Source organism: Ostrea edulis, chromosome 7 (assembly GCF_947568905.1).
Source record: "Ostrea edulis chromosome 7, xbOstEdul1.1, whole genome shotgun sequence".
Taxonomy (NCBI): Eukaryota; Metazoa; Mollusca; class Bivalvia; order Ostreida; family Ostreidae; genus Ostrea; species Ostrea edulis.
Window position 1 is genome coordinate 73,506,973 of NC_079170.1, and position 72,089 is coordinate 73,579,061.

Consider the following 72,089-nt stretch of genomic DNA (forward strand, 5'->3'; position numbering starts at 1 on the left):
AACTATTAAATGATAACCTGAAATAAAATGAATAATTAAAAATACGTTTAAATATGACAATAAATATCACAATTACATATAGTTAACGTTATTATGAATAATTACCAAACACCGAGACATATATTTCCAGTATATGAAATATGAAAACTCAATGCTAAGTAGCTAATGTCTGTTTCCTTCAAGGGTAGCGCCGAGAGTGCGGGCCCTGGGTTAGTAAAAGCGGGAAAGTGAGTGAGTATTAGAAACCGGTTAAACAAGTATAGGGAAGTCCAGTTATAAACACACACACGTGGTCTGTCACACTTGAGCGCAAAAATAAAAACACATTTACACTTATGCAACAATGAGAAATAAATGATGTTTTATTTACAAAGGTGACATATATATTTAGATTATTTTGTTGTTAGTAAATCTGCTAAATATGTTTACGTTTTGAGGTCCTAGACAGATTTCAAACTTACCACTGTCAATGAAGACTGGTTCTAAACAAGCTTCTGTTAAGTCTCCTTTCTGGTTTTCTAAGCAGTGATAGTGAGTGGGGTCCTCACAGAACATCTGAGAGTGGGCCTCCCAGACTGTCAGATAGGGGCACATCACTGACCCATCTACCGCCTAGCATGTAAATCAAATGAGATAAAATAAAGTACACTGCTGTTGTGTAATTGATTAATCGATGCATCGTGGTCCGATCACCTGTGTTGTTAGATTTAAAAAGATGAGTAAATATATTACATTTAAAATATGACACAACAGTATCTGTATAAGATTGTCAATACTCTACCTGTATTAGGAGTGCCAGTGAGATCAAAACTATGAAGACAGATCTATCCATTTTCTTTATGTTCCATCATTAGATACTTCTTCCAAAGTCAGTTTTCAATCCAGCATTGTCTATTTTCCTCTAATACATGTAACGTGATGAGTCGTAGAAAATACGAATTGAAAACGAAAGTTCGCGAAAGGTGGTAATTTAATGAAGATTGAACCCGATTGTATTTTAATGAAAATAGAAAATCCTAAAAAAATGTACATTTTACAAGAGGCGTTGCTCTACATGTGTGCATGAATTGCTCTGGTTGCTTTAAAAAATTCATTGTACAATGTACTAATAATGAAGATATTTTGTGTCCAAACTAAAATGGTTAATATTGGACATCCTGCCACTACTATATTGATATGTTGTTCTTGTTTTTTACTTCGCGTTGTGTTTTAAAAATAATAATAGGTTTTATGTTAAGTATTTAACCCTTTAGATATTTCCAGGTAAGTTTGAGTCCGCCTAGAGTGAGGTTAGTAATTGAATAATAAATTAATTAAGTTTTATATCTTTAATAAAGTTCAACAATTGTATGATAAATACCAAATAACAAACTAATAATAATCCCGTGGATTGAATGTGGCTTGAGAGAAAAATATATTAAATAGAAAAAATAAAGAAATACTAATAAAAAAATACAGGGTGAGGCAACTCCTGATTTTTACCTTGTAGCAAGGTATGGCTCAGCAGAAGCCCCGAGCACGGTTGTGCTCGGATTTAAACAGGTTGGGAACACTTCCCCTATAGCGAGATATCCCCTTCTAGCGAGAGTAAATATATCTCGTACAACCGAGAAAAACACCCGTGAAGTACATCTCTTCGTGTTTCATATGAAATGAGAAAAAGTGCTAAAATGTTTGATACTTCTGCAAATATATTAATCAAAACAAAAACACTCACGATGTGTATTGGATTTCAGACTGCTTCCCTCTTACACACCAACTTTGATATGCAATTTCCTGACTGTGTTGTCAATTTCATAAAAATAATTCGCATCATGTTGAGTATGTGTCGCACTTATTTAGCGGTGCACGGAATTTGTCATTATTTTCAATAAAGACGCCAAAACACCTCTTTATGGTAATGTTTACATTCTCGCTAAAGAGGGATAATCGCGTTTTAGCGAGAATATCTCGCTATAGGGGAAGTGTTCCCAACCTGTTAAATACCGTTCTTAAAAAAAGAATGAAAATACAAGTTACTGGCAAGTTTTGTAATAAAATACGCTTGAAAATAAAAGATAACCCTCTCCCTGTTTCATGAAATAAACAACTCGAATACGATGATAGGAATTTATGTAGATTTTAGAATTTAAGTAAGTAGAAAATAATGAAATAGAGATAATGTAAACCAATACTAACACCCCCCCCCCCTTAGACAATTATTATATTTTTATTCATAAAAATATGTAATTGAATACAATAAAATTTCTAACAATAGATAGTAATAATAAAGAGTAAATAAATTCTAAAGTCCGTGTAAGCCATTACACAAAATGATTATATAGACACCGAATCACAGATGCATCACCGCTTCAAACATCTGGTATGGTGCACGTTTCATCCATTATTGTGCACGCAACCTACCTGTTTTCCTTATCCAACAAACTTTTAATCACTAGAGTACTGTCACTGGTTTCGCCAGGGGAAATGTGTATCACTTCATCTCTACAGTTTGTCCTATTTCCTCCACTAATGGGAATGACGGGATTCTTGGTTTGTGTCCTCCTCTTCCTTTGGTCTTCCATTTTTTTCCCTTCTCCATACTCTGTAAGCGTTCCTCTCTCCGACCACCATCTCAGAATTTCCAGGAATTGAATTATTCTCCACGGCATTTAGAAAGGCAACTATGGAATTGGTGTTTTGAAACAACTGTATTCAACCGCTTTTGAACTTCAATTTCCTTTTTCGGATGAAAATATCCATGTTATCTTTCTCAAGAAAATCCGTCCCCAATAGACCACCAATTCCTTTTAAATCTCCAACAACAAAATTATATTCAAAAGCATGATGTCCGACTGGTAGTTTAACAACTCGTTTTCCAAACACAACTAATTTATTCCCCTATGCAGTATGTAGTACTGTGTCAGTACTCTGAGGCGCGGTTTCTAATTTTAGCTGATCGTAAAGACTATTCTTCAGAACTGAAACAGGTGCTCCTGTAGCTATTAGTAGCTGGTAATGTTGATCAAGAGAACCATCAAAGGCTCACATTCCATTACGTAAGCAATTGCTTGATCTAGTGACAAGGGATGGTGACATTGGACATGTTTTTTTTTAGTTCATAATGTCCTAAATCATAAATGAAATGGTCTATGATTTGCGCTTCTAAAGCAGAGTAGACGACCGAATTCTGCTGCAGATTTCCATTTCTCACGTTTTCTGTTTTTAAATTCACACCTAAACGCTACTTCTCTTTCAGCAGGATTAAATCGCCTGCCTAAAACAAATTTAAGCCTAGCATAATCTTGCAAGTCAGAACACGAACATTCACTTAGTGTTTTTTACAGATTGCCTTTTAAGGTAGGTAAATACTATTAGAAATTTCTGTCAATCAAATTTTTTTTTCATTTAAATAACTTTAACAACTCATAAACTAACTAAAAAACCCATATTAGACATACCTTTGCGGGTTTATTTTTATACTATGTGCTACAGAGCACATATACCCCCAAATGCAAAAGCCAAATTTTAACACAAGAATGCATGATCTCATGTTTTATTAAAAATATGCACCAAAGCACATCATATTAAGCTATAATATATAAAAACCAATAGCTATTCATTTACTGAGAGAATTTTTAAAGATATTCAATTGAAAACATACACAATTGCTGTTTAATCTGCTCACATCCTTCAGAAAAAAATCACAGAATATCGCAATTTTGAAAAATTCTCAAAATCTAAATTGTTTACATGCCAGTTTTTCTTTAAAAATATGTAGCATTATATCTAAGGTTAACAAAAAAACATATTTTACCATAGTTGACCAGAGATATTTCGCAACATGGTCTCTTAAGTACGTAAACCCCCATTTTTAAATTTAAGTTTTACAATTATTCTTTGCACACTTTGAAAATAGTAAATTGTAACAGCAAATACAGTCTTAAAATCAAGATTAACAGAATATGACAATATATATATATATATATATATATATATATATATATATATATATATATATAAACATACTGAAAATTGTGTCCTACCAGACAATTAGAACACAAGAAGGGGGGGGGGGGGCTCCCCCACCCCTTCCTTTTTCTCACAATTTTTTGGGTGTGTGTGTTATTCTTTTTTTTGTTTGGCTATCAATTATATCATACATAAAAATACCTACATGTTATCTCATACTTATAGAAAAAATAAATATAGTGTAACATATGTGTAGATTCTAGCAACTACAGCTCATGTACAAATAATTTTGTTTCTTGAAAGTACTTGTGAAGAAGAGTTTAAATATTTAACAGCTTTGCTGATGATTTGCTGATGATTTATAATTCTGGGCTTCTTTGAACCAAACACAAACTCACTAAAAACAGTTTGAATTCCACTGTGAGGGTCACGCCTATGTATGATTTTTAACTTGTTCAGGCTTAGATTGCAAGCTATGAGCGTTTTAGAGATCAATATAGATATTACATTGCTTTGTACCATTGGAACTAGTGGTAAATATATCTAAGATTCACATCTGAATGCTAAATTTTCGTAAACTACAAACATCGGACAAAGAAGTTATAACTGGAACTTTCTAGTCGGTGTTTAAAATTTAAAACCGGATACGTAAAAGCACGGACTTTCCTTAAAGGCATAATGAGCTGAGTACGTTCGCGTTCATCACAGTCTGCTACTTGTTCAAAGCTAATAAATTCTTGTCGTTCTGTTGAGCTACCATCAAATTTCTTGGGTTCTGTTTCTTAATATAATCTGCCATTGTCTGTATAAAGCGGCGGATCCCGAAATCTACTGTGATCATTGAAAAATGTCCGACTTGTTTGTATAGGAGTACCGTACCCCACGTGCCAATCAATAAAGCGTCGTGGCGGATCTACAAGACCATTGTTATCATTGAATAATGTCTGGTAGTATTTAACTCCTCGTGCCGAGTTCTATCCGAAATAATACCGCATCGTGGCGGATCGACTAAACGGCTTTTGTCATCAAAACGATGTCGATCTGACTGACTAATAAACCTGTCTGACAGGTCTCTTTTGTCACATATTTACAGTGATTTTCTTTTGCTGTCCAGGTATTGTATCTGGTTATCATCATTGTACCATAGCTGTAGTTCTATACACCACGATTGCTTTGTTTTCAACCATCGTGTATATACAGCAAACCCACACTTTCCTATTGCCAATATATACACCCATAGCCTTACTCCGCCCCTTGATAAAACAAATTATTCTGAATATTCATACTTTATTACATTTCAACCATATATATATTATATATATAAGGAATACAAAAGCACATTAAAAAACAAATGAAAATCTATCTTTCTCTCTTGTTCAGCAAAGGAATGTGAATGAAAAACCTGAGAAAAATGTCCATCACACATGACACCACAACAAGCATCGTTCTTTACGGGAATAAAACTTAATACTCCTTGCACCTCCCTCCCCCCAACGAACGAAAAAGAAAAAAAAGGGGGCAAAACAAAACAAAATACAAACCAAACAAAATCACACATAATACCACAATAATCATCGCTCTTTACGGGAATAAAATTTTTTGACTCCTTACAACACCCTCCCTAAAAAGAAAAACAACACTTTACGTCTGTGTCAAACAACTGCAAGTACCAGGATGCTTAAATGTATTTAAAATCCACTGAAATTGAATGTACAGTGAGCAAAGACTGGACCAGATACATCTTGATCCATGGATCTTGGCAGATTTACAGAGACAGGAGTAGTAATGGTAAAACTTGTTTCTTTCTTAAAGCGCGTTGGCTCCAAAACACTGGATATCTCTTTTACCATATCATCCGATGGTCTTTTATATTGACGAACGGATTCTATCGAGCGATGGCCCGTTCGATTCATAATTTCTTGTTCCTCGACGCCTGCCTGATACAACGCTGTTGCACACGTTCGTTTTCCGGAATGGTTGGTGAAATTGCCGTCTAACCTGTTCTCTTTACACATGGATTTCATCAAGGTTGATAATTTGTTTACACCAATACTTCTTCCCGTCCAGCGCTCTTCTGTAGAAGGACCCGTTTGGATCGTCATCATTTGAAGTACTACGAACAAGGCTAATGTACTCTTTATAAAAGTTGTATAAATCGTCATCCATGAAAATGTGTTTGATGATCTTAGGCGAAATATTGCGCTGGTTCAAACCCCCTATAATATACACAACATCGTTATTTACACAGTATTTATGCCTGTCAATATGCATTTAAAAAAACCTTCTAAAAATAATGATTTTATAGCAGTTCCTATTCAATACCCCCCTCTCCAAATTGCTGTTATAACCCAATAACATACACAGATCTACATAACGTAAGTGGAGTATTTGCTGAAATCATTTGTATATATCATACTGTTATAAGCTTACCTTTGTAAGTTTTACTTGTACGCCTCTAAATACGATGTAAGGCCTTTCATTATCATTCAAATCGTGAAGTTCAAACTGGTCCATCGTCAGGTTTCTATGTTCATCCACCCCTCGTAATCCAAACCGCTTACAGTTGTAGAAGAAGACCGAATTCAGCAATGACTTGGAAGTGGAATATCCTTATATATCCTTCTCCCATAGGCATTTTTCTTCTTTATCTGACAACGGCTCCGCTTGTCTTTTTACAATTCCAATTCCTTGAGCAGTTAACTCTGACATGCGCTCAGAGCCCGTCTGAATCCTAAGAAATTCAGATTTCTTTCGTCTAAAAAGTTTGAATGGTTTCCCTTTTCTCGGAGATGTCCCAAAAGGCCAACACAGAGCTGATAAAGAGACCTTGGAGAGTACGGGGCTCCGTCCTTTCTTCTTGCCTCGAGCACGAACCTGCTCATCCATTCATTCATTTCAATTTCATTCATTTGTGCCAAATCGGGAATGAACACTCCAGTGATTTCCATTCGATATTTTCTCCATTCCTGGAACGTAGTAAAGCTCCAATTCGTGTTTTTACGTGTGTTTTTGCTCTCAAAAGACTATTTAATATTGTCTATATCCCTCTCTTCTAGCGGCGGTCCAACACGCGGCGCGCTCTGCTGTTTAACGTCGTCGTTTATCATTTCAAATTCTTGCAATATGGAAAAATTAGCAACATCCTCAGGATCCACTTTATAAAAGTCAATAGTTTGTGTTAAAGTCATTTCATTTAAAGATTCTTCAGTTTCGGCGATATCAAGCGCCTGAGACAACACAAAATCAAATCCGTCTTCCTCCATGCTGATACCTGCACTGACCACCCGAGCACGTGCCGTTTCGTGCGGTATCTTTGTTTACGAAAGTCCATTAGGATCATTTTTGTAGCTAAAAAATGTTTTTCGCGTTAAAATGCGAAACTTTCGCAAATAAACGGGTTACTTTTGCGTAACAACGCGAAACATTTTGCTATAAAACGCAATACTTCCGCAAATAAACACGAAACTTTGGCGTTATAAAGCGAAACTATTGCAAATAATTTCAAAACTTTCACGTTATAACGCGGAAGTAACATGTTTATTCGCGAAAATTTGCGTCATCACGCTTTTATTCGCAAACAATTTGGCGTTATAACGCAAAAAAAAAAAAAAAAAAAAAAAAAGAAGAAAAAGATATGTACTAGTGGACTTTTGCGAGAACGACTGACTTTCACGGTCAACGGCTGACTTTGACATTTAAACCTGAGTATTGTACGGAAGCACGGAATCGTTAAATATATGCAATGTCGATTTGTTGAACAGAATATAGGGAACTTCTGCCTCGCTCTTGAGCTAACTTGATAGTGATTTCTCTTGATCACGCAAATTAAGCAAAGACGAGCGTGTTCAAACCGCTGCACGTTACAAAATGATGACAGTGTAGTGACTCGGGTGTTTGGCTGTCCAGTGGCTTGTTTCAGGTAGAGTATGTTTGGAGCTCTGGGACTGTGTGTCCTTATACGCACGTGGTTTCGTCCTGGGGCGACGGTGGTTGTTGTCGTGAACGACAGCTACTTTTGCTAAAGAGGTGCCAAAAATGATAGAAGACCCAATGCTAAGCTTCAGGACGAAGCCTCCCTGAGCAGGGGAAGTGTAGCAGACAGTATGTAGGGATTTTTTTTCTAGTGATATGGTAGAGTTTGACATTTTTGGAGACGCCATGATGCGGGAGTTAGAAACCTTGTTCTGTTAAAATAACCAGTGAGGGTATTTTTCTAAAAGGGCTTATTTTGAATTATTTTGGACTTTAGGGGTATGCACGACGTTGTTGACATGTATTAGAAATATTTTCAACATCAAAAAATTAATTAAATCAACTCATGTAGCTTATTCGGAGGGGGGGGGGGGGGGGTCCTGAACCCAAGCACCTGTGTGGTTGGGGTCACTTTTATCTTAAAACATAACAGGAAGCAACTTAAGTAACCGTACACAACAAAACCGTACACATATACTGCTGACTTTTCCGGTGAATCTGTTCACTTATCAAAATTTCAATTATGTTTCATCCTCTACTTTTCATCAGTAATATTTTTATAAAACATTTTTCTTCTTCTCATCAACAATATTTGGGGACCGCAAAAAAAAAAAAAAAAAAAAAAGAAGGGGGGGGGGTGTCCGGACCGCTGGACCCCTCTCCCTGGACCCGCCCTTTACGTTCCTTCGACATTCTCTATTTATAGGTGAAGTGCCGCAAATAGACCTGTGTTTAGCGCACAGTACCGCAGAAATGTGGGTTCCTTAACGTGCCAACGTCCGCCGCAGCACGGGCCCTCTGTTTTTGTTGTCATATCCGAAAGACCCGTGATTTTCAATTCCAAATGCCGAGCGTATGGCGAAGGAACCATCACTGCACAGCCATGGCACGAGCGCAGCGTGAACTCACGGCCACACGGTCCTGAACTAAAGGATATATCACTGAGCTTCGGTAGTCAGTTCCGTGTAGAACTAGTTGAACACGTAGCGAGCAATGTCGAATCCTGCGCCGGGCGCACCCACCCTCCATCTCCTCACAAATAGGATCTGCATTTTAAATAGAAACGTCCAGAAAGCATGTACGTTTTATTTTCTTAGAACTCAGTAGTTTCAGGGTCCCCCAAGGCGTTGCCCTGGATTCAGTAGGGGTCTCAAGACAGCCCCCAGACATCCCACCGTTTACTGTATCCTTCCGTTCAGATCTTTCACTGGTTAAACACGTGGTTGAAAAGTGAAGGAAAGTTTGAATGTGCTAATGACAATAGGCGATAATCTTGATTTGGTTTCCTGCTAAACGTGCCTCCTGATATTGTAAACCACCTTTCAGGAACACCTCGCGCATTACCAAATTCGATAAACGATAACTTAAGATTAATCCAATGCAACTAAAATAAACAAATAGTGGGGCCCAGGGAACGAAGTCCCTTAAAACTACTGTGTTCTGGCATAATAAAATGTATATGCTTTCTTTTTAATAGATTTTTTTTTTTAGACATTTCTATAAAATATATACAGTGATCCCCCGCTACATCCCCCCCCCCCCCGTTATAATGCCATCCCCGCATATCGCCAAAAAGGTTCAGAGTCCCGTTTTCCTCGCTATGTAAAACCCTGATATAACGCCATCTCCCGCATACCGCCATCCGCCAACCTATTCACAGGAACGATTTGGTCAATTACCGTTATAATCACTCCCGCTAATTATCGTCAATCAGCGGCAGGAAAATTTAAGTGAGCAGGCTTAACCAATTATCATGCCTTGGGGGCGTGGGCGGGTACGGAGTGAGTGTGTGTGTGTGTGTGTGGGGGGGGGGGGGGGGTGTTGCCCGGTGCTGGATCCGGCATTGCTAGCTACGTGTTCAAGTCCTGTATGGAACCGGTCGCTTAGTGCATGATATATGGTTTTGTTCGTGACTGGCAGGTTGTGAGTTCAAGCCTCGCTCCTGCTCTTTGGTTCGTGACTGGGAGGTTGTGAGTTCAAGTCTCGTTCCTGCTCTAGCCGTATCGAACCTAATACATAGGTAGCGACTGCTCCTATGCCAAAACACTCGGCATTTAAATGTGAGAATCATGGGTCTGTCGAATATGGCCTTAAAACAAAAAGCAGATATCCTGTGTTGCGGCAGGTGTTGCTACCACCACCACTGCTACGGTCCGGAGCGCTAAGCACAGGTCTAAATTGTGGTACTTCACCTACAGCTGGTGATGTTTCAATGTGAGTGAACAATTATAGAAGGGACGCTGACTAATACAATCCTTCGTAACAAATCAAAATTAACAATCTCTCAGATACAAATGAAAATTTTGACAATGCAAATGGAAATTACACAATACAAATGAAAAATCATATAATACAAATGGAATATATTGAATACAAATGAAAAATTATATAATACAAATGGAAAATATAGAAAACAATTATACAATATGAATAGAAAATATATAATACAATTGGAAAATTATACAATACCAAAAGTAAAATCATACAATGCATCGGGAAAAGATCAGATATTGCAACGTTTGACATGCCATAGTTATTCTCCAGTATGAATTACCAAGGTTCCTTAAAACAATTTATAATTTATAACGTCTTCACAGTTCATCAACCATATATAAATGTATAAATACAATGATACATGGTTCGCTGACAGGGTTTTGGAGTTCTGCTAACTGTAACAATATACATTTAATGATTTGCACTACAGCAGTAAGATGTCGGTATGTGTAGTTATAGCATGGTGGTGTTCTGAATAACCTGAGTCATATCCCAAGAAAAGCAAGCAGCTGTCTCCTTAGATGTATACCGGCTACAGTAAGATGTGATAAAATGGAACTGCCCCGAGAAGGAAAATACATTAATTTCAAATATGGGGTGGTTATCAATGTCTATCATAGTAAGCCCTGGGAATTCCTCCAGCTGGAAACGAGGCTTTAGCCATGGTCTGACGATGTGGTCTACATTGCGCAAGTTTGAAATGGCTAAAACAGGGCGATTTGCCGACTTCCTTTTCTGTTTGAGAATCTATCGCCCTTTTTACTTCGTCGATCATGAAGTTGATCGGCTCTGTGGAATGAATTGCTTCGTAGAGTTCATCACTGATTCTCCTAGCAGTTTGCCAAAACAATTGTTTTGAACATAATTTTTCATGTAGTGGAATTTTGACGAGAAAAGGTAAGTGAATTGCGACAGTCCCAGGATACATAGCAAAGTCCTCGACAGATGATATATACCGACGCAGGTCCACCATGACTTCTACAGGAATTTCAAGTACCTTAACTTGTGAAGAAATGTTCAGTTTCACTTGTTTGGTGAATGCAATACAAGAGGCAGCCACGATGGCACCAGAAACGAGGATACCTTGTAGCTTACAATCTGAGAGGAATTTTTTTGTTTTCCTTTGTACTATCTTCGTCCTGACTGCATTGGCTTGTATTGGATTTGATTTAAGACAATTTATTTCATGATCGAAGCTTTGTTGGTAAGCGGTAAGTGCATTCTGTGACGCCACTGAGCTACAGAGTGAAGGTGTAATAACGGAATTCCCTGTCCATGGTATAGTTTGCATATATTGTTCGAAAGGAGGTGGGATATTCCGTGGCTGGATGTCTTTTGAAGTTATTTGGTTCCTCTGAATTTTGTCTAAAAGCTCCATAAAATCGGCGAAGAGATATGTCATGTACAGTCCATCTATCAGACTATGGTGAAAAGTCATTGCAAATGAAAATTGGTGCGGAAAACCATCGTTATGATTTTGACATCCATTGAAAATATCACCATTTTTCTGCACAGCATTATGAAGTCTTTGAACAGTAATTCTCCAAAGTGGACCATTGGGGTCGAGCTTTGTGTTGAGTTCTTCTTGTAAAAGGATATCTTTCGGTAATGAAGATACTCTACAGTCAATTTTCATTGGATTCATCTCGACGAATTGGAACTGCGCAGGCTCCTCCGTCTCTCTGATGAACATTTTCAATATGGGGTGTTGCAAATGCAGAATTTCCATGGCTTTACGGACCTCAGAAAGGTGAACACTCTGCACACATCGAAGACGCACCATATAAACATAATTGGCAATACCGTGTTTGTAATATATGTGATACAAAGTTTCCAATCGTCCAAGAGTTCGCATTAAATTCCCGCCATATTTTGCCATTCCACACATGTGATGACCACAATCTGTCGTAATTGATTTATTTCGCTAAATTTCCATGTCTGATTTCGTCCTCTTTCATAGGTTTCAAGATTGCAAATTATTGAAGCGGAACGACGTTAGTGAATCGAAATGGACACACATCATGGGAAGAACATCAAGATATGAGTAGAGTAGTACGTTACCTTATTAATCTACCGAGTCTGTGGTTCTGGTTTAATGCCTGTATATTTCAACTGTCCCTCATATTTTGTTTTATATGAATTGTAGTTTGCAAATACATCCTTTATTATTGCTCGAAAACCTTATATCGCAAAATAAAAGAAACTTTAAACGTACACGCCCGGAATACGATAGCGTATGGAGCAGGTATTCTCAGGTATCGTTATTTTTTGTACGGGCCACTGTATTCTAATACGATAGATGCGGCGATAAAATGAATATCCAGCTGTATAGGTTACCCCTATGTAGAGTCAAAGGTATGGAAAATAGCAAGCCTCACCTATTAATAAGAGCTTGACCCTGACCTTCAAGGGGGGTCTTAATTGCAGTGAACACGATCATGCACATATCTGTATACAGTGACGGGAAACAGTAAATTTAGAATAGAATGCATCAGAAAGCATTAAGTTTTAAATGCAAATTTTCTTATCAGGTGAGAAGAAATGTTGAATATTTGAAAAATGTGTTTTTAAAGATGTCTGTGTAAACCAAACAAATTCTGTTTATATCAATACAATGTACTCAGATATTTTTTTTTTTTAAATTGTCATTGGTATATATTCAACAAATACCCATTCTCATAAAATGTCTGAATACTTTTATAGATTCTCATCAATGTCTGAACCCTTCTATATGTTCGTAGAGACTGGAGGGTTTTAGTGACTTATTGAAACGATTTCTCAATGTGAAAAATGGTTTTCTAGAGGTATATTTGGAGATCTTTTTGAAAGAAGTATTTAAAAGCCCAGAAGATAACATTACTGGATTTCTGTAGTATCTCTGCAAACTTTACAATTTTCTTTCATTTGTTAATTTTAACACAATCACATTTTAATGTACATTGCAGGTACACATAAATATAATGACATTTTTCTTTCTGTATTGTTCAGGTCAAATTAGATAGCCCACACACCTTCATTAAACACACAATCAACTTTGAGTGTATGGTTTGTCATTCGGTAAGTTTTCTTTAGACACCAGCTGGGGGTGTGGTGATGTGTGCTGGGGTTCTGGGCAGGTTTATGATTCGACAAATCACCGGTGATAAAGTTTACATGACGCACATACTATAAAAAATGTCTGCACTCGTTGACAGTCAGACACACGAGACAGTCGCAATAATATAGCCCTCTCTAACTTTTGTGTGTGTGTGTGGGGGGGATGTCAGAATAAAAAATCGGAGAGAGGTACATTGTTGCAGCTAATAGGACAGTGAGAGCTGGACCTTAAGAAGCGCGCGAGGCGCGGATCTAATTAACAAATCTTAAATAAAATATGCCGTACTACCGATCAATAATAAAACAAACAAATGTTCTAAATATTCTGACTGATTTGGACATGAATAATGAAACGTTTTAATTAAATTATTGCATGCACCACATCAAAAAGTACTATAGTGTTGCGAATGGTTCCTGGTCTTATTGAAGCATAAAAGGTGAAGATAACGAGAGGGGATGCTTACCCCTCCTAGGCACCTGATCCCACCTCTGGCATATCCACGGGTCCGTGTTTCCCCAACTCTCTATTTTGTATTGTTAATAGGAATTATTCGATTGATCTCTGTTTGTTATCTTCACCTTTCATATTGAAATTTTTTCACTCAATGCAGTACCAACGAGACCCAACCTGACTGAAAGCAGTCCCAGAGCAGTCCCAGGGTAGTCCCAGAAAGCAGTCCCCGGGACTGCTTCGCAGCGGTCCCACAGCAGTCCCAGTAAACAAACCGAAACGCAGTCCCAGTAGGCGGGGTTAAATTAACTAGTGGGAGAAGCTGAGCCGACAGTGAGATTATCAATAAACATTGTCGACAATCGCTAGAACACGTCAATACGGTAGTCGAAATCGAAGATAAATGACTTACAATGTAATTAAAGAGAAAGGCAATACATTATACATGAAAACAGCACATATTCAAAATACTTGTGTGACACTTTTCCTGAATTTATAACAAAATGATAGTTTATGAATACAAGTGCAAAAAGATACATGCAGAGTTTATAAGGCTGATAACCACATTTTCACAACGTAAAATCAATTGACGTCCATGTTCTGTCAGACAATTTGGTTGTTGTTATTCATTATTTATTTTTAAAAAAAATATTTCATACATATGAAGTGTATCTTGGGTTCTGAAAATTATGTAGCATAATGATATTTTTTCTTGACTGTGTTATTGAAATAAATGTGTTTAAAGTCGCCGAAATGATTTATTCACTTATCGTCTATATTAAACTAGCAAAAACTGCTTTCCACTTACGTGTACACGTATTTTTAATTTGTAAATGATTGGTTAGATATGGGTTACTTATTGCCAGCATTGTAAAATTGTTTAATTTCACTACAACATTTAGACAAATTTAGATAATTATGAAGATTTCAATCAAAGTGTATATGTATATATTGTTTTAATCTGAATTCGAAGGGACAATGTTTGAAAAGTGCATGTTCCCGAATAGACGTGTTCAAAGCGTTACGACGATAACATTTAACAGTAATCGCTCTGTTGCTACTCATGATAGCCCTGTTTTGACACCTGTAAACACTCGACGGCATTTTGTGTCTCCCGTTTCCATGGACACAGTATACACAAGTAGTTTCTCCTTCAGATCGAAGCTGCCGATCCCATACCCCACCTCCCCTCAAGAATCATCTATAAACTCGTCTATCTAATAAATGGTCCAATGGATTTCATTTTTCAAATGTAATTGACCAATTAAAATTAATGAAGCAAATTGTAATTGAATCCGAAAAGAGTGATTTTTCACTCTGGGTTAGAAACTCCAACACCGAAGATGTCACAAAGACCAAAGCAGGCGCTGACAGGTAAATAATTGTTTGTTTATTTTTACATGAAAATATCACTGAAGTACACATACTTGTAAAATGTTACGTAAAATCATGATTTAGTGGGAAAAGAACAAGGAGTAAAATGTTCACATTCATGTAAAATCTGCTTCTTTAAAAAACTAAAAAAAAAAAAAAAAAAAAAAAAAAAAAAAATAACTGTGCATACATGTGCGTGCACATGTACAGTAATCATGATACAAATTGTTCTGGTTAAGACACTAAGTCTTAGTTACAAAGTAGAAAAGGTAAAAAGGTACAATGTACTTTCTTGTCAATCATAACATCACGTGATTCATTCATGCTTGGCTGAACAAAGCAGTCCCAGAGAGCAATCCTGGGGACTGCTGGGACCGTTGGGATTGATGGGACTGCTGGGACCGTTGGGATTGATGGGACTGCTTTCTAGAGCAGTCCCAGAGCAGTCCCACTTTTTGAGAGAGCAGTCCCAGAACAATCCCCGGAACTGCTTTCTGGGACTGCTTGGGTGTCAGGTTGTGTCTGGTTGGTAGTGTACATGTACTTGTGTAAAATTGAAGTCCCTAGAAATTATAGTAATTGTAGTTTATTTTACTTATGCTTTATAGTAAATTGAATAGATTGTGGTAAAGTTTAAGTAAGCAACATATAAGGAACGCTGCTATTGTCGTCTTTAGTATGATTATTTATAGATTATAGTTTTTATTTCAGTGATTTACCTCACTCGCTCACTCGCTCATTTGAGTCATTCATACTCTATCCATTCATTCATTCATTCATTCAACCCACTCCTGCGTAATAAATGTGGAAAAATTCACTGTGTTGTAACTATACGTGAGGTTTAGCTAGCTGTTTAGACATCATAATCTGTGAATAGTTTCAGTTCACTAATAGTAGATGGATTTAATAAGTTTAGAAAGATTTGTTAAGTTCATCTAAAAATCAAAGGTGAAAAATCGTTTGAATTTGTTCTTTAAAATTGATATTTAGCTGTTGATATTCCAGCGACACGTGAACGGCATCATTATGCTGGTTCCCTGGTGATGTTGGGAAAAAAATACTCTAGTTTGTTTGTAAGCAACTGACCTTCACATACATTTGATAATTAAATCATCGGTGGAAACTTTGAAATGGTCCAAAACGCAATCAGAAACAGAAAATTCTCATGGAGTTAGATTTTCAAAAATAAATGAAATGGAATGTATAGTGTATATATATAAATACCTGATCTGTATTGCATTTCGTTTAGACGAGGAGTGGATGAAAATAATGATCTCTTGTTTTACATTCACTGTGGATCAAGTAAAGAGGTATAGTGCATTTGCTGACAAAACGGCCGACTCAGAAATCTAAATGGAAAACACCGGTTTCTAATAATAGACTGACGTGTTATACATGTATTTAAATATAAGGCCGACGTTTTTTATGTTTCGTTAACCAAGGTAAATAACTGCCGTAGTTTAGCATTACTGACATTTATATGAGTCATTCTTTAATCAATAAACCATTTTCTTATTTGGAATGATGGACAGTACAACATTTTCATAGGTGCATTTATATTACACAACAATCCTTTTACATATGGCGTTACTTAAGTCACTGTCTTTTTCTGACATAGCTGCAGCACCTTTAATAGATTTCATCAGTTCGGTTGCCTTTGGTTGATAATTCGGGTGTTTAGTTTTGAACATGTTAGTGTAAACAAACGGAACTACAGTGATCTCGGAATAAATTCCCTTTCTTTAAGTCGTAACTTGCAAATATTGGAAGTTATGATGAAAATGAATAATGTTTATTATAATATATGTATTACATTTATAACACACACACACACCCTCTCAAGAAACGAACCCAAAAAATGAAAAGCAACAAAAAAAAAAAAAAAAAAAAAAAAAAAAAAAAAAAAAAAAATTGGGAAAATATTGGACTTGAACTCGGAATGTATGGTTTTAGTGTAAGATTACCGAGCACCTAAACCATTAGGCCATCCAGGCATATAAGTTTAAAGGTTTAACGTTTGACAGGCTACTAAGTCTCAAAGTAAATTTTGAGAACGATTTTTTCATATTTTATCCATTTTCAACAAGAAGGCCACCTTAAACCAAATTTCCTCAAATGGACTTATGTACAGTCTTAGTCAATTAAAACAATTTCAGTGTTTATTTCTGGTTTAGGGTGGCCTTTTGCAACAGTTTGCCATTTTTATGCCCATTACGTTACATCTACTATATACTCTATATAGGCACGGTGATGTTTATGCTTATCAAATAAAGATACTATCAACATATAGATATCTTTATTAAGTAATTTGGGTTAACACAAGTATAAACTGACATTGTATAGCAGAATATTTGTAAAAAATGATATTCAAGAAAAAAGTATTTGTGAAGGCGAAATTGCATACGAAGTGTGCTATACTCCATTACAAACAATTTCGTGTTATCATTTTCCAAAAACCAAACTATGTCAAGTATATACAGAGAGGCATTCAATCACTATTGGCACTGCGTGATGGAATTCCGTAATGACGTTTCTCATTTTGAAACAATAAAATAACATGATATCGAGGTCAACGTTATAAAAGTTGCCAGCAAATTTAATTCAGAAATCATATATTCTCTGTAATAAGTTTGGAATATTTTGTCTTGTTTTCCCTTATTTTGATGACTTGGATTCAAATCCGGTTTATCTTAATATATTCGCTTTTAATTTTTTTCCTTGCTCTTATCCGCTAGTTTTGGTTTATTCTGATATTTGTTTTTCAACTGAATGTGTCTCCTCAGTTTTCTTCAACTTCTTTACATAATGTGTTTGTATAAACTCGTGTATTCCACATTTGTACATAAAATTATGAATAGCAAAACACTGTATTTATTTATGACACTTTATCTAGCGCTATTCTTACTTTTAAAAGGTGAAGATAACGAACAATCTCATAACTCCTATAAACAATACAAAATAGATAGTTTGGCAAACACGGACCCCTGGACACACCAGATATGGGATCAGGTGCCTAGGAGGAGTAGGCATCCCCTATCGACCGGTCACACCCGCTGCAGGCCCTATATCTTGATCACTAATAACATTGATCAATACGCAATCATCGAACTTTTTTGTGTCACTAGAAATTATAAAAGCTGTAATTACGTGACTGGAGTTTTAAGTTTGTCAAAATTATGTTTGATAACCTAGCTGTCCATTGAATTAAATATTACAGTTTACCTGATCAAGGTATACGGCTCACGACGGGTATGTAGAGGACAAGCTTACATTTGGATTAAAAGACATCAGACATCATTCATTCCAGTGATAGTTTTTATTTGAAAATTAGGTCATCATAATTATCATACAATTAGTGAAATGCGGACTTTAAACAAAGCTGATTTCATTTGAAAATGAAAAACCGTTGATTTCAATAGAAATTCTAACAGACTGTTGGAAGATATAATCACCACAGATTACATGGATATTGTCAATATTCTCTGATGCATTTTATCACAGGATTAAAGAGTAAATATAACATGACAAATGGCACCAGGAATCAAGTATCATTTAGTTTATGAATAAGTACATGTAATGGAAAAACCAAAGTTTCTCCATAGTTATAGACAGAAGTTCCAAACACGTCTTCGAGTTACATTCATTAGGTATGCATGACCAGTGGTCCAATAAACGACATTGAAAAACACACAAAAAAGGATATATATCCTGGGCACATCCATAGTCGATATGTTATAAATATACTGAAGCTTAAATCGAAAACACGTAACCTTAAATTGGAGAGGAGATCAATCAATATACGCACTCACATTGCTATGTAGGTTTCTATCAAAATCACGATGACCTATCAGCAGTGTAAAATTCATCTAGGGTGTTTACATGCATGATTTTTAAAAAAGTTATTCCCCTTATTAGATTGGTATGTACGGAGACGTGTCCATGAGGTAGTACATGTACGAGTAGACGTAATCTATTGTTTTTATATTATAACACAGCTTTTTATTAGCATCAAACAATTCATATTGTACTATTTCTATTAGCATCAAACAATTCATATTGTACTATTTCTATTAGCATCAAACAATTCATATTGTACTATTTCTATTAGCATCAAACAATTCATATTGTACTATTTCTATTAGCATCAAACAATTCATATTGTACTATTTCTATTAGCATCAAACAATTCATATTGTACTATTTCTATTAGCATCAAACAATTCATATTGTACTATTTCTATTAGCATCAAACAATTCATATTGTACTATTTCTATTAGCATCAAACAATTCATATTGTACTATTTCAGTCTATTTTTAAAAATGTTGTTTGAAAAGTCTGTATTTTACTACGCTGTGTATACATCAGCTACAATCGTTTAGCCCCTTTTGCACTCTACGCATCTGACTTGATTTTGACAAGTAACATAAGCAAACAATTATGCAATTTTGGAGAAAATAAAGTTTCAAGGATTAAAACGAAGTAGCAAAATTGCAATTCAAAACAAAGTAAAAGAAAATAATCCCATCGTTTAGTTGCAAAGCAATATAATAAATTACATATCTTTTACACTTTCGAACACCAGAGTCAAATAAACCTTTTATACACGGAAAATAAACTTCAAAAAATTTGAATTCATTTCACATAACTAATTTTTAATACATTCCTTAAACGTTAACCATTTTCAGCTGGGGTGTTTGGCATTTTAAGGAATTCCATGGTAATCGCAGAGGGTGTCTGTGGCCTCTTTTCCGAGTGTGCTTTTTCAGTGTGTGGTCCGGGGTTGATTGAATCGTATTGAGGGGGTGGTGAGAGAGGGCGGCCATGCTGGACTGGTGGCTGGCCACACTCTACAGTATCAGATCCAGGGAACGATGGGCTAAGAATGGAAACACGGTGATTAAATTAAAATATGATTTCTATTTTTCTATATTTCGTTACAAGTTTGAACGGATTCATTCCACCCAAACCTGTTTTGATTTAATCGATTGTATTTGTTTCCGAAATCATTCTAATTCTTTTTAACTAAACGTGATTCACAATTTTGCTGTTCCCAAATCAAAGATATACATGCGCTTTATCACACCATGAAAGCTACATCGGCAAACATTTTGGTTGGTTCAAATCTTTGCAAGCCAAATATTTCGGTCCTCTGGGCTCCCCACAAATCCTGGGCAGATTACACTACTTAAAATGGTAAGTCACCTGTCATTCATTTAACAATAGATCTCAGGTGGAGTGACATCTGCAGAGACTATGATCTGGAGCGACCCCAGAGAGGTGTTTTGATAGCAATCACAGTCAATTAGTACAGGCATTCTTTAGATCTTGTGGAAGTCCAGTATACCAGAGTTTTGATACCATGGACCTGTCCACAACTGCTATTTTCTCGCAATTATTAACAATGCAATTTTAATATAATTGTATTCTTTTCTCCTCTATATACATGTATTATAAATTTCACAATCAGAAATCAAACAATACTTTGCGCATTCATTTCTAAAATTTGTGACTTACTGAAATAAGTTATATTATCAATTTATGATAGCTCTATATTTATAAAAGAAATTATTCATTCAGCCAATGAATGAGAGTAAGAGAGAGATAGAGAAAAAAAGGAGTGGTGGGTGTAGACTGTGTGTCAACTACCGTTAATGATACAACCATTATACAAACACTATATCACCACTGAAACTCTGCAGACGCCCCTGAGACATGTCCTGTGCATATCAAAAGTATACATAACACCCTGATCTTTTGGCCAGGTAAATTCCAGGTAAATAACAATGACCATAGATGATCTCCGCTCACATCCAGTGATCCGTGAAGAAACCGTACGGTATCATTTTGAGGTTTTTAAACTGTGACTAGCGAAAGTTCAAATCTTAACTTTATAATTCAGTCGATCGGGTAACGGTTTTCATAATAGCGTTCCTCAGATGAGTGGGTATTAACAAATTCCATTTAATGTTGAAATGTCGATGTTTCTTTGGAATAATGTAAGTCATATTTCTAACGCATTTCTTGCATAGTGGATGTTTTCTCTGCTTAAGTGTGTTTTCAAGATCATAGTAAATTTTCTTCAACTTATTTAACCTGTAAAATTACAGCACATAATGGGACAAACTGTCATCTTGACACGGACTGTAATTCAGACTCGGAAAATATTACCATACGGTATTTTGTTGTACATAACTGACACAGGTCTATTAAAAGGATCAATCAAGAAAGAGTTGATAAATACACTTGCTGATATTCGTATTTCTTGTGAGTGAAAGCTACGTTAAATGCATGATTCTAAAGATGATCCTTGGAAACAATAAAACATTGGACGCAGTTTTAGGGGCGTAATCTGGCAAGGGCTTGCGGGGAGCGGAGTGGACAAATATCCTTGGCTTACGAACATTGTCTGTTTACGACTCGGCATCAGGTGAGACGGTAACAATTTACAATTATCACAACTGATGTAACTGCATGCTTTTTTGTTTTTGAATGAGTTTCAAACTTAAAAACTCGTTTGAAGCTATATATTAAAACCTAAACCACACTGTGAACAAGTCATGAAGCGTACACATTTGATGTGCAGTATGTACATACTTTTATGAAAACCTTTGTCGAATACTAATATTATTCTAGATTTCTCAACAATGCGATATGTGTAACTAAAATAAATACACTGGTGTACAAAAAATGGCAAGGGAATGAGAAAGAAGAAAATACTGACACAAGTATTACTATGAATGTTTACCTAGGCCTGGAATTGGGCCGCAGTTTCATAAACAGTAGCATGCTGACAATGATCAGGATTAGGGCAAGGAGAACACAGGGTGCAACCATAAGGCCGAGAGGTACATCTGTAATGTAAAAGTACTAGTCACTACACATAAAATGTCCACAGAAGTATCTATATAGAAACCAGAGATGGGGCGATTACATTGTAAATGTAATTGATTACGATTACGATTACTTTGAAAATCTATGATTACGATTACGATTACGATTAGACATATTTTGAAAGTAATTGATTACAATTACGATTAATGTGAAAAGTAATCATGATTACATGCTTTTGAAGTATTAGTATAAACAAATCCACAGTAAAGATGAAAGATGCTAATTAACAATAGAGCACAGTATAGTGAACTACTAATTAGGAGTGAGCTCATACTCGTTAAGTAACAATAGATCAATGAGATCAATGAGATGTACAGTAAATGATACAGGGTATACTAGTTCAGATTATTAAGTTTAATTTAAACAGATTTAGACCTTAGTTGCTATTGAATACATGCAAATACTGTAAGTATAATATCATATAGATATGGATAAATCTTATGATGGCACACATAACATACATAAGCTCTAACTGTTATCTATTAAATAATTATTTTAATATAAATATAAAGTAATCATTGTAATCATTATTGTAATCATAAAGTACGATTACTTTGCCAAAGTAATTGATTACGATTACGATTACTTTGCTTTAAAAACAAATGTAATCAATTACGATTACGATTACTTAAAAAAATGTAATCGATTGTAATCAATTACGATTACTGATTACGATTACCCCCATCTCTGATAGAAACATATATTCACACATTAGAATTTGTTATATCCATCAAAAAACGATATGATGTTATTGGTTTCGATAATCTTCACCTACCCTCTTCTATATCAACATTGGGTATGGGTGTTGTTCTAGGCTTTGTCCCTCCGCCTACTGGATGCTGTGAACTCTGACCTCCAGAGGGCATCGTGGTGATGGGTCCGGCATCAGTCGATGTTTCAGATGTGGTGGAATCCGAACAAGAAGTCTACAGTGTACCATTATATAGAATATTCATATGTATTCCGATTTATCAAATGCTTTAATTTCTCGTCTTTTAGATATATCTCTGATAAACATTCCGCAAAAGTTTGGAATTTTTAAAAATGTATCTACCAGTAAATATTAGGAAATGAAGCAAGGTATGCACGACAGGTTTGAAAAATTTGATTTAGTACAGATGGAAGACGCATTACAGAGGGATGAAGGAGGAAAAGGGACAAAAATCAATATATGCACCCAAGGGTGTATGAGCCGAGTTGCATGGGATACATTGTAAAGTCAGGAATGATGTGACATAGTTATAATTCTGAATATTCGGATTTAATTTTTTAGAGTTGACCTTGACCTTTGACCTTTTTTCTCTCTCCAAAACTAATAGGAGTCTTCCGTACCTGGTACCCAACAATATATCAAAGTTTCATTTGATTAGATTGTAAACTTTTCGAGTTATCATCCGGAAACCAATTGTTGACGTCCGCCAGCCCACCCGTCCGCCCGTCCGCATCACCAAACCAATAACAGAGTTCAACTTTGTTGCAACGCGGCTAGAAATAACGGGGATTTGTGTACATGTACAGGTAATTGAGGCTGTAAGTACTGGGACATTGAGAAGAATTTTTAGCTGTAAAACTTTCTTGTCAACTTGTAGTTAGGAACAAGATGTCGTCTGCATGACCGCCCTCTAGTTTCACTATTTCTATGATGTCTTCTCTTGTAAATAAATATATCTGTTCGTGTGAACAAAGTTATTTTTTTCTTTACCACAGAATGTTTTGAGCTCAGTGTACTTGAAATTAGTGAAGTATTCTTATTTAGTCGAATGTGCGAAAAACCTGAGAACATTGACTTTCTGACTCAAAACGGAGTATACCATTTAGGAATCTGTTGAATATTCTAAAATAGAATCGTGACAATTACCGTTAAGTTGCATTCAAGGGTCACAGCACTACAGATGTAACATTCGTCATTGAATATAACAAGTGGCATGGTATCCCCAAAGTTTGTTCCGTCATAGGACAAGCTAATATCAAAGCCACTGCCAAAGAGGGAAGCTGATCGTTTTCTTCGAGAACTCGTTGGAAAATCGGCTTTTATAATAGTGGAGCTTACGTATGTTGCCTGAGTAGTGTGTGTCGAGATAGGGGATGACTTTCCTGAACCTGTTATCTGAAAATGAAGTCATGATAACTTTTAAATGTAAAGAGTCCAATAATTTGTATTAAATTTGGTAAAGACTGATAATGAAAGTCTAATTGCTATTAGAATAGGAACAATTTATACCTCAAAAAGCACAAATTTAACATGGACAACGTCAGACTGAAAATATCCGTAAATGTTTGTTTTGGCGCATGCCCTTTTATTAGATTTGCACAGTCCTTTTTCCGGTAACGTGGTGTTGACAGGTGGGGATGCTTTTGCATGTGAACAATCGACGCCAACAAAGGAACTACTACAAATGCATACACCTGTGAAATTTTCAAAAAAGTTTGATATTGATAACGTATATCCTCTTTAGAGATAACAATCTGAGATGAATTTATACTTTGTCAATATTTATGTGCCATTTTTATCAACGCTTTTTATGCTTTATTTATTCTGATGATTTCTGAAATCTGGTGAGAACGCTTTATCAAATTGTGAACACTGAATTTCTTAGAATAGTCAAAAGCGCAGTTCTATTCTCTGTGCATGATTTTACACAACCTATGTAAGCCCCAGTAGTGTTGCATACCTGCGCTACAGACACCATTGGCTGAGCAGTTTTCTGGACAGACCATTTTCCCGATTATGTCGATCACTGATTCTGATTGCGTACCATTTGTTGTATAGAAAACCTCATATTTCTTTATTTGCTCAAAACAAACGCGGTTAAGTGATTCAACGGTGTAGCTGACAAATTCTGTTGTCCCAGCATCCTTGAAAGAAAACAACAACATATTTTGAGGTTGGTTTGTTTCAGTGAATATCTATGATCAGGTCATCAAGATATCGGTGAATGTTAGCGGTCCACAAGATGCTTACTCCTACTAGGCATCTGATCAAATATCATGTTGACCATCCCTAATAAAAAAAATCTATGAATAAATCTTACTTATTTGCTATGTATCTTGATTTTCATGACAAAATGTTTGACAATTTTAGAGATAAGTATTTTTCAATTATTCTTAAATAATTAGCATGCCATTCTGCAGCAAAACAAAATGACTTGTCTCCAATGGAATCAGCGACTAGCATGACGATAACTGCATATATGTTAAACAAGTCCCCCTTTCTTATGTTTTGTCAGTATTAATCAGACTTACCCGTATGTCTAGGATACAGTCTTCTACCGCCCCGTTGGTTTTGTTCTCCATGGCGATGTATTTCTGGCATTCTACTACAGCTTGATTACCGAATATAGCATTCTCACAATGCGTACGAGCGGCCGACTCGGTCCAACCGTTCTTCCATGTTGGGGTCTTCAATCATAAGTACATACATAATGAAATTATCAAACTCTTTAATTCAATAGCTCTTTGTATTACCCTTTCCTGAAATTACTATGTTAAGTAATAAATAAATGAATAAATAAATAAAATGAATAAAAATATTTATAAAATGATATTCTTTACTTGATTCTCAAAAGTAAAATCAAGAACAAATCAGAGAAACTGAATCAAAACACAATGAGTAAGTACGGGTGGTATAAGAAATAAAACCTCACCGGGGGAGTAAAATTGAAATCGAACTGGGGATCTACTGTAAGACTCTGTGTCTCTTTGACGTCATCAGAGTCTGGGTTGATTTCACGTTTGTATCGGTGTTTGTGTCTGTCACATGTAGACGTGAAACTTTCTGACGTAGAATCCTCGGAACACACAACTGACTTTGCAGCAATGGAACAGTTTACAGTGTAGTGATTGGAGAGCGAATCTAAGTAACTAGACATTTCTGTTGCACATTCGCAATATTTCTGAAGCTCGAAGTCACTGCTATTTAATGCTGGATTTGGCCCAAAGAGACTCTCTGAAGAATTTATATCAACTCTGAAATCAAAGACAAGCAGCATTGAAATATAACGATAATACAGCATTGTTACAATAAGCGATGCAGAATGATAGAAGTTCCAATATTTGAATTGTGGATCATATGATATATTTTGATTATCCTTCGAGTTTTACGACCTTTAAAGAATCTTTTCCTAATGTATGTGTTCTGTAACGCAGAGGAGGCTATTACATATTACTTTTCACAAGATTAATACTTTTACGTATCTCGTGAGGATGCGGGTTAGAATAAATCCTCAGTACTCCTTGCTTGTTGTTGTAAGAGGCGACTAAATGGGGTGGGCCGTCGGATGAGACCGCAAAAACTTAGTCCCCGTGTCATAGCAGGTGTGGCACGATAAAGACCTCTCCTTACTAAATGTCCATAAACGCCGATCATTAACAATTTGTCTACAATAATAATGATAGTAGGGGTCTATACCATACCACCCTCTGTTTCTGTATTAGAGGGTGGTATATGATAGACCCTTACTATTATTATTGTAGACAAAATCACCGGTTCCTCTGATGAGCCACTTGCACCCGATAATTTGCCAACAGACATTTTCAATTTTCCTACATCATCAAAATAATCGTCGATAATATGTCGATAACGATCCTTAAGTGTTAAATCTTTCACTCTCAAGAAAGCAATCAAAGCTGTGGTGACGTCTCCATATGAATGAAATGTTCTCGAGGGGGCGTTAAACAATATCCAGCCAATCATTCAATCTACGTCCATGACCTCTAAAAATGTACAATTATTACCAGTTTTACCGTCTTCGATTTGGTAGGACTTCAAACCACAAACTCCAGCTAATGAATTGAGTACACCATCAAATGAGAGTTCAATTGAGTGTTGTGAATCTATTTTATCAACCTCTACAGTCTACTTAATCCGATTAATTCCATTTCTAAATACCTATTTACTTTCAATCGAGGATATTATTTAAAAACCTTATGCATTGAAATCTACCTCCAGCTGGACTGGAATACGTTTTTATCGGTGGTCGATGAGGAGGATCCCCGGGGTGTGAAGTCGTCAGTCTTGTCGTCATTAGGGTTCCCACACAGTCCATCCACATTGTTCTCATCAAATATTGAGGGTGTGATGTGGATATTATACAACCAGTTACGGCCTACCCTGTACTCCACTATTGCTCCAGTGGGTAGCGTGATCTAGGAATGTAATCAAAACCTCTCCCTGAATACTCTTCAATCTTATCCGTGCAATTCTAAATATATTTCTTACATCAATGAAGACGAGACTTTTAAAACATATGAAAAACATACTAGTATTACATTTTTGCATAAAATAATAAAGAGAGTCTTTTCATTTGTTGCAATTATGCAATACCATTCATTGAAAATAATTTTGTAAACGACAGAATGACGGATACTGGCACCTGTGATGGGTTATCTGTCCATCTGTTGTTACAAATGTGGTGTCTATTTCTAGCAATTCTTCTATTCGTGAAAGAAAAAAATCCACGTACTGAGTAAAACTGTTTCATTAACAGGAGGTTCTGTAACCACTTCGTGTAGATTTCTAGACTATCAATACCTATATTTCGTTTTGTAGACCATCATTGTGATGATACTTTTCACATATCTGTATATCTTAAAATATTATACTTTCGATTACCTTCGTCCACGGGTTCCCGATATCCACCACCATGTGTCGATTGTCACATATATGATACACGGTATCATGATGGATGAGAGGTGTGGCGTACCGGTAGGAAATCTCCTGACATGTGCGGTATACGAAGAGAGAATCCTCAAACCTGACAGCGATACCACACCCGCAGGGTCCCTGACCCAACCACCATGGCCAGGTACAGGAGGAAAACAGGGCATGGACCTGTAGTTTAAATGTCAAAAGGTATTACTGTAGAATCATTCAAATTCGTGAGAGCCAATTTTCGTGGATTGTGGAATATGTATGGGTTCGTGGGAACGTAATTTCGTGGATTTATATATCCACTTTTTTGGCACATTGTTTTTTCCTATAATAACTCTAAGACTACATTGTTATTTCGGATTTCAAACATTTCGGTTGAACATCACTGAAGAGACATTATTTGTCGAAATGCGCATCTGGTGAATCAAAATTGGTACCGTATAAGTTTTACATATTTGTAAGAAAGATAACTCTGGAATGTTTGCTTTGTCTTTATTAGTTGAGGATGTAAATTCGCGGATGAGGGGTACCTACGAATTCCACGAAAATTGAGCCACCACGAATTCCAATGATTCCACAATGATTTGAGAAACAGGGTAAATGATTATATGTACATTTGCATATTAGTCTAGTCAATCTAGCAAATAACCTCAAAGTAATTGCAACAGAAACAAACTCGATGGAATTTAATAAACAAAAGCGTGGTTAACTACATACAACAATTCGGACAAAATCGGACAATGCGAAATATTTCAAATTTTGACTTAAATGTTTAGGAAACCATCGATATTTTGTGGTGTTTACGGCACGCCGTACACGTAAAGGGGAGTGATTTAACTGTGACAGTCATCGGAATAGTAATACACGGCGATCTAAAGTGCATGTAATAAAAAACGCGATTAAACAGCTTAACAGTTGTATTAAAAGGGTGATTTTAAGACCTTCTATATACAGACAATATTGCTCAGCATCTCATATTCTTTGCCGACTTCCATTCCCGGGGAACTTTTGGAATAAAGCTTCAAAATATTTTGATTGACCCTTTACTGAATTAATTTTAATTATGAAACACAATGTTTACTTTAGAAGTTATGAATAATCAATTATCAATGAAATCTTAAAGAATTAGTGTCAATTTACAAGAGTAAAATACATTTGTTAAAAAATAAAGTATGGAAAGCCATTAGGGTTAAAAGTTTCAGTTATTTTGTATCTTCGTCATTTGAGCAAGCGTTTCGTATTAAAAACCTTTATAAGACCAAGTAAGTAAAGTAATTTTGCTTTTCGTTTTCAAATTCAGGTTTGGGGAGTCATTCATGGGTAATAATAATAATAATAATAAAACATTGATAATATAAATAATAAAAATCAATGTAAGTAAACACTTGCGCCTAGTATCATGATTTGATGTAAAATGAACAATCTTAGAATCTAGTAATTACTCTTTCTAAATAGTCTTGGGATCACGACCTACGGAACCACATCTCCTAGCAGCATGCGACCAGCGCGCTAGACCACTCGGCCATCTATTCAAGACAAAACTTGTTTTTGATGACGATGGAATTCTCGCCACGCTGGCAGACGATCATTGAAAATGGAAATGGGATAAAGTTATTCATCGTAAATTTTAGAGGATCATACAAAATGCACATTGTGTTTGAAATGTCTTTATATAAAGCACAGAAATAACAACGAACTCTGAGGTAACCATAACTGCCCTACGGGACGAGATCAATGTCGGATGAAAATTTTAATTCAATTAGTTAGGGGGAAATTCCCGTAAGTTTCTGTCATCCGACATCAATTACACTTTAGTGGAAAAAAGAAAAGACAAGCGACCGTTGAATACCACATAATAATTTAACATATTAATGAACATCTAATAGATTTAATATACACTTTCATTTATGAATAAACAATAGAAAAGGTATACAGAGTGTTATTTATAATCGTACGTTTCTTTTCTTGTTATTCGATTAGTTTCAACATTTGTCATATTAAGTTTTAAGGGGGGGGGGAGTCTTGGTGAAAACTATGAGAACTTAGTTTTTTGTGAGACATTGAACTTTTGATCTTGTCCCTAAGTGAAGAATATCGTTAAAACCAGATGTCTTTTAGGAAACGAAGTTTGTCAATCCTTGCCATTTCTACATGCATTCACAGGATGCGAAGCAACGTCAAGAATGTTCGGCATCGAAACAGTTCCTGTACTTAAAAAAGCAATGAAATGTCAAAATGTAGACAAATCGCGAACAAATTCTGAATATGATTAGTTTTTAAATGGAGGCAGGCTACTGACAAACAAGTTGATGGCGCAGGGGTTTCAACCGTCTCGTTTAAAGTCAGTATTTCGCAAATTCTATGGTCGTTATAACAATCTGCTTTGCCAGTACAACCTATCATTGGGTCAATTCTGCCTGACTTGTTTCATATCAATTGTTAGGCCGTTTTTCGCACAATGATTTTGAATAATGGTAACTCCGTTTGCCTGATCAAGATATAGGGCTCACGGCGGGTGTACCCGGTCAACAGGAGGTGTTTACTCCTCATAGGCACCTGATCCGACTTCTGGTATATCCAGGTGTCTGTGTTTGCCCACCTCTCTATTTTGTATTGTTTATAGGAGTTACGAGATTGATCACTGTTTGTTATCTTTATCTTCCTAAATGAGGATTCCATAGAGAAAAAGATATCTTCTGGTGTCGATGTCATATCGAATTTGTACGATGGAATACCATAGAGACACTTATAGGATATTTGCTTTGTGAAGTATTGTCTAACATAATATCATTTTTACAAGGTCAGTCATTGCCAATAACTACGAACTACAGTTGCAGAAGAGGAGCACTGCAAGAATTTTTCTAAGTCATAGAGTGGCCTAAAAAAAGATTAATTTGGATCCTTTGAACTGGGGCTTATCACTGCTTTCAGCAATCCTTGTATCTGTTTAAACTAAATTACAACTTGCGCCAGATAAACCTGTGAACGTTATTCGCTATAAATGCAAGGCAAATTGTGACACTAGCCGTTGTACTTTTAAAAACATGGACCGAACTGCATTTCAATTACTCAAATGATCACTTATATAATTATCAGGCACGTGGCAACAATGGCTCTACCCGCTTTTATCATTACATGCAAAGTTGATTAAATTTTACGTACAGTGGTCAATGTTTAGTCAGATTAGTTGCCCTCCCTCCTGTTTTTTTTTAAAATAGCATTGTCGTGAACTGTACACTGTGGAAGTGTAAAATTGAACTTAGAGAACAACCTTAGCTCCCCCCCCCCACCACCATCAAGGATTTTTATAACTTTGGATTAATATTTACTTGTCAATTTTCAGGCAATATTGTGAAATTATCCTCAACCCACCCCACCCCCACCCTCAATTTTTTTTTTTACGATGCTGCGTACCTGATTCATTTTGCTTTTAATTATAAGTGTCCATTGTTTTTAAAATAGATTACTTCTGAAATTCTCGGTATTAACTGCACACAAATTTGGATAGAACTAAACGTCAAATACGACTATAACCCCCATCCCTCTTTCCCAAACTCTAGAATTTGACGAAGTGCACATATTAAATATTTCTTTATAAAATCGAAGAAACTGAACCTTGTTTCGTCATGGATGTAGTACAAACTGTTAAAACTCAGCTTAATAAAGGATTTGGTAACATAAGCTTTACTATACACTGTTTGTTTTAAAATACTACATGTATTTATGTGAAACATAGGACCGGAATGGTAAGCGCGCCTCTAACTTTCGATGTAAAGGGAGTAACTGCAAAAATGTAGGTCATCTTTAACAAACTATTTTTAAAGGGACACTTGTTTTGTGTTAACAGTTTATTTCAATATATAAATTTTCATGTGGTAACTCACATATGCCTAATGGGCAAGGAAAAGTATTTTCTTCCAAAATCCAGTTTTTAACGATTTTTGTTGGAAAATGATTTCAGCCAAAAATTCGGAAAGGGAAAATAAATTTTGGTGCAGAAAAGTTTAGTTGTGCATTTGGACGTTTTATTCTTAAATTTATAAGATCAATGTCATATCTTCTATAAAAGAGTCATTTCCTATCATTTCCAGTTTTCACTATTTTTGTTTTAGAAAAAGGTAGGTTTTCCTACCTAAAATGGCATTTTTCATATATATTGCTACTAATGTATATATCTTACTTGTTCAAGAGTTTTTGAAATAAATCCTAACCTCAATTTTTTATTGGTAGCCTTAAATGTATGAAAAAATGTGGGTTTTCTTCTTAAAATTTCAATCTTTAACAATTATTTTAAAAAAAGCAAGATTGTACCCAAAACTTACAGTCAAGGAAAGAATATATTCTGCTGTCAAAAGGTTTCATCGAACATTTCAAGGTTGAAATTTGAAATATGAAACTTATTTTTACTGTATGTTACATGAAATGTACCTTTTCTTCAATTTCCGGTTTTTAGCGATTTTCATGAAAAAACACATCATTTTACCGCAAAATTCCAATTTTCCCATTGAAATACAAAAGCCGATTTTTAATATGTTGTTTGCATGTGTTTTCTTGCATGAATAATCAAAATTTCATTTCTGTTGCAATTAGTTTGAGGTTTTGCTCATGTATGGCTAGATTGACTAGACTAATATGTGTTAAATAAAATTCAACTTGATAAGTTAAAAACAGATAATTGGACATTTCAGTGGAAGAGGGCTATATCAATCAAAAATGAAACTGATATGAAAATAGGGAAATAATCGTCATCTTTCTGTACGACATGGGGATAATTCATCATCAAGTCTATGACAGTCTATAACGGTTACTTCTTACAGTTCGATCAAACATGTGTAATTTGTTTCACAAAATTTAAACCTTCATATACCAGTAGCTGGTGAACATTGTAATATGTTCTCTTTACGTTAAGGTTAAAAGTTGTTATTCACTGCAAACATTACGTTAAGAAGACCCAAATGAAAGGTGAAGATAACTAATAGTGATCAATCTCACAACTCCTATGAGCAATACAAAATAGAGAGTTGGGTAAACACGGACCCCTGCATATACCAGAACTGGGGATCAGGTGTCTAGGAGGACTAATTACACCTGTCGACCGGTCACATCCGCCGTGAGCCCTATATCTTGATCAGGTAAACGAGGCTATCCGTAGTCAAAATCAGTGCCCCAAGAACGGCCTAACTATTGGCATGAAACACGTCAGACAGCATTTGACCCAATGCTAGGTTGTATTGGCAAACTAGATCGTTATAACGACCATATAATTTGCGAAATGCTGATTTTAAAAGAGACTGTTGGAACCCTTACACCATCAACTTCTTTGTCAGTAACCTGCTTCGATTCAAAAACTGATCATACACAGAACAAGCTCTTGCGTATCGAATCAGTTGAGAGATATAAACACCATATGCAGGTGATAATGGAATATTGCTACATAAATATGGGAAGTTGACGATGGAGAAGTTGAAATCATTCCTTTGTCATAAATTTTAGTTGTTAGTTTGTCGTTAATATCTACTTTCAATAAAATATCTAAATATGAAGCATAAGTGGACGACGAAGGAATCCAGTATAGGACCAATAACTCATATTCATCCCACCCATTGACTGGGATGTTAAATGTGTCTAAACGTGAAGCATGCTTTTGAAAAATTTCGTCTTTCAAAAGGGCAGTTGGAGTACAGGTATGATTACCAAAAGTGGAAGCAATACCGAGGTCGTTTAAAATACAGTTGTAATAATGAGCCTTACAAAAATTGTACATCAATGTCAGCAGATCAGAACTGGTTCACCGATTGTAGACATACATATGTGAGGCATGTGTTTTTTTTTTTATTGTAGACATACATGTACGTATGTTTAGTAAGTGTTTTATGATCTTTCCGTACATATCTATTGCTTACATAACATAATTCATTTCAAGGTTTTCATAACAAATGTGACGTTAAATCTAATACGAAATTTATCTCGATGTAAGCTGATGTCAAAGCAGAGCACTAACAGGCCATGCTTTGTGTTTGTGTTGTTTTACGTCCCATTTTCGAATTGTTGGTTGGTGTAGAGACGTCAGCACTTTAAGGTATTCCATTTATAGTGAAGGGATAATGAACACTTTTGAAGGATTTAGATCAACATAAATGTTTATTGTTAAATAATGATGAAAGTGAAGCAGATGAAATTCACATGACTGGTAAAGGATTGGAAGCTGACCTTTTTGCACTTAAGACGTGTTGGAAGAGTTGTCTGCCCTTTGTAAAAATAAGAAAAATCTAATTTTCTAAAAATGTTTGTGGTCAATGTTTAATTTTATTTCATATTTTCATAAAAAGAAAGTGTATGTAGCATTCTACCAAGAGATTAGTATGAAAATATAATTTGTTTTTAAAATATTGTAATAACACATGCTTTTCCCATATACTTCAATGTTAAATTTTAGGTGAAATAAATCAAGCAGTAAATAAGATTTTGAAAATTCCTATGTTGGATTATTTTTATTTGATGAACTCTTCAAAATGATACCATGATTACAAATATTCCACCATCCATTATTAGATATGAAATATGGTCATTATACATTGAATACCTTAAGGTGCATGGCGGTTACTGTCGCAACACTGAGGTTTCGTTCTCATGACAACGCCTGCCGGGGGCACAGGACTCTGTTTTAAAGGTCGAATACAAAATACTTGCGAATTTCACTTCTAAAGCGGTGTTTGGCGAAGGAAAAGTCACTATTTATTTCAAAAGTTTGACAATGAAAGGTTGAGAAATGCAGGAAGAATTTTGTCATTTTCTTGTTGACCAGTTTCGAAAATATCACATAATTAGACCTACTTCATTTTTTACAGTATCACCAGCATTAAAATATTCACTGTTTCCGGAAAATGTGTATTGTGACTATTGACACCCAACAGTTACTAACGCCATTAAATGAACACAATCATAAAACGGCCGTTAAGCATTTTCATTTTTCATATGTTTAAATTTTTAATCTATAATTAAAAGTTATTTCCTTTTATTGCAACGTAAAAATTACAACAGATATAGACTTCACAGAGGGTATTAGTTAGAATTAGTTGAATTAGCCATCGTAGAAACATTAAATCTACTTGCAGCTATTTTGTTCCTGACATCTCTGTACATAATGAATTCGCCAGCCAGTTGTGCCGTCCAGTATTTCTCATCAAACGTGTCCATCCTAGGATCGGTCCTAGCATAGCAAAGCTTATTGGCTATGTTCTTGTCAACATCATAAAGGTGGATCTTGAAAAATCAAATGAGGTAGCAATGACAAAGTTAGAGATTGTCCCTCTCCCCCCTTAATATCCAGTTTTATTCCAGAGCATATACAAGTTATGATATACATTATCGACATACACATATACACATTATTTCGATGTGAAAAAGTTTCTCCCCGCCTAAATAAAATGCATTTCAAAGATAAAACCCGCATGGTCAAAATTAAAGTTGTTTGAGTTTCTCTTTTCAGAACGTTGAAGAGTTTTTGAAAATGTTACAGTTGATGAATTCTGACGCTTTTAAGCGTTATTAACCCTGTTACAACCCACCTTGATATCGGGCATGGTGAAATTAAACCAGACACCTGACGGATCCTCTGCACTAAAAGTCTGAGTTCCTAGTCTGATGTTTGTATCCCGATCCCTTGCATTGATAAGTCCGTCTGGCTTTCCAGTAACATTTAATATTTTCTTGTGCCACCATGTAGAACTTTCGATTAAAATTCCGCATTCATTTTCTTCAAATGATACTCCCCCTTGTCCTGTGTAGTTTTGACATGAACCTACAGCGGACTGGTATTCTGGAGTAAGTACGTAAATGCGGTTTTTACACATCTGCTGTCTATTTATGTCAAAACATCCCATAGGAACAGTAACAGTAAACTCAATTGAAATTGTCTCGCCTTCTTTGACGGTGTACGTGGAAGACGCAGGCTGAAAATACAATGGGAAAACACATTCGTGGAGAAGCTTAAGTCTACCGAAGTGGAAGATTCATTCATCAAATAATCTAAGTGACGACACTTGACTTTCCTAAGAACGTAAAGGAATGAGGCATCGAATTTGAATTTTAGAAATTTCTCATCTTATATATCCACATCGATTCATTTAGTGATACTATAAAATACATATAAGAGGCTCAAGGACATTAACAGTGACCTGAGTATGATGGAAAAGTGAAAATATTCTAGTGTTGATATTCACATACATTGTATCAACCTTAAAACATTTCAGAGGAGATCTAATGATTGCATATCAACCTGGCGAAAGACCGTTTGATTGCTAGATGGATAGAAGATAGTTTTATGTGAGGAAACGTCTATCAAGCTAATGCATACATCCCACAAAAGCAAAGCGTGTATTCTGAAGCATTTTCATAATACCGAAAACATACAATATGTTGGAAATTCTTAAAATATTTTTAATTTTTAAATCAAAGAACTGTAAAGTGGTGATTTTCAGTTGCTTGTGGATCGAAGTGTTTTGTAAAATGACATCATGTTGCCTGATAGTTCAAAACCATTTAATGTTGAAATGGAGATATTTTGAGGAAGCTTACAAAATAAGGTCCTACTACATTTCATTATTTTTAAACAAAATCCGTCAACTTGCCAACATTAGAGCTTTGTCGATGGAACTAACACAACCAGAACAGGGCAGGCAGTACATGTATACACCATGGGGCCTTGATGTTCACAATGTGTAATTGGTTTCAGACCTTTTTGTCAATTTTAACAATAAAAAATATCCAGTCAAGATTTTTACACTATTGATCTTTGTGACGTTGACCTTGCCGAAATACCATTGGTACACAATTGGATACACCTTCGACTCATAAGCAGCTTTTGAGCCAAATAAGAATTCAAATAATTTCTCCATGACTCCGACAAAACTTGAAATTTTTACACTTGTCCAAATGGATCAGAGTCAAAAGATACCCAAATGTATACGCAAATGTTGTGTAAAGTATGACCTTCAAGCGTTTCTCCATTTAAAGGTGATAGCCCATGCAGACACAAGGGGATAGACACACAGAAGGTTGGACATGGTGATTTCCATATATCTTTTGAAGGATGATTAGATAACCCTGATTACATATATGACACATTCTCAAGTTGAAGGTTTAAAAACTGTTTGAAATGCCGATCGATTGGTTAGTTTGTTGTGTATTGTTTAAAGTCCCGCTTGAGAATTTTTATACATAAGGAGACGTCACCATTGCCGGTGAGGGGCTGCGAAATTCAAGTCTAAGCTCGGCACTCGTGGCTTTTGAACAGTGAGGGGTCTTTATCGTGTCACACCTTTTGTGACACGAAACCTCAATTTGTGCGGTACCAACCAAAGGACCGACCCGTTTAATCACCTCTTACGACAAACAGAAGGTACTGAAAACCTATTCTAACCACCACGAGATCTAAACTATGCCTGATAATTTTCATATAAGTTTCATCTTGTCATCTTGTCTGGCTAAGTAGTTCTTGAGAAGAACATATTCAAATTAATATCACCCTATTCTTGCTTTCCCATCATTATCGTCCGTTGGAAGATTGAATTGTCCTTAATCTTAACAAAATGGAATCCTCTTCATCCAAGACTACTCTATCACAAGTTTGATTGAAATTAAATTAGTGGTTCTTGAGAAGAAGATATTCAAATGCATATCCCGCATTCTTCAATTATCATTATATCCCCTTAGAAGGGGAATTATCCTTCATTTAAACAAAATGGAATATCCTTCACCCAACGATGCCCTGTTATAAGTTTGGTTGAAATCAAAGTAGTGGTTCGTGATAAGTTGAAAACATAAAAACTTTACTCACGACGCACACCCGCACGACGGATAACGACGAACATAAAACAGATAGCAAAATGTCATCTGAATAACCCAAGTGACCTAATAACTCCTGTCCGTTATATGTCCCAGGTCTGAGCAATGATCCAGGAAACACATATACGTCTAGATAACATATATAATACTTCTAGTAACCTTTGATAGGCAGAAAAAGCAGCGATAATTATTCATACGACGAAGTAAGGTCATTACTTTAAATGGTGTAAAAGTGTTGAAAGAAAAAACTCTTGTTTTTTTATAGAACTGCGAACAGCGTTGTTATTGTTCTGAACTTTATGAAAATTCAGCTGCTACTTTGGAGACTAAAATTGCACTCACAAACATCCCTGCTTGGAAGTCCTGACTGTAGTTGTGGTGACCAGGCGTCCCGCCGTCCGATTGCCGTACCCTCACTGAACACTTCACCTGAATAGCAACATTGAATGGAAGAACATATTAGAAGGATCATTTTTCATATCTGATGAACTTACTTCGACTTCGAAAATAACAACACGTTTGAGTTTGTAGCAACGTCAAACATTTTACTGAGAATTTACCTGTTGAGATATGTACATTAAGTGTTATCAAGTGATTAGAAGTTTTTGCTTTTACAATATCTACCAGATACAAGCCTAGTAATTGTCGGTTCATAAAGTTGGTCAGTTGTGCAGCTAGCTAGCAATATCATGAATTTAACCAATTATGAAGTTACATAAAGTATTGAGCCTTGATAAAGTTTAACACACAAAACAGTAATGAATTCTAGTTATGTACACTATGTTTTCTTATATTTCAGCTTTAAAATGAAAATAAACTTAATTATGGTTATACGCGATATTACATTCCAAGTTCAATTGAAAGTTGGGGCTTGGGCATTTTGTCAAGATTACTTTTTAGCAAAGAAGTATAAGAAATATATTGAACTCTTATTATACAATGTAAAACAAATGAAAACAAAATATCTGCCATCTATTCTTCTGTGTCTAATAAATTACCAGAGGTGATATAAGAGTTAAACAGGTTACACAGAAATTCACTATATTAATGGTCACTTCCGCCCCTATCTAGAGTTGAACTCACGGTCTGCGGTACCAAATCTAGCTGAATTGGTACCGTATAAGTTTTACATTATGACCCCTGGGTCGAGGCCTCTGCTGGTGGACTGTTAGTCCCCGAGGGTCTCTACAACCCAGTAGCTAAGTACTTCGTTACTAGCTTGAAAATACGGATGTATATTTAATTGCTGTTATAAAATTTAGAAATTGATTTTAAAATTAAGGATTATCTTCTCATGTATAGCTCTTATCTTTAGACGAATTTGACTCCACTTTTTTGGCACGCTGTTTTTGGCTATGATAGCTCTAAAACTTCATTGTTATTTCGGATTTCCAACATTTTGGTTGAGCATCACTGAAGAGACATTATTTGTCGAAATGCGCATCTGGTGCATAAAAATTGGTACCGTATAAGTTTTACACTATGGGCTAGTGCATTCGACCTTCTAAGCAACTATTGATTTCAACATACATATATGTACAATTCATGTTAATACATGATAGTATAAGAAGTATAATTATCACTTAGAAACAACACTTTGATACAGACTCATAATTTAGCGATTAAAACTACAGGAAAATGTTACAATTTGAATTTTTGATAGCTCTTTTAAACTTTCAATGACGTCATGGGAATATATAAAGTATCTATAAGATGATACTAAAATCAAACGGGAACATTTAAATCAGGATTCAGTAAAGCGTTGTCTTGATAATTCATAGATAAAGATGCTCAAACAATCAAAAGACTATATTCAATTTCCATGTGGTAGATGAGTTAATTTCATGTGTACAATTATGTATCGTTATGGTCATATAGTGTTTGTAATATTCGATACAGATTATTTACCACCTACACATTGTACGCATGTCCACGTTGTAAGAATTCACTACAGACTTACCACCATGTTCATGTTGTATTTATGGACCCAGTCTCTTGGGTAGAGCCAGCTCTGATTGTCCTGGTAGGGTCGATTTTCCACGACTTTCACCTCGTCATTGTTGATGTACCAATAAGTATCATACCAGTACGGACCGCCACTAGGCTCGGGGTGCTGGCATTGAAAAACTGCCTCAACAGGTCGGAACATTGGTGCGTTAGGAAACAGATCGCCGTTTTCCAATGACACATTTACTCTAGGGTCTGTGTTTACGGGTGTATTGGCTAAATCGATAGATATAAATGTGATTTTTAACTACACAGATTATTGTATCGTACAACAAGCGACTGAGTCTTTTCATTTTAATCTAAAAATTGAAATGTAATTATTAAAAAAAGTTTATAACAAAATAGAATTATACTTTTTTCAATGTTATAAATTTACAAATATTTGTGGGATGTATTTTTGTCATAGGTTGAGCACATGTGCAAATTAAAATAACTTATCAAATGTAACAAAAGGGAGTCCTATCGATTGACAATTCTTCTAGCATGAGATCCCATGAACATGCTTTTTATCTCATCTAAGTCAAATGATCAAGTGAGCTTTCATAAACATCCTTCGTCACATTTCCATATGCTTCTCAAGACCTGCTTTGGTGATTTCAAACAAATGTGGCACAAAACAATACTAAGTGAAATCATTTTGAATTTTGTCTTCATTGGCGATGAAATTCCCTCTCAAATGATTGATTGTATATTGATTAACATTCCTTTCAAGAATTTTTCACTCATATGGAGACGTCACCATTTCCGGTGAACCTGAGAAATTTCGGCCTGTGCTAGGCGCTAACGGACCTTACGGAGGGAGGGATCTTCAATGTGCCATACCTGCTGTGACACGGGGCCTCAGTTTTTGCAATGTCATCCGAAGAACCCCCCAATTGGTCGCCTCTTACGACAAGCAAGGGTTACCGAGGACCTATTTTAACTCCATTCCCACGGAACCCTATCAAATGAGATATGATTGATAATAGGGATTGATGAAGATTCATGATAGTTCAAACCCTACACCTTAGGATCGAGGCGGAAAACAACAGGGGTATCGATAATTGCAAAACATATATATAGGAAAATTCATTCGAAAAATCTTCTTAAAAATCGTTTAAATGTAGAAAATATCTCAAATCACTTTGTAAACAACACTGTCTATTTTCCATTCATGATTACCAACCTATGTATATATGACAAAAAAAGCAGTAGATCAAAAAAGGGATCAGGGTTTTACTTTGGAATACCGTATATTGCAATAAGGAATACTTTGAAAATTGGGTTCATTTTTTCATGTTTTCAAGAACCAAAGGATGACAACACGGATAATAAACATTTAAGTATCCTTATAAAGAGAAGAAAACGATGCCCTGGGTTCACAGATGCTGAATAACTAATCAATGCAGTTATTCTTACAGAGCTTAAAATGCATGGCAGTCTGGTAATATTAAAAAATAAGATGCTCGTTGTTTGCTCAGTAATAATTGAATGTTAATCCTCTGTAGCTATCAACACTGTGATGTATATGCGAGTACCTTGACAAGGTGTGAATCCGGTGCTTGACGATTGTCCTGCTGGACACGGGGATCCTTCTCCTGCAGAATTAAAACTAATCTATATTTATCAGGATTTCATTGAGAAGTAACAAACAAAGCTACATATAATTGACAAAAGGCTAGCACGAGACAAAATATACGCTTTATAATTAGTCCGTAATATATTTACGATACTGCACAGAGAATAACGGATAGAATCACTGGGTTTAAATGCAATCTTGTCGGGGTTATCTAAATGATAAATAGTATCAGCAAAAGCATCGAAACTGGAAACTATGTCACACTGTAAGGTCACAGACAACATATTTAATGTACTTCTAGTTTTATTTAACTTTCAAACCTTGATTCATGGTATCATACTGAATAATTGTTAATGCTTCAGGTCAACACATCATCAGAGGATACTAATGTGAAGTATTCCACCATGCATATTTCAAGGTGTTTTATTTGGTTGAAAAAAACCCTCCAACAACGTATAATTAATATATAAAAACTAGGGGGAAACCTGGAATATTTCGCACATTTATTTTACGATTTCAGATTCTAACATGCTATAGCTACTAATATAATAATTATCAGAATCTAGCGTTACAATTCATAAACGTATTTATATAATATACGTAATATAGATTACATATTCTATTTACATCTATGTAAATTAGACTTGAAGAAAAGGTAACAACCATCGTTATTTTATTCAGATACTACACGTTTGGAACTCGAGGCACTTTTCCAAGGAGCCATGCATTTATATCAATATCACGATTTATTGTGAAAACCGGGCAGGAGTACTCTACAGGAACTCTTCGATTAAAGAGATAAAAAAGTAAATTCAGACCTACGTAATGGATACCATGATGGACTTCTACATACGATCAACTTTGATTCGCAATATTACCTATACAGTAGCCAGTGGAGGTCTGAGGAGGCGGCACAAGATAATACACTCTGTATCCCCCACAACTCTTCACTTTTATTGATAATGTCGAGCCACATGTATTAAACAGTCCCACTATACAAGCTGTTCTGGTTACCTCCCCATCAGCATCTGAAGGCAATGTTCCTACAATAGATTAGCATGATTAAATCTTTGCTTTATAAAATAAATTCTCTACTGTATTTGTCGGGTTTAAATCAATTCAAGAACTTTGTATAAAAACCATAAGCGTGTTTTGATATTATACGTACATGTAACTAGGAGATGATCATATCTTATTTTAAGGAATTAATTAATTAGATGTGACAAAAAAGCAAGAGTCATTTGACACTCTAAATTACTTCCCAAAATATGCACACACCTTGCATCCAAATAGGATAAATCGTTCCACACTCGCTTACTAAAGGCGCCGACCCCACCATATCATCTCCTGCTCCACTGTGAAACCGGTACCATCCCGAGTTTAAGAAGTTATCACTGATAGCAACATCTGATGGCTGTAGCCTATAGCCACTAGAGCGTTTGTACTGTCCGCTTAGCAGTTTGTGGCTTGTACATGGATCTAGATAAAGGATTCAAGGAGAAATATCGTCGGAAACGGGTAATTTCCTTTCGAAGCACATATATAGATTCTCTATGGTGAACTTGACTGTTGTTTATCTTAACAATTCATGTGAAGTCTTGACGGATAATGCACTGCTATATGTTGATAATGATGAGAACAGAAAAACTAAAAACAGATGTTCTAGTGCAGCTGTTTTGTGATCGGCATTTTTCCACTGTAACGTCATCATAAAATGATCATTTAAGGGAGCGTGTGTGGAGTCCAAACCGCGGTTTGCGACGATGCAACCAAAGTGCATAAATTAAATTAGAATTGGAACAACTATCTCACCACGCTTTATTTGCAATAGTTGATATTGATTTAAAGGTTTACCGTATTACATGCGTCGCCGGTAAACCTCAGTTTGCAAACTGTAATCAATATTAAACGGTCGCAAATAACAAATACGAAGAGAGAAGATTAATAGAATCCTTTCATTATTACGAGTGTGGGATAGGGAAATTCCACCGAGGGGACAAGATTCGCAGTCTAAGACGAATCTTTGCCGTATCCTAGACAGCGAATCTTGCACCAGAGGTGGAATTCCCCTATCCCACACGAGTAAATAATGAAGGATTATTTTTCTCACATTTTACGTACAGTTTAGTGCTTAAATTTAGGAGCTTTGAGAAAATTCTTAATTTATAAAAATCAGTGTTTGAACCTCGATGCAAAAACTAATTCGATAGACAGAAAGAGCATAACCAAAAATAGTTTACACTGTAAGTATAAACTAAAAAACTCAAGGTTGTCCACGAGAAATCTATACTGCATTAAAATTTAAAGATAACAATGCAAAATACTTTTACTTCACCGTGTAACATAAATTTTCACCGTGTAACGTAAATCATAGAATATATATATGATGTCACAATCAAATGACGTCGCAGCAGAGTGAGACAGAAAAATCTCAGATGGATGTCTCGCATGGGTAAAGTCGGTTTCACACTGGTGATAATGTGAGAAAGATTTTCCTAATTGTTGGTCCGGATATCACTTTCATTTCTAAGGGATGCATTCAATATATCTTAGGATTCAGTGAATAATAAGACAAGCCAAGTATTAGTTACGAATTCCTTTACTGATCGGGCACAATATGGTGTCTGCCCAGCTGACTTCATTTTACACGTGCAAATGTTATACTGGCAAGGTAAAAACGTAAAAGTAGTGAACAGATATCATCACAGGTCTAGTCATTAGATTATTATATCACACAATATCTCCACTGATTATCTAGTCATTAGATTATTATATCACACAATATCTCCACTGATTATCTAGTCATTAGATTATTATATCACTGATCACCTAGTCATTAGATTATTATATCACTGATCACCTAGTCATTAAATTATTATATCACTGATCACCTAGTCATTAGATTATTATATCATTGATCACCTAATCATTAGATTATTATATCACTGATCATCTAGTCATTAGATTATTATATCACTGATCACCTAGTCATTAGATTATTATATCACTGATCACATAGTCATTAGATTATTATATCACTGATCACCTAATCATTAGATTATTATATTACACACTATCCCACTGATCGCCTAGTCATTAGATTATTATATTACTGATCGCCTAATCATTAGATTATTATATCAGTGATCACCTAGTCATTAGATTATTATATCACTGATCACCTAGTCATAAGATTATTATATCACTGATCGCCTAGTCATTAGATTAGTATATCACTGATCACCTAGTCATTAGATTATTATATCACTGATCACCTAGTCATTAGATTATTATATCACTGATCACCTAGTCATTAGATTATTATATCACTGATCACCTAGTCATTAGATTATTATATCACTGATCACCTAGTCATTAGATTATTATATCACTGATTATCTAGTCATTAGATTAGTATATCACTGATCGCCTAGTCATTAGATTATTATATCACTGATCATCTAGTCATTAGATTATTATATCACTGATCACCTAGTCATTAGATTATTATATCACTGATCACCTAGTCATTAGATTATTATATCACTGATCACCTAGTCATTAGATCATTATATCACTGATCATCTAGTCCTTAAATTAGTATATCACTGATCACCTAGTCATTAGATTATTATATCACTGATCATCTAGTCATAAGATTATTATATCACTGATCACCTAGTCATTAGATTATTATATCACTGATCACCTAGTCATAAGATTATTATATCACTGATCACCTAGTCATTAGATCATTATATCACTGATCATCTAGTCCTTAAATTAGTATATCACTGATCACCTAGTCATTAGATTATTATATCACTGATCACCTAGTCATTAGATTAGTATATCACTGATTATCTAGTCATTAGATTATTATATCACTGATCACCTAGTCATTAGATTGTTATATTACTGATCACCTAGTCATTAGATTATTATATCACACGATATCTCCACTTATTATCTAGTCATTAGATTATTATATCACTGATCAACTAGTCATTACATTATTATATCACTGATCACCTAGTCATTACATTATTATATCACTGATCGCCTAGTCATTACATTATTATATCACTGATCACCTAGTCATTAGATTATTATATCACACCATATCTCCAGTGATCACCAGTTTATCAATACTGAAATGTGACTTTTATATCACATTGAGTCTTGACATTATCATTTATCTTCCACAGGATACAATTCTACACTTCTATCATATATTCAACAGCCATGCACATCAGATTGATGAGTTCTAGGGAATGCATATGAATCAAATATGATATAAAAAATCATTTTATTACCGTAGTCGGTTTCGTCCTGTCATTTTTATTACGACAAATGCAGAAATGAAAATTCGTGTAGTGTGCCTGTATGGATTATGACGTAAAATGACTATAAGTAAAATAGGCGAGCAGCTAAAGTTCATCACAGTTGGTGATTTCCTGCAAATTAGTCCGGGGTAGGTGAGAAGTGCCAAAGAAGACATCTTTCAAACGCAAATGTAATAATGTACGTACGATGATGTATACAACATCGTAACCAAATCATGTAGTTCATCAAATTCTAGTTCCCACTACTTCTCGAAGAAGTACATCCAAACATGATAAACGGTGTATTTCATCACCCAGTTCGACATTCGTGCCATTATTTCTCAATTTTGTATATGCAAGGTGAAGATAACGAACAGTGATCAATCTCATAACTCCTACAAGCAATACAAAATAGATAGTTGGGCAAACACGGACCTCTGGACACACCAGAGGTGGGATCAGGTGCCTAGGAGGAGTAAGCATCGCCTGTTGACCGGTCACACCCGCCGTGAGCCCCATATCCTGATCAGGTAAACGGAGTTATCCGCATTCAAAATCAGTGTGCCAAGAACGGGTTAACAATCGGTATGAAACACGTCAGACAGCATTTGACCCATTGCGAGGTTGTATTGACGAACTAGATCGTTATAACGACCATAGAATTTGCAAAATGCTGACTTCAATCGAGACTGTTGAAATCCTTGTACCATCAATTTGTTTGTCAGTAGCTTACCTTGATTTAAAAACTGACTATACCCAGAACAAGCTCTTGCAATCGAATCAGTTGAGATATATAAACACCATATGCAGGTGATAATGGAATATTGCTTCATAAATATGGGAAGTTGACGATGGAGAAACTGAAATGATCCCGTTTGTCATACAGTTGAGTTGTCAGTTTGCCGTTAATGTCTACTTTCAATAAAATATCTAAGTATGAAGCAGAAGTGGACAACTCTGTGGTGTCCTTTATTTCGAGCTCACAGGGATATATCAAATTGACATATGAATGAAAGCTATCATTGTTAATAGACAAAACGTCATCGATATATCTAAAAGTCGAATTGAAGGTCACAACGAGTGATTTTTTCTTCTCACGTAGAAGTTTTTGAATAAATTCTGCTTATATACATTGTACTATGCAAGAATCCCAATGTAACTCAATTTGATTATTCTCAATTTGATAAGATTGACGTAAAGTAGAATAATGATGCATGAAATTTACCATCACTTGCATTATTTTAGTTTTTCATCTAAGAAACATTGAGTGCAGACATGAGCAAAATTCGTATTCAAAACATTAATTTCTCTTTCCAGCAAATAGATGTCATAAAAATTGCTTACTTTCAAACTTTCAATCAATGATTTCTGAAGACATTTATAAAAAGTCAACATTTATCTAAATCATAGTAGAATTGAGAAAATGTGTGACTTTTGATGATCTGTACTTCAATTACTGTACATTTAAGAGACAAATCATGTTCAACTGTATTCGATATGATGTTGATATTGGAATAAAAGAAGATACAATTTTTCTTCAAATTTTTACAATTTTAAGTTTTATGGGGGCTCAGAAAAGTTGATATCACGAAAGGTGAATATAACAAACAGTGATCAATCTCATAACTCCTACACGCAATACAAAATAAAGAGTTGTGCAAACACGGACCCCTGGACACACCAGAGGTAGGATAAGGTGCCTAGGAGGAATAAGCATCCCCTATCGACCGGTCACACCCGTTGAGAGCCCTATATTATAGCATAGTCATTTATCATTAAAATATCAACATAATATTTAGATATTTTATTGAACAGAATTTTCAGCAAACTTAAAACTCAATATGTTGATAACATGGATGACTTCAGCTTCTACTTTCCAGATTTGTGTTGTAAGATTCCATTTTTCCCAACATATAGTGTTTATGTTTCTCAGCTGACTCGATTCGCCAAGGCATGTTTTGTATACGATGTAAAACTTATACGGTACCAATTTTGATGCACCAGATGCGCATTTCGACAAATAATGTCTCTTCAGTGATGCTCAACCGAAATGTTTGAAATCCGAAATAACTCTGAAGTAATAGAGCTAAATATAGCCAAAAACAGCGTGCCAAAAAAGTGGAGCCAAATTCGTCCAAGGATAAGAGCTATGCATGAGGGAGATAATCCTTAATTTTTAAATGAATTTCTAAATTTCATAACAGCAATGAAATATACATCCGTATTTTCAAGCTAGTAACGAAGTACTTAGCTACTGGGCTGTAGAGACCCTCGGGGACTAACAGTCCACCAGCAGAGGCCTCGACCCAGGGGTCATGATGCAAAACTTATACGGTACCAATTTTGATGCACCAGATGTGCATTTCGACAAATAATGTCTCTTCAGTGATGCTCAACCGAAATGTTTGAAATCCGAAATAACTCTGAAGTAATAGAGCTAAATATAGCCAAAAAAATATTGTTAAGTTGATGTTACAGGGTTTCAACAGTCTAGTGTGAAATGAGATTTGTACAATTTCTATGGTCATTATAATGCTCGCAAATACCACCTCTTGAATGCTGTCTGACGTGTTTCATACTAATATGCAAAATCGGAAACATTATTTCGTCTCCAATTCCATCTTGGTTTTTATATTTAGTATTTCCAATGCGATAACGTTTTATGCGTTAACTTGGACAACTTTCGGTAGACAAGCACTTAGAATCAGATATAGTGAGTTCAGGCACAACTTAGCGTCGATTTTGATAGTTAAGGGGTGAGGAGCAAACGGAGAAAAAAGGTGTCGTTATATTTGGAGAAGAAATGGGGGGGGGGGGGGGGGGGCTAAATGTTGCAGCTTATACGTGTCTGGAGATTAATGCATCAATCAATTGTAATTATTCATATCATTTCATATTGGTCGGTTGTTTTAATGACTCAAGAAAATAAATCTCATTAAGTTAACCCCCCCCCCAAAGCACGTGCATAGAGAAACTTCCTTTCACTTTATTAACTTTTTTGTTTATCTTCGCTACCAAAAATCAGAGATTTAATGCATTAACTCTTGTTTTTTTTGGTACTAAGGTATTTACTTGCAACATTCTGAAAAATGCGTTTTAAACCAGGCAGATATTTTTAAAATCAGAAATAAGTAGTATTGAGACAGCATTAATTTGTATACAAGAGTTGCCCAAGTGACGCATAATTTTCGTAACTTCTTTTCTGAGGAATTCCAAAAAAAGTCCGATATCCCGTTTTGTTAGACCATCCTTTTGACTGTGGATTACTCCGTTTACCCGATGAAGACAAATCGCTCACAGTAGGTGTAACCAAGGAACAGGTGATGTTTCTCCTCCTAGGCACCTTGTATTGCTATGGGTCCGTGTTTGCCCTATTCCCAATTTTGTATTCTTTTTCGAATTACAAAATCGATCACTGTACATTTTCTTTACGTCTTCATTCATCCCTTATATATATTCCCTTTTCATCTAATAACATGAGAACAATGCTACGTACCTGCACTTATAACACTGGACAGCAAGAATAACAAGAGGACACAGAGACAGGAAATCATGGTTCTGAAATTACAGTTGATAGAAAGTGATACTATCAGATGATCATCAAAAATGAGTTGTCTCATTTGTTTGTAGGGCCTCCGTGGCCGAGTGGGTTAGATCATCGCGCTCAAAATCACACAGCCGCTCACCTTTGTTGGCGCGGGTTCGAATCCCGTTCGCGCCGGTAAGTGAGAAAGTTTCCCAGTTTACTTTCGGAAGGTCGGTTGAGATATTCCCCAGGTACATTGTATCTGGGTTCTCTCTTCCACCAATAAAAACTGGGCACCACTAGATAACTGAAAAATTGTTGAGTGTGGCGGAAAGCATCAATCAGTCAATCGATCATTTGTTCGTACAAAATGAAATAAATATCGCTTAATGTATACATACATATATATTAAATATCTTCATCAATGTTTGAATACTGTGTCCCATGTCTTTTCAAATTGATTAATAATTGTAGTCTTCTAGACGATAGTGAAAATCTATTTTCGGGCACGATAGAAAACATTTCCATGCATTTTGTCGACATTATTTCTAAAATAATCTTGAACAACAGAGCAGGTAGATTGCAAATAAAATATGATCGTGTTCCACTAAAATACGACAAAGTAACTCATTGTAAAAGGAAGTCTTGTTTTGTCAGTTTTAAAATTGCACATATGTTGCAATAAAGTTTGGGAACGTGAAGAATAGTCAGACCAATTCGTTAAATTATCAGACAAGAAATTGAATGTTTATAAAACACATTCGGGTAAATAAATACGGTAGTTTTTTTTTCAGAATAGCAAGATTTTTGGCAACCAAAGAATACATAAACAAAATGGTATCAACCTCAACAAAAGAAGATATCAGTACAGTATTGCTGGTTTATTTGGGTGTGGTACGAGTACATTTCATATTATACTGACTCAAAGCTGCAGGTTGTCCTGTGTGTGGGATGGGTCCCTCATCTGCTTGTCAAGGATAAAGGCACAGTTCGAAATTAATAGATTACTGTTTTTCTTAGAATGTTCACAACTGATTCGTTGATGCTACCATCGGTTCACCGTAAGGCCATAATATCTTATTTGAGTATAGATCTGCTTAGAGTTATGCATACTGATGAATGGAATTCAAAAGGGTAGTGGAAATTTTAGAATACATTTACCGTTGATTTGTTTACTTTGATAATTTCCCCACAATTTTACCTGACAACCCTCGTATTATTTGGACCTATACAATCAGTATTGAACTGGTATCTTGTATTATTTGGACCTATACAATCAGTATTAAATTGGTATCTCGTTAGTCAGAATATCTTGTACGGATGTGGCGATAAGCATAGAAGCTTCCTTTCTTAGACAAGATCACAAAACTGTCATAAATGTATAATCATATAGATAATATATACACCAATATCTGGGCGGCATCCTTAAGTAACAGATATCGTAAAAAGTATTGAGACTTATCGGTAAAAACAAAACCACACAGTGATATTTCTGTTAATTAATGATATCCGTACTTACGTGATGGCTACACAGTAAATGAGTAAAGTGACCGTTAGATCTAGAGATATAATGTGACGCATATATGTACACCTGATTGGTAGCTTTATTAAATGATTATATCAAAAGAATATTTGACATTGCAGCCAGGAAGTAAATTCAGCTCATTGTTGGAAATTGATTTTAAACACCGTGATAGATTCCAGTGTGTTGGCTCTATTCTGAGAGCTGGGTAATATGAAACAATTCAAATTTAGCGTTGTGTAATTGCCTTGGGACTTTTAAACTTCTTGTGCATTTTGATACTACTTCTTTGCCAGATTTTGATAAATTGTTTTTCCCCTCTAACAGGACCCATAATTACAATATATTTTTACTTTATTTTTTAATATTGCAATGCATCTTATCATAAGCTAATACAAATTGCATTTAGGTACCACAAGAACCCATAGAGGACGTTTATCTTATCCATTAGCTTTCAATATTTCCATTTCTGAAGTTATTTCAGGACCAAAGTTTTAAATAATTAGCAAATTCCAGAAAACAGACAAATAAATACGGATTCCTGACCTAATCATTTGTGATAAAAATAAAATTGTATTTGGCGATATTGGCATGACCGTTTAATCAAAGATGCAATATAACAGATACTGACAGAGCTATGCATGGACAAATATGATACATTTGCATCAGATAATATATGCTACATGTATATAGATACATATAATGCGCCGAACCTACAATATGGCATGATATCTCAGATGTAAAATACACAATTATGAAATAAAAAATCTTTATCTGATGAGTACGCACCGGCGACACTATTTCAATCAAAATTATGCCAAAATAAAACCCAGGACTCACCATCTGCCAAAACTAAAAGGCGGCAATTTTTCATTCACTAAATATATATTTTTGAGCTTGTATGTACCATGTACACAGTGTCAGCCAAATAGTTATATATGAATATAGAGATATGTCATAGCTTCTATGTACACCAATTGAGATATAAATATAGATATATCTATATGACTATATATATATACATGTATATATATATATATATATATATATATATATATATATATATATATATATATATATATATATAATCAAAATAGAAAGAGTTGATATCACACAGTCAAAATAATTCAATAAAAAAAGCAGGAAAATCTACAGTTCCAAAATATATTTAAATCACTAGCGCTTTCTGGATTTTAACATCCATCCTCAGGTGAATACAAATTTTAAATAATGAATACAAAGTTGTTTATCTTAGAGACGTCTCTAAGATAAACAACTTCGTATTCATTATTTAAAATTTGTATTCACCTGAGAATGGATGTTAAAATCCAGAAAGCGCTAGTGATTTAAATATATTTTAGGACTGTAGATTTTCTTGCTTTTTTATTGAATTATATATATATATATATATATATATATATATATGTATATGTATGTATGTATGTATGTATGTATGTATATATATATATGTATATATATATATATATATATATACAAAGCACTAAAATGACCAACGACACGAACAACGAGATTGTCTAATTTTCGGGACGACCCGTCCCTTCTTCAGGACAAACGAAAACAATTACATAATGTGGTCAATATCAACAGAGCATAATAACAAAAACTACATATAAATACATCTAGCACTACAACTACATTATCTACAAACGTATTTACAACGCAGACTACATGTTTTTGGTCTTTAGGCTTGCCAATCAATGTTAAAAGTGGAGCGAATTAGGACATGCCTTATTCGTCCAAAGAGCTGATCCAAAATGTCCGAAAAGAAAAACAATAAACTTAATTAATCTAGTTCCACTTGAGATTAATTAAGTTTATTGTTTTTCTTTTCGGACATTTTGGATCAGCTCTTTGGACGAATAAGGCATGTCCTAATTCGCTCCACTTTTAACATTGATTGGCAAGCCTAAAGACCAAAAACATGTAGTCTGCGTTGTAAATACGTTTGTATATTAGTGTAGTTGTAGTGCTAGATGTATTTATATGTAGTTTTTGTTATTATGCTCTGTTGATATTGACCACATTATGTAATTGTTTTCGTTTGTCCTGAAGAAGGGACGACCCGAAATTTGACAATCTCGTTGTTCGTGTCGATGGTCATTTTAGTGCTTTGTATAATTTTTTGTATTTGACCTTGTATCCATGTTGTGGATCCGACACTTTGAGGTATCGGGTGTTGTTGGAACTTTAGTGCTTATATATATATATATATATATATATATATATATATATATATATATATCTGCACATGTATGCCATGATATGTGTGTGAGAAATACATATCAACAAAAGCAATTTTACAAGATGTATGTATATTCAAGATAGATATATTTATATGACTATTTCTTTGCTTGTACTAAAGGTGAATGCTGAGACAGAATAGGAGGTCAATAATGCGCTTGCTTCGAAAATAATAAGAAAGGGGGGACTATTAAGAAGGGGAGTGTTGAAGAACTGCTTATAAGAGTTGTCGTTCTTTTCCTAACCCATAATACTACTATGCGCATGAAATAACACTGTAATAAACAGGCATTACATGTAATGATACATTTATTTTGTTCAGGGTATACAAAGTTTGAATATGTTTGCATATATACACATTTATTCTCTCGCAAATCATCTTTTGGAAGATATCCTTCAGCTGTGCAATAAGTTTTCAGAATTTTCCTTTTCATCTTCAGGATCAAGCTGGTGTGAGAAAATAGAAAAAAACCAAAACCTTGATGTTCAATGCACTGTGTCATGTGCAACAAAAATATATTTCCCTTAAGGGTTTGAATCCCAACCATTCTAAAGATATTTGAACAATAAAACATTTATGCTGGTTGGGATGACCCCGGGGCACTAACCCATAAGAATAATCAATGCATCGTGATATGTGCAGGAGGAAGTCATATTGTTTAGTGGTCATTACCTCCAATTTCCACAATCATGAAATATGGTTTGGGATAACCCCAGACACTTGTCCAACAGAATACTCAATGCATATTGACATATGCAACAATAATATTTATGGTATAGAGTTTGTATTGAAAGGTAAAGACTTGTGTGCGGGTATTACTGTCATATGACGGCTTCTAGCTATATTGTTTACAAAAATCTGGTTCCCAAAACTCCTCTTACATTTTATGCAGTAGCCAAATAATATTTTAGGAAATAGTTGATGGCGTCCTATAGATGTGCTACAAGGTTTCAGAATGTTCAATTTCACCCTGAGGTCTAAATAGGGGTAGAAAAACAACATTTTTCTCAATTAACCCACGCCCTGCTTCTCAGAAATTTCTCTTACATTCTACGCAGCAGCACTTTAAGCAGTAGCTAAACATCTCTTGGAAGTTGATTGTTAGTGTCCTTCACATGTTCAATAAGTTTTCAGAATTTTTCTTCCACCTTGATGGACAAATAGGGGGGGGGGGGGAAACGCCGAACAAAAACTTTGTGTTCAGTGCATTGCGTCATATGCAACAAGAATATATTGGATTTAAGCGGTGAAATATCAACCATTTTAAAAATATTTTACAATATAAAAAAAATGATGGGATTGAAGTGATCCCGGGGCAATTGCCCATCAGAATACTGAATGAAAGGTGAAGATAACAAACAGTGATCAATCTCATAATTCCTATGAGAAATACAAAATAGAGAGTTGGGTAAACATGGATCCCTAGACACACCAGAGGTGGGATCAGATGCCTCGTGATACGTGGAGTGAAATATAATATGGTTTAGGGGCCAGGAAATTAATTGTTTTAAATATAGTTCAACAATTATGAAATAGGGTTTTGGATGTCCCCATCAACATAATACTCACAAAGTGTAATACATTCCGACATCTGCCGCAAGAAAATATATAGTTTAGAGTATATCTAAAGGCAAAAACTTGCTTGCATATATTTCTTCTAATGACAGAGTCCAGTTCTACAATTTGTATCAAAAGTAAACACATTGGAAATGTACATATTACTAAAGGCTATACGTACTAAAAGATATCATACAAATTATAAATTTGAATTTTCATTCCTCTGTTTCTCGGCACTGTACCTTTTAATTTAATTAGAAAAGTACAAAAACAATTGAAAAAAGCGACAATAAATCGCTATGATAGTAGAATTTAGAAGAAAAAATGATACACTGTCTTTGGAAGACTCTGACTTCAATTGTTTGTTTACTATAAGGTATGTAAACATTAGACAAGAAGTTGTCTCAATACGCAACTTCCGAGATATCAGCTTCCCGGTGATGGAGGTATGTTCAGTGTTCTGTTGAACGCTTGGTTGGGTACAATATGTATACATACACTATAGACTAGCTATGTAAATACGGATAAAAGTAATGAAAATGTAAATTTTGTTTATATCAGCCATTGGTATACATTAAACTGACCATATCAAGAATAATATTTGTTTGAATTAGGCCATTAATTAAATCTGAAGTTATCTTTTATTTCCTCCTCTGCATGAGTGATATTTTAATCAAAGAAAAATAGTAATTATCGATTTTTGTTTGAGCTAATTTATTATTAAATACTAATAAACTTACTAATATTGTGTGTCCCTGCAGATTGGGTGGTTGCATGATGTCTGATAATCGGCCCAAAGGCAATATATAAATGCAGCGATAAGCATTTGTACCCACCGCGTGTGGACGATAGTATGTTTTGCGTCTCATTGTGCATAAGAGTTCCACAAAGGGAAAGAACTATTGGGCAACTTGGAAATTGTATATATATATATATATATATATATATATATATATATATATATATATTGACCAATCATTGATAATTATTGGTGTCATAATTTTAGATACACTGACATGGTTACTGAAACCATGAAGCTTGGAGTTTGGACGTACCATTTGCTATGATCTGGGCTAAAGGATTTATAATGGAGTACAAATGTTTAGCATCGGTTAATTGCAAATCAAATATGATCGTGTTGCACTTAAATACGCCAAAGTAATGCATAGTAAAGGGAAATGTCTACGAGTATTGTCAGTTTTAGAATTGCACACACCTTGCAATAAGACATGGGAATGTGGGGAATATTCAGACCAAATTGCTAGATTATTAGACAAGAAATTAAATTGAATGTTTATAAGACACATTCTGGTTAACAAATACAGTAGTTTTATTAAGAAGAACCCATGTACTGTTTGGGCAAATGTATCAACCAAAATGAATTTTCAAAATTTCAATTAATATAATTTCAAAATTTAAATGTAAGTCTATTGTTGAAAATATCAAAAATATTTTTGATCAAATAGGAAATGAAAAAAGAGCATGCAGGTGTATACTTTTTTGCGTACATCATCCTGCCAGACCATTGGTGGAGCCCCGTTCACATGCGCTGATTTACTCACGCGGTGTAAATTTTGCATGTATGCAAAATTTGCACCAGTGTGTAAAAGTATATTTGCTAAGCGTTCACATGGTACTTAACAAATTAGAGTCAAATGGCAAAGATTCTCGAAGTTTGATAAAGATGGTGGATTATTTTCGATCGAGAAGGAGGATTTTCCCTTACTGTGTAATATTCGGTAACAAATTTGATTGATCAAGATATATTTACGACACTCTATGCAATATGATGTTTGCAGAAAGACAGTTTATTTCATGAGAAAACCGATCTCATATTATGTAAAACTTATACGGTACCAATTTTGATGCACCAGATGCGCATTTCGACAAATAATGTCTGTTCAGTGATGCTCAACCGAAATGTTTGAAATCCGAAATAACTATGAAGTTTTAGATCTAAGTATAGCCAAAAACGGCGTGCCAAACAAGTGGAGCCAAATTTGTCCAAGGATAAGAGCTATGCATGAGGGAGATAATCCTTAATTTTGAAAAGAATTTCTAAATTTTATAACAGCAATTAAATATACATCCGTATTTTCAAGCTAGTAACGAAGTACTTAGCTACTGGGCTGTAGAGACCCTCGGGGACTAACAGTCCACCAGCAGAGACCTCGACCCAGGGGTCATAATGTAAAACTTATACGGTACCAATTTTGATGCACCAGATGCGCATTTCGACAAATAATGTCTCTTCAGTAATATAGGGTTATTGAATTTATATTGGTGAATTTTGGCACTCGTTGGCTATAAAAATACACGTGCTTGCGAGTGTATTTTGACAGCCAAAGAGTACCAATATCCACCTGTATAAATTCAATAACTCTTTTATTATATAGCTTAAGTATTTAGTTGTAACATTATACCCCTTTTCACTAAAATACTCCAAAATAGACGAGAATTCGTCAATATTGGCTTTTAAGGTGAAGGTGTGCAATATCAGCACGCATTTCGTAACTGTTCAATATTCAACCTGAAATTAATACATGAAGCAAATTGATTTTGTGAATGGGGATATCATAATTCCTGTACAGTAAAACATTTTACTTAAATTAAATATCAAATACCGGCTCTTTAAGATTCGGAGAACCGGCGTCTGTCATTTTGGTTTGTTTATGTCGTTACGGTAACGTCAATATTGAACGCTCATACTCGGAATGTTTCAGGCGCATACAATTTACGCTATGCAAAGTTACCGTTCAATAAATTCTCAGGATATTGAACGCTAGCATTCTCTAGATTTTACGCAGATTTTATAATAGAATAATTATTAGGTATATAATAATCGGTGATACTGCATTTGATCCTCTTCGAAGCTGATCCCTCGTGATCCACAGTGATGACTCCTCGAGTGTGACGTTGTATACGGTGTGTGCGTTCACATGACGAAAAATACACTAGGAGTAAATATACACATATGCAGAAGTAAATTTGCATCTGGTCTGAGTAGGTGCAGATTTACACCCGGATGTATATTTGCACATATGTATATTTACTTTTGCATATATGCAATTGCGTTCACATGCTCAAATTTACACCCGGGTGCAGATTTTGCATACATGCAGATTTTGAGTAAATCAGGGCATGCGAACAGGGCTAAATCCGGATTGATATATTAAAAAAACGGTGCAAAATATACTCTGGTATCTAATCTCATTCCACTTGTGTTTCCATGTAATTTGTGGTATCTGTTTGTGGATGTTTTTTAATGAAAATGCATGGCGCATCATTGTAAATACTATCGTATTATATTGTATTATTTAAGAGATGAACTAATTATTTGTAAGAAATGTTTGCAATTCGTTTGATCCTGCATGTAGTATCAATAAAACATGTTCAAAACAAAACAACCGTAACAATATACAAATATACGAGGGGTGTGCCGCACAATCGTGGACAATGTGTTTTTAAGGCAAGATATAATTCATGCACTAAACCGAACATTTCTACAAGTGTTTTTCTATCATATTTATGTTTAACTTTGATTTGTTAATAAAATATCAACGAAATGAAACATATATTCTACTCGGATATTGGTAAAGTACTGTCCACAAGCACACGGGTTTTATTAGAGAATACGCAATTGATACCGGTATTTTCAAGTAAAATGAATCAAATCAGACATGATGCAGTAAGAATGATCATAGTTTATGTCAATATCTATTGTGACATCACATTACAAATTAAGCATTTGCGTCACACTTTTGACAGTTTGTGCTGCATTTGAAATGCATCAGTGGTAAACTACACAGCCAAACAAATACGGCGATGCTTGATGATATTACGAGGCACCAAAGAGAAATTCAATTTTGTATATAGATTTAGGAATGGCGCCTTTACGGACTGTTAAGCGATTACAGACGACAGAGAATTACAGGAATGACACTAGATCTTTTATATACAAATACCATGGTCAATTATTAGTGAAGGTTTGGCATCAAATACCATGGTAAACCAAAGCATACATAGACAAAATGCTATCAAACGCGGCGAAAAAAAGATATCATTACAGTCTTGCTGGTTTAGTTGAGTGTGGTACGAGTACATTTCATATTATACTGACTCAAAGCTGCAGAGTGTTCCTCTCCTGCTTGTCGTGGATCAAAGCACAGTTCGAAATTCCTAGATCGTGGTAGTGTTGATCAAACTTTTCTTAGAATTTTCACAGCTGATTCTTTGATGTTAACATCGGTGCACCGTAAGGTGATACCAGAAATGAAATGCCTTTTTCATTTTATTTGAATATACATCTGTTTGAAATGTGTTATACATACTGATGAACACAATAGTGAAAATTGTAGAATTCAAAGTTGACCAAATTTAATTTCATAACTATTCCACGATTTTACCGGAAAATTTCGTATTATTTGGATCAATACAATCAATATTAAACCGGTACCTCTTATTATGTTGACCTAAACAATCAATATTAAACCTGCACCTTGTATTATGTGCACCTATACAATCAATATTAAGCCGGCACCTCGTGTTATGTGCACCTATACAATCATGCCTCGTTCACACGAAGAATTAAACGTAAGTTAATGCGAATTAAATCTGAACCACGTTCACACGGATATTCTAATGCGCATTAATTTACTTCGAATTAAAATTTATGTCGCGATTTATTGGGAATTAAATTTACTTTGCATTAGCGCCGTTTGAACGCAAAGAGAAGCTAATGTGCATTGAATGTAGACACATGCGTAATGGCATCTTTGGATCACATGCATCATACCCGTGATCAGCTATATATGTTAATGATAGTTTTGTTGGCAAAACTAATCAAAATGATTACAATAACTAAAAAACATGTACAAACAGTATATCGTTAGATAATGTCAGACGTAAATATGTGCTCTGCATAGGCATACTGAGTAATACATGTATATGAAAGAAATTGCTTTCAGATAGAACAAAATGTTTTAAAATAATATATTATGATTTTCCTTTTTATATGCCGCTCATTGTTAAAATGTTATACCATATGACGTCATAGTAGACTTATAATACGAATTAGTAATTAAAAATTACGTCACAGCAGTAGTCAGCGGAATGATGAAAGAGATCTCCCGAGGTTTTTAAAACCGTGCTAGCAATATAGAGTGAATGCTGGTCGTCAGTTGGAATAAGTACTTTCTTGGGACCATATAAAACAAACACGATGAAACTCTTTGCATGTAGAGCAGTTGCATGTACATTGTTAACATAATTATATATAGTGTTTTGAATAATGAATTCTGTATCTACACAATATCCATTAAAAGATCTATGAAATAATTTTCAACGATATAAACATGTAGTCTATTTTTTCATTCATTTCGCGCACCCATTGATTTAGAAATGCATACGAATTTAATGCACATTAGTTTACTTGGCATTAAATATTACTGCCGTGTGAAATCTATTTAATTCGAATTAATTTAATAAATTAATGCGCATTATTTTACTTCGCATCAAATTTAATGCGAAGTAAAATTTAATGCGCATTCGTGTGAACGAGGCATCAGTATTGAATTAGTACTTCATTAGTCAGAATATCTTGCACGGATGCGGTAATAAGCAGAGGAGCTACCTTTCTTAGACTAAAATCACAAAATTATCATAAATGTATGATTATATGGATAATATATACATCAATTTCTTTACGTTGTACCAGGAGGTATTATAAAGTAACAACTATCCCCCAAAATATTCAGCGTTATTGGTAAAAACAAAACCACACAGTGATATTTCTGTTAATTAATGATATCCGTACTTACGTGATGGCTACCCAGAATATGAATAAAGTGACCGTTAGATCTAGAGATAAGATGTGACGCAACATACATATCTGTACACCTGATTGGTAGCTTCGTTAAATGATTATATCAAAAGAATATTTGACATTGCTGCCAGGAAGTAAATTCAGCTCATTGTTGAAAATTGATTTTAAACACCGAGATAGATTCCAGTGTGTTGGCTCTATCTTGAGAGCTGGGTATTTTGAAACAATTCAAATTTAGCGTTGTGTAATTGTCTTGGAGCTTTTAAAGTTATTGTACATTTTGATATTACCTCTTTGGCAGAATGTATTTGCAAGTTTGATAGATTTATCCCCCTCTAACGGGGCCCATAATTACTATATATTTTTGCTTTATTTTTTAAATATTGCAATATATCTTATCATAAAGCTAATAGAAATTGCATGTAAATACCATAAGAATCCATAGAGTACGTTTATCTGATCTATTTGTTTTCAATATTTCCATTTCTGAAGTTATTTCAGGACCTAAGTCTTAAATAATTAGCAAATTACAGAAAACAGAAAACATACAAATTAATACAGATTCCTGACCTAATTATTTGTGATAAAAAATAAAATTGTATTTCACGATATTGTCATGGCCGTTTAATCAAAGATGCAACATAACAGATACTGACAGAGCTACATGTGCATCAGATAAGATATGCTACATGTATATAGATACATATTATGCGCAGAACATACAATATGGCATCATACATAATATGTATATCAGATGTAAAATACACAATTATGAAATAAAATATTATCTTTATCCAATGAGTCTGGAAAAGACAGTACACACCGGAGACAATATTTTGATCAAAATTATACGCCACATATCCTAATCGATAGTCAATAATCACTGCCACGATATTCACTGTTCCATTAGCGCCTTCCAATCAGACATTCCAAGTAAGTCCCTTGTAATGAGCAAACATCGCTTTTCATGATCATGACGTTGTAAAGAAAAATCGCAAGTCCAAACAAAAGAATCTACAATTATTATGGAATTGGGAGGGAGGGATATTTGCTGCCTGCATCAAAGTTGGATGCTGAGACAGAAATGTACATGAATAACGCGCATGCTCCGAAAACAATAAGAAGGGAGGACTACTATAATAGCTCTAGTTCGTAATAGTTGAAGAACTACTGATAAGAGTTTTCGTTCTTTTCCTAACCCATAAGACTAACTATATGCATGGAATAACACGATTTATCTATATGGTGATGAACCGGCATTGTTTCAGGACCAACATTTAGATAATTAGCAAATTACAGAACACAGACAACAGACAAATTAATACGGATTCCTGGCCTAATTATTTGTGATAAAAAATAGAAGTGTATTTGGCGATAGTGTCATGGCCGTTTAATAAAAGATGCAATATAACAGATACTGACAGAGCTATGGACAAATATGATACATGTGCATCAGATAAGATATGCTACATGAATATGCATACATATAATGCGCGAACACACAATATGGCAGCATATATCAGATATAAAATACACAACTATGAAATAAAATATTATCTTTATCCGATGAGCCTGGAAAAGACAATACGTAACGGAGACAATATTTCAATCAAAAGTATGCCAAAAAATCCAGGATTCAGTCATGGGAACCATTCACAAAACTAAAAGGCAGCAAGTTTTCATTCACTAAATATATATTTGAGCTTGTATGTACCATTTTCACAATGTCAGCCAAATATAGTTTAATATCTATGAATATATTTATATGTCATAGCTTCATTGTACACCAATTGATATATATATATATATATATATATATATATATATATACAGGGCTCGAAATTAGCGAGAAATACTTGCAAAATGCGAGTACATTTGAAAAATAGCGAGTAAAAATAATGGACACTCGAAAGTCTTATCGAGTGGTGATTTACAAACTATCCGTTTTATACGGTGATGCGCTATTCGCTTTTCTCAAACTTGCACCCTGAATCATACAAACGCTTACATGAACGACCAATTTCAATAACCGTTTTTATCCGGGTTTTTCTTTTATGATTTTTTAAGAGACTCGGAGTCAAACAAATGCTTTAGAGATCGGACATCGCATATGGACATGTGCCACGAGTCCTGTTCACCTATAGGGTTGATTAAATTGAATAATTTCAAGTATGATGTTTTTGTTGTTCATTTATCTACAAAAAAATATCGGAGTCTATGTTTTACCAAGTCTTCCGGTAGTTATTTTTATCAGAATCATGAGAATGTCCTATCTAAATTTATTGTCATATTGAAGTCGGGTTGCAGTGACGACACGGGTGCATTTCTCACCGCGTAGACGATTATCAAAAAAGTCATAGGACTTGTGATCGTGCTGCTTATAAAACCACGAGTCCTGTATTCGCTTTAAAAATCACTAGTGACAACCCTGAAGTGGCATGAAATTGGAAGACTGGATCTAGACCTGCGGTAAACAAATTGTGGATTAGACTGTTAGAGGTGCGATAATCAAGAGACCTAGACATTGCACCATATGACTTACGTAAGTTAGTGTCTTGTCCAAACGATGCCTGTTGACCCACTAGACTCAGTAATGATGGGGAAAATCATTGATTGAAATATATATATATATATATATATATATATATATATATATATATATATATATATATATATAAAGAGCACTGCTTCATCATTTTTATTTTAGCTTGTAGGTTTTCATTTTAGCCTGTGGATTTTTTTACCCACAGGCTAAAATTAGCCTGTGGTAGAAAAAATTAATTTCGACCCCTGATATATATATATATATATCAATTGGTGTACATAGAAGGGATAAAGAATCTACAATTATTATGGAATTGGGAGGGGGGGGGGGGGTATCTGTTGCCTGCATCAAAATTGGATGCTGAGACAGAAATGTACATGCCATAAATGTACATAATAATATATATATATATATATATATATATATATATATATATATATATATATATATATATACACAAAGTCTCTCTTTTGTAATAATGATAAAAAACATTAAAACACTTTTCGCAAATGGCGCAATTTTGATACATGACGTTGCCTTCCAGATGTATGTACATTGTGACGTCATAATACGTTGTTCAACGTTAGTTGCTATGCATTAAAATAAACACGGCTGATGAAGGCTGGTAAAATGGCTGAAATATGTCGAAAAGTGTTTTAATGGTTTTTAGCTGACCTGAGCTGAAAGCTCAAGTGAACTTTTCTGATCACCCGTATTCCGACGTCCGTCCGTCCGTCTGTCCGTCCGTCTGTCCGTCCGTCCGTCTGTCCGTCCGTCTGTCCGTCTGTAAACTTTTCACATTTTCAACTTCTTCTCAACAACCACTGGGCCAATTTCAACCAAGGTTGACACAAAACATCCTTAGGTAAAGGGAATTCTAAATTGTTAAAATAAAGGGCCAGACCACCTTCCAAGGGGAGATAATCAAGAAAAGGTAAAAATAGGGTATGGTCATTAAAAAATCTTCTTCTCAAGAACCACTGAGCCAGAAAAGCTGAGATTTATATGAAAGCTTCCTTATATAATGCAGATTCTAAATTCTTAAAATCATGGCCCCGGGGGGTCGGATGGTGCCACAATAGGGGATCAAAGTTTTACATACAAATATAAAGGGAAAATCTTTAAAAATCTTCTTCTCAAGAACCACTGAGCCAGAAAAGCTTAAATTTATATGAAAGCTTCCTTATATAATGAAGATTCTAAATTGTTAAAATCCTGGCCCCCGGGGGTCGGATGGGGCCACAATAGGGGATCAAAGTTTTACATACAAATATATAGGGAAAATCTTTAAAAATCTTTCTCTGAAGAACCACTGAGCCAGAAAAGCTAAGATTTATATGATAGCTTCCTGATATAGTGTAGATTATAAATTGTTAAGATCATGGCCCCTGGGGGTCGGATTGGGCCACAATAGGGTGTCAAAGTTTTACATACAAATATATAGGAAAAATCTTTAAAAATCTTCTTCCAAGAATCACTAAGCCAGAAAAGCTGAGATTTATATGAAAGCTTTCTGATATAGTGAAGATTCAGGTTTGTTAAAATCATGCCCCCTGGGGTAGGATGGGGCCACAATAGGGGATCAAAGTTTTACAAACAAATATATAAGGAAAATCTTTAAAAATCTTCTTCTCCAGAACCATTGGGCCAAAGAAGTTCACATTTACATGAAAGCTTTCTGACATAGTGTAGATTCAAGTTTGCAAAAACCATGGCCTCCAGGGGTATGTTTGGGGCCATAATAGGGACTACGGTTTTACATGCAAATAGATATGGAAAATCTTCTGATATGGACCAAGGTGACTCAGGTGAGCGATGTGGCCCATGGGCCTCTTGTTATTATATATATATATATATATATATATATATATATATATATATATATATAATTTGACAAGATGTATGTATCTTCAAGATAGATATATTTATATGAATATTTCTTTGCCTGTACCAAAGTTGGATGCTGAGACAGAATAGGTAGTAAATAATGCGCATGCTTCGAAAATAATAAGAATGGGGGTGGGGGGGGGGGGGGCAAGGCTATTAATAACGTCTGTCGTTCGTGATATAAAGAAGGGGGTGTTGAAGAATCACTTATAAGTGTTGCCGTTCTTTTCCTAACCCATGCCATAAGACTATGATGCGCATGAAATAACACTGTAATAAACAGGCATTACATGTAATGATACATTTATTTTGTTCAGGGTATACAAATGTTGAATATGTCTGCATATATACACATTTATTCACTCCCAAATCATCTTTTGTGAGGTATCCTTCAGATGTGTACTAAGTTTTTGGGAATCTTCTACAGGAGCAAGCTGGGGTGAGAAAATGGGGGGGGGGGGGGGGGGGGGAGGCAAAACCTTGGTGTTCGATGCATAGTGTCATATGCAACAAGAATATTTTTCCTTTAAGGGTTTGGATCCCAACTATTTTAGATATATTTGAACAATCAAAAAATGATGGGGGTTGGGATGACCCCGGGGCACGGGGCGCTAACCCATAAGAATACTCAGTGCATCGTGATGTGTGCAGTAGCAAGGCATATTGTTTCGTGGTCATTACCTCAATTTTCCACAATCATGAAATATGGTTTGGGATAATCCGAGGCACTTGCCCAACAGAATACTCAATGTATATTGACATATGCAACAATGATATATATGGTATAGAGTATATTGAAAGGCAAAGACTTGTGTGCGGGTATTACTGTCTTATGACAATTTCTACCTATATCTGCTCTTTCTAAAGAAAGTTAGGGTATATTGTTAGTACTCTGGTCACTACGTCTGCAACACTTTGTTCTTCCTCAAACTCCTCTTTTATTTTACACAGTAACCAATTAATAGGTTTTAGTAATATAGTTCATGTCATGTAGATGTGCAAGAAGGTTTTGGAACTTTCTATTTTACCCAGGGGGTAAAATGGGGGTAACAAGGGACGTTTTTGTTTACAAAAACTGGTTCCCAGAACTCCTTTTACATTTTACAAAGTAGCCAAATAATCTTTTAGAAAATAATTGATGATGTCCTATAGATGTGATATAAGGTTTCAGAAAGTTCACTTTCACCCGAAGGACTAAATGGGGGTACAAAAACATTTTTTTCCCTAACAAAACCCCCATCCTGGGTCCCAGAAATGTCTCTTACAATCTAATGTACATATGTGCAATAAGGTTTCAAAATTTCATTTTCACCCGGGGGGTGGGGGGGGGGGACAAATTGGGGTAAAAAAAAAATGCTTTTCGAAGAAGCAAAATCCTGGTTCCCATGGTTCTCTTACATTTTATGCATTAGACAAATCATCTTTTGGAAGAAAATCGGTGGTGTCCTATAGACGTGCAGTAATATTTACGATATTTAGTGGGGACCATTTGGGGTTGAAAAACGGAAGTTTTCTATAGTTAAATCTGATTCTCATAACTCCTCTAACACTTTATGCAGTAGCTAAATCATCTCTTGGAAGATGATTGGTAGTGCCTTTTCGATATGCAACAAATTTTAAGAATTTTCCTTTTCACCCTGAGGGACAAATAGGGTGGAGAAACTATGAATAAAAACCTGGTGTTCAGTGCATTGTGTCAAGTGCAACAAGAATATATTGGATTTAAGCGTTGAAATCTCAACCATTTAAAAAAAAATACAATAAAAAATTATTGGATTTGGGGTGATTCCGGGGGGAATTATCCATCAGAATACTCAATGAAAGGTGAATATAACAAACAGTGATTAATCTCATAATTCCTATAAGCAATACAAAATAGATAGTCTGGCAAACACGGATCCTTGGACACACCAAAGGTGGGATCAGGTGCCTCTTGATGTGTGCATTAGAAATATAATATGGTTTAGGGACCAGAACCTTAATTGTTTTAAATATAGTTCAACTATTATGAAATAGGGTTTTGGATGTCTCCAGGGCACTTGCCCAACAGAATACTTACAAAAGTGTACATTCCGACATCTGCAGCAAGAAAATATATAGTATAGAGTATATTTAAAGGCAAAACCTTGCGTGCATATATTACTTCTAATGACAGCGTCCAGTTGTACAATTTGTATCAAACGTAAACACATTGGAAGCGTACATATTACTAAAACAATACATACTGAGAGATCATACAAATTATGATTTTGAATATGCATTCCTCTGCTCACCAGCACTGTGCCTTTTACGACATTTTGACAAAAACAATAGATAAAAAACGACAATAAACCACTATGATGGTGGGATTTAGAAGAAGAAATGAGAGAGAGAGAGAGAGAGAGAGAGAGAGAGAGAGAAGCTCTGGTGCACTAAAAGAAACCAAAGACACTTGTAACGTAATCTTTAATTTCATAGTCACCGAGTTATATCTGTATAGAACATACTACCAGTTTTTGCAAAATAATGTGGCTATTGCATCTACAAATTCAGCATATGTATTTAATGAATTTATCATAGTCACTGTGCAACATTTGAGGTTTCGCAAACAGAGAAAAAGATATCTCTTTGTTCTTTTAAACGGTTCAACGACATGAAATCGTGGTGAGCTAAGAACGATAACTCTTACAAAATATTGGTTGATGCCATTCAAAGAATAATGAACTAGTATTTTTCACTCATATTGAGACGTCACCAGCTGTAGGTGAAGTACCAAAAATGTAGACTTATGCTTAGCAATCATGACCGTCGTAGTGAGGATCCTTTAAGTGCCAACGCCTGCCTGGACATCCATTTTTAAGGTCATGTCTGGAAGACCCATGATTCTCACTGCTAATCACTATACCGATGTTACGCTTTAAGGGTTTGACCGCCATGACAAGAGCAGGGTTCGATCTCATGACCTCCCAGTTATAAAGCAAACGCTCTGCCACTGAGCTACCGCGACCAGTTGAACTGGTATGAAAATGTACGTACTATAGAGTAAATCATCATACGTACACCAAAGAGTTGTGAAGTACTAGCATTATCTTTGATTTCTACATTAGAGGGGAAGCAGAAAAATAGGGATCATAGAAACTGGTATATTGTATATTGTTTAACGTCCCTCACGAAAAACTTGAAAATCACTCATATGGATACATCATTGCAAAATCTAGGCCAATGCTCGGCACTTATGGCCATTGGGCAGGGAGAGATTTTTATCGTGCTACAACTGCTGTGACACTGGACCTCGGCTATCGCCGTGTCATCCAAAGGACCGCCCTATTTAATTGCCAGTTACGACAATCACGGTTTACTGACGACCTATTCTAACCCAGATCCCCATGGGACCCTTTAAATAGGAAGACAGTATGGAATTTCAAATGATGCAGCATTTGATCTTTTCCATTTGTGGTGTATATCTTCTATTCATAGTGTAGCATTTGTATTTTATAGCTTCCTTTTGTATTGTATGATTTGTCATTGATAGTGTATATAATTCTTTTATCACTTCTGGTTTTCTAAACACAAAAGGATAACTCAATTTCATGACACAGGATGATTTCAGCTTCTCCATCGTCAACTTCCCATATTTATGTAGCAATATTCCATTATCACCTGCATATGGTGTTTATATCAACATATTCGATACACAAGCGCTTGCTATGCGTTTGATCAGTTTGTAAATCGAAGCACGCTACTGACAAGTTGATGGTGCAGGGGTTTCAACAGTCTCCTTAAGTGCCAACATTTTGCAAATTCTATGGTTGTTATAACAATCTATGTTTGCAATAAAACCTATCATTGGGTCAAATTCTGTCTGACTTGTTTCATACCGATTGTTAGGCTGTTTTTGGTGCACTAATTTTGACTACTGAAAACCCCGTTTACCTGATCAAGATATAGGGGACACGACGGGTGTGACCGGTCGACAGGGGAAGCTTGCTCCTCCTAGGCACATGATCTCGTCTCGGGTATATCCAAGTGTCCGTATTTGACCAACTATCTACTTTTTATTACTTCTGGGAGTTACAGTGGATGATATTAATCACTGTTCGTTATCTTTCATCTTTGCCACAATCATTTTGAGGTCATTTGTTTCGATGCAATAGCCCGTATTGAACCTCATTTGTCTTATCTTTTGAAGCATCTTAATTTTATGGTCATTTGTTGATTTCAGAAAAGTTTTGCAATTTTAAATTTACTAAATGTTCTTTAGAATTTATTTTAGAATCCACATTTGATTTATACCACTTCTGGCATATGTAGTGGCACAAATGGTTTATCCTTCACAGCTGTTAATAGTTTCGTGAAAAGCAAAGATAGAGGCTTGGTAGAACACTCACTAGATCTATGTATGTAAGAGTTTTTATAAAATTTAGGAATACAGTATAGGTACGGTCACCCGACCCATTGACTGGGATATTAAATGTGTCTAAAGCTGTTTTGGTTCCAGCTGACAAAGCTTCTAACAACATTGTCTTTGTTTGTAAGGCTCATTATTAAATCTGTATTGTAAACGAACTTGGCATTATTTCCACATTTGGTAATCGTACTTATACTCCAACTGCCCTTTCAAACGATGAAATTCTTCAAACCATGCTTGAATTTTGAACACATTTTATATTCCAGTGAATAGAAGGAAGGAATATGATTGATGTGCCTGTATTGGATTCCTAAACGTCACAAAAACCCTCACAAACAAGGATACATTGCTAGGTTCAGTAAATGTTCTACCAAACCCCTATTTTCGCTCCTCACGAACATATTAACAGCTGAACGTGTACAGAAATTTTCTCAAATCAACAACATGAAATCGTACGACTTTTCAACTTTTTACACGACGATTTCTCACGATAAATTAAAGATTATACCCTTTTACATCATAGACAGTTGCTTCCTTAACAAGAATGAAGAAAAGGAAATATTCAAATCTAGCTTAATTATCAGTCATTCAAAACATTCATTTGATAAACAGCCCTCTTATTCTACGCACAAGTACTCTAAAGTTGATATAAAAAAAATATGCTGGAGTTCCTCATAAGCACGCATTGTACTCCTTGTTTAGCTGATTTGTTTTCGATGATAAGGTGAAGATAACAAACAGTGATCGATCTCATAACTCCTTTAAAGAATACAAAATAGAGAGTTGGGCAAACACGGACCCCTGGACACCAGGAGTGGGATCGGGTGCCTAGGAGAAGTAAGCGTCCCCTTTCGATTGGTCACACCAGCCGTGAGCCCTATATCTCGATATGAAGACTTTTGAAATTGCTCAATAACTAATAATTTCACCAATTGGGCATAGTTTACTCCTTGGTCTCTAAACCCCAAAATCAGTTTTCGGGGAATGAAAAATAAATCATTTTTCAAGTTATCACAGATCTGATTAAATATTGTTTCGGCCTTTTTGAGATGAAGAACATGATATAAAGAACTCTAAGATATGCCAAAAGAATGACGAAAGAATTATAAATGGCGGATTTCTCTCACCTTTGTGGTTAATATCGGAAATGTGTGGATTTCTTTTTCTGTTTTATATAATTTTCTTCACCTCAATGAAACGAGAAAGAATATTTCAACGGATATATTTTTTAGAATGATAAATGAAAATGTTGTCCCCATAACAAGTGACAACTTAAACTGTACTACGAAAAATAAAACAATGCTTTTGGGGGCTGATTTTCTGATTCATCAATGTTTTGATATAAAATATTTTCACCAAAATCAAGGATATAAAGAACAATAAGGCAATGCGATAATTAAAACACAATCAGCACAAGCATTTGATCAAAGTAAAAGTCCACTCTATATGGATTTAAAGGGACGGAATCTGTATTCATTATCCTAAAAATCATCGGATTAGATATTCAAGCTCGTTTAAATCAGAAGAAAAAAGAAAGATAAAACATACAAAGAAAGCTATGCATTTTTCGGTGAATTTTACTTCGCTCTAAGATATGATTATATACATGTAAGAAATGCATATGTATATGATTTTCCTGTCTACATGTATATTATATAATCTTGTTCATCTCAACAAGATAATGAAAATAATACATGTATAAAGAGGCTTGAGATAACTCAATAAATGATAGTTTAGCATAGTTAGGGATATCAGTGTTAGGATTGATGATAGAATCAGGGTTAGGGGTTAGCCGTTCTTGTTACTCCATTTACCTGATCAAGATATAGGGCTCACGGCGGGTGTGACCGGTCGACAGGAGATGCTTACTCCTACAGGGCACCTGATCCCACCTCTGGTGTATCCAGGGGTATCTCTATTTTGTATTCCTTATAGGAGTTATGATTTTTATCTTCACTTTTCTTGCTAGTATTAAGCATCTTTATTCCTTAGTAGAGTTTATATTAGGCGCTCATATAAAGGGATTAGTCGCTTCCTTTGTGTATGAAAGCTTATTTAGTATCCCTTAAAGATATGCTAGTAGAGTATCCCAAGATTCGGACTTGTTGTCCTTTGAGAATTAACTCGGTATCCCCAAAAGAAGGGATTTATGCGTTGCTCTTGTATACGAAAGTTTCGTTAGTATCCCCCAGGAATTGGTCTAATTACTATTGATAATTAACTCTGTATCCCTGAAAGCAGACGTTGTGTAATGCTCATTGTGCAAAAGATGGAGACATCTAGTCATAACCTATTTGGGACTAAATAACTTGCATCGGACTGGGTTTTGAGCCGTTTGTTTTTTGGTTTTTTTTGGTATAAACCACAGGTGCTTGACGTTTTGAATATACATGTATATACATGTAATAAAGAAATCGTCTTTTCTGGAAAGGTATAGTACGCCGCCATCTCTTTTTTTACCAGCTGCATCGCACGCAATATTTGTCGAAAGGGTCTACTTAAAATGATGATTAGATTAAATTTCCGAACAGTGTTTTCTTCTAATGTATAATGTTTATTCATTTTTCACTCCATTCATTCATTGTATTCGCTCAAACCACAATGGAAATGGTACATGAGGTATAATACAGAAATTCCATGTATATATCGATAGAAGTAACGTCAGAGGAATGTATATAGGCGTGCAAATAAACATAGTGAAATATATTCATAAATACATGTATGTACAAGTTTTGTGTTAAGGAAAACAGACTAATTCGTATATCTTTAAAATGAACATGTTCAAGTTTTTAAGGTTTTTAACATTACTCGTTGACATGATTTCATAAAATCTCATTACATTTGGTCTCATACAATATTTCCTGTGCAAATATTCTTTTCTTATACCGGATAAAGCACTGCACTCTAATACAAAATGATATTCATCTGCAATTTCTGTTTCATTACATAGAACACATAATCTTTCGTTATATGGTGTACTAAACCATCGGACAGTCTCTACTGGGAGAAAATGCTTCGTAGTGCGAAATTTCAAAAATATGGTACTGAGTTTCTTCAGTAGATTTTCAAGATAACTTTCCTGACCAAAACTTGTTTTAAACATTCTGTGCATTGTATCCTTGGAAGAGCTAAAAACATCACTTGACCACGTCTGGACAAACTGATCCATAAGACTTTGTTT

General features: G+C 35.1%; 2 protein-coding genes across 4 annotated transcripts in view; both read right to left on the minus strand.

Annotated features, from left to right (window-relative positions):
• Positions 1 to 977, minus strand: part of LOC125654410 (uncharacterized) — a 9,767-nt gene extending 8,790 nt beyond the window's left edge. For all 3 annotated transcript variants that reach the window (XM_048884367.2, XM_048884366.2, XM_056145328.1), the window contains exons 1-2: positions 782 to 977; positions 462 to 612 (exon numbers count right to left, since the gene is read on the minus strand). In XM_048884367.2, the coding sequence (XP_048740324.2) occupies positions 462 to 612; positions 782 to 832 (202 nt within the window). In that variant the 5' untranslated portion in view covers positions 833 to 977. The remainder of the gene's footprint in view (positions 1 to 461; positions 613 to 781) is intronic.
• Positions 978 to 18,415: 17,438 nt separating this feature from the next.
• On the minus strand, positions 18,416 to 60,164 carry LOC125655410 (von Willebrand factor D and EGF domain-containing protein-like). Its single transcript, XM_048885680.2, has 19 exons — positions 60,085 to 60,164; positions 48,894 to 48,955; positions 42,351 to 42,551; positions 41,951 to 42,115; positions 41,032 to 41,091; positions 39,468 to 39,730; positions 37,850 to 37,936; positions 35,230 to 35,613; positions 34,775 to 34,924; positions 27,623 to 27,841; positions 26,954 to 27,156; positions 25,656 to 25,977; positions 25,255 to 25,410; positions 24,684 to 24,867; positions 24,233 to 24,417; positions 23,870 to 24,118; positions 22,787 to 22,937; positions 21,866 to 21,971; positions 18,416 to 19,996 (listed from the first exon to the last, which is right to left on the minus strand). Exons 1-19 carry the CDS (start codon positions 60,147 to 60,149, stop codon positions 19,792 to 19,794), a joined length of 3,417 nt encoding a protein of 1,138 aa, XP_048741637.2. The 5' UTR covers positions 60,150 to 60,164; the 3' UTR covers positions 18,416 to 19,791.
• Positions 60,165 to 72,089: the final 11,925 nt, after the last annotated feature.

Excerpts from the sequence above, each read along its gene's own strand:
- LOC125655410 (XM_048885680.2), bottom strand. The coding sequence starts at position 60,149 with ATGTTGCGTCACATCTTATCTCTAGATCTAACGGTCACTTTATTCATA. Across the intron at positions 25,411-25,655 it reads ATTTCAATTTTACTCCCCCG|ACCCCAACATGGAAGAACGG; the intron begins GTGAGGTTTTAT and ends TTATGATTGAAG. Across the intron at positions 24,418-24,683 it reads CAATGGTGTCTGTAGCGCAG|GTGTATGCATTTGTAGTAGT; the intron begins GTATGCAACACT and ends AAAATTTCACAG.